This window comes from Lygodium microphyllum, chromosome 1, assembly GCF_053477565.2.
Source record: "Lygodium microphyllum isolate KBCC chromosome 1, Lygodium_microphyllum_v1.1.10, whole genome shotgun sequence".
Taxonomy (NCBI): domain Eukaryota; kingdom Viridiplantae; phylum Streptophyta; class Polypodiopsida; order Schizaeales; family Lygodiaceae; genus Lygodium; species Lygodium microphyllum.
Genome location: NC_141135.1, coordinates 7,297,686 through 7,369,774, shown reverse-complemented (window position 1 = coordinate 7,369,774; position 72,089 = coordinate 7,297,686). Strand labels below are relative to the sequence as shown.

The 72,089-nt window shown below is 39.1% G+C and overlaps 1 pseudogene; it reads right to left on the bottom strand.

The window, feature by feature from the left end:
- Positions 1-28,278: 28,278 nt before the first annotated feature.
- LOC148040818 (kinesin-like protein KIN-13A) lies at positions 28,279-60,691 on the bottom strand (annotated as a pseudogene).
- Positions 60,692-72,089: the final 11,398 nt, after the last annotated feature.

The window sequence follows — 72,089 nt, the reverse complement described above, 5'->3', positions numbered from 1 at the left end:
GATAGTTAGAACGTACTTAAACTTACAAAAACAGGTTAGTATTATCAATTTCTTTTTAGACAGAAACACGAAAACTGATGGAGGGGATAGATTCTATGCATCACATACATTGACAAGGGTGTTAAAAATGTTTAATGGTTATGACTTCTTTTGAATTTGTGAATGATGAATCATGGTTCTTATGATTCCGTACTTGCATACATAGACAAGTTATGGATTGTGGTGGTTTGGGATGTTGGGGTCCCCAACCCAATGCTCCCTAACACTCTATGGAGTGTGGAAAAACTCACCTATGGATGGGGGTCCTATGCTCCCGAGGGAGGTAGGTGTTTTTGGTTTTTGATCACTCGAGCACCTGAGAGGGCAAAGGGTCGAGTTATAAGTGCCCTATTATGTAGGATGGCTCTTGATGCTTAGGGAAGCTTAGAGGGACTCTAATCTAGTAAATTCCTTGTTGATCGTGGATGGAGTGTGATCACATACAACCCAATCTCGAGGGATTGAAAGGTCATATGCTAGGTTGGACAGTGTCTTTTTGTGGAAAGATGGATTTTGTACCATTGTGCAGAGTGATGGTTTTGGATGTTACTATGAAATAAAGTATTTGATTTTCCAAAATGTTTGTTATGTGCTAAAGATTGAGTTTAATGAACCCAATTTAATGGAGTAATAAAATGAAGTTGTTTTTTATATGTCCAAACAACGTGGTAGTATGCTTTGCTAATTAGAAAACTAAAGCAAACCCAATCAAGGAAAGTGGGAGGCTTCGACCCTGATGATCAAATGCCTATGGCTGGTAACATAGTTTTAGGGGGCTAGAGCTGAGATTTTTCCTTATAGATAGGGGGATCAAGTTACACTATTTCCCATCTCTCACTCTCTTTGAACCAAGTGCAGTGTTAACCTTACTCCTGCCTTTGATTGATTACAAAGTGGTCTTTCTTAGGTAGATCTTAGATTGCTATTAGGTGTGACTTTTCCACACTTCCCCTGTGAGGTAGAATTGAGATTCCCATGTTCAACTAAGTCCTAGGTTTCCCATAGGGAGATTGGATTAAGATGTGCACAGATATGAATTTTGGTCAACTACTAAGATGACTCTTCCAAGTCTGTTGGAGGAGGCACCTCACATTAGTCGATGATCAAGAGAGAGGGGGTTGAGTCAACTCTTTTCCTCTCTAACCCTATCTCTAACTCCTTCTCGCGTAGCCTCTTGAGGTAACTGCCCCCCCTCTCTCTCTCTTTCTCTCTCTCTAACTCTCCCTCACAGTCTCTCGGGGTATCCTTCTACCTCCACAACTTAGTATAGGGCATGCCTTTATATAAGCAAAAGGGATTGCATGCTGCCGCTCCCGTCCCTTCTCTTTCTCCTCTCTTTATGTCAAAACAGCTCCTTCACTTAGAGTGGGAGCTTCTCTCTTTTTTTTTCCTAAAAGTGGGTGGTTGTGAGGCTGTTATGATGACACTGATGATGATGATGATGATGATGATGATGATGATGATGATGATGATGATGATGACGACGATGATGATGATGATAATGAATTCTCTAAGGGTTCTACTCCTCAATTTTCTCTATCTTACATTAATTACTCTGTCAGATTTTAGCTCAAGGACTCCTTGGCTAGGTATTACGACTTGTTGATCATCAACGATATGGTTAGGGCTAGCTACGTGTGCTTTCAATAAGATAACATGAAATACATTGTGGATTTTTTAATTCTCATAGAGTTGTATCTTATAAGTGATTGGTGCTAAGCATTTAAGAACCTTGTAGGGTCCACAATATCTTGAACTTAGCTTCTTAAATTCTCCCAAATACAAGGAACTCTTCTTTGGATGGACACGAATGAAGACCATGTCTCCTTCTTTGAAGATTCAGCCTTGCCTTTCTAGATTAGCATATGCCTTTTGTTGGTCCTTGGCAGCTTGAATATCTTGACTGATAATCTTGATTTGATCATCCATTTCTTCTAACATTTTTCTCGAAGCTTCTACCTTAGAGTAGGATCGAAAAAATAAAGTGGCATACAAAAATCTTGACCATATAGTGCCTTAAATGGAGTCATTTGAATACTTCGACGATAAGAGAAATTATAAGCAAAATCTACTAAGGTTAGATATTGAATCCACCTGTTAGGTTCCTTGTTGCAATATGTGCGTAGAATATCCTCAATCACTTGGTTAACTCATTTTGTCTGCCCATCAGTTTTGGATGATAAGCAGTGTTGTTGGGTTCCAATGGCTTCAAAAAAACTTTTCCAGGAAATGTAATGTGAAAAGAGAATCACGGTCACTAATGATCCTTTTAGATAACCCATGTAACCTAAAAATATCTTTTATAAAAATTCTTGCAATATCTGAAGCTTTATAATTGGTTTTTATTGGAATAAGATTAGTGACCTTTGTTAGCATGTCTACTATCACCATCATTGAGTTATATCCTCCTTGCACAGAAGGTAACCCAACTATAAGTCCATGCTGATAAACTCCCATTTCATCTAGGGGATGTCAAGTGATTGGAGTTTTCCTGGTAACTTAACACGTTCAGATTTTATCCTTTGGCAATTTAGACATTCAATAACATAGTTAAGTACATCACCCTTGAGTCTTTGCCAGTAATAGCTTTTCCTGATAGCTTTAAGAGTTTTTGCATAACCTGGGTGTCCTAAAAAAGGAGACTCATATGCTTCCCAAAGTATTCTTCTCTTGAGAGTCTGACTTGATGCAATGCATAGTCTCATTCTAAAATAAACAAGTCCTTCGTCTTCATCTGTTGAGAATTTGTGATACTTGGTCTTGAATTTGGGATCTTATTCCTTATTTTGAACTTCTCGAAACAATTGTTGATAGTGTGGGTCCTTATTTGCTTCATTGTTAGTCAACTTGATGATAAGATTAGTCGCCATTGATACCATTGTAGCCAGAGTTGCTACTCTAGATGGATCTTCAATTATAAGAGCATTAAGGAAAGCTTTACGACTAAGGGAATCTGCTACTACATTTTCTTTACTAGGTTTGAACTTAATTTCAAAGTCATACTCCTGCAAAATTTTGATCCACTATCATTGTCTCATAATAAGATCAGACTGAGTAAAAATACACTTAAGACTTTTATGATCTGTGATTAAGGAAAACTCATTTCCAAGCAAGTAATGTCTCCATAATTTGAGAGTGTGAATTACAGCTAACAACTCCAAGTTATGAGTAGCATAATTCTTTTCATGGACTTTCAACTTTCTCGAAGAGTAAGCTATCGGATGACTTTCTTGCATTAGTATGCATCCCAATGCAAGAGAGCTGGCATCTGTGAGGAAAACCTAAAATTACTTACTTAAGTTAGGTATCCTTAAGATAGGATCAGCTATCAAACTATGCTTTAGTTGCTCAAAGCTAGATTGTTCAATTAGCATTTAGATAATAGCAACTTACTTTTTGAGTAGGTCTATAAGAGGTGTTGCAATTTGGGCATGGTTTCTTATAAATATCCTATACCATCATGTTAGACCTAGAAAACTTCTCACTTCCTTGATAGAGGTTGGGGGTGGCCAATCTTGAACATCCTTGACCTTGGTTATACCCTTGATCTAGCAATTTTTTGAGTTGCTCTTTCAATTTGATGGCTTCAAGAATAGACATTTTGTAAGGTCTTTTTGCAACTGGAGTGGCTCTTGGAACAAGTTTGATCTCATGATTAACTTCTCTTTCCAGAGGTAACTCAGTTAGCTCTTCAAGAAATACATAATCATATTCTTTTAACCAAGATGGTTCTTCTTTTAACTGAATATCTTTATTTACCTTGTTAAGCTTGATCAAGTAAATAGGTAATCCTTTCTTCAGGCCCTTCATAATTCGAGAATATTTTTGTAATTGAACCTTAGGTTTCCATGTTTCACCTTGTGTAGTTTCTATTTCACCATTCAAATCCTGAAATGTGACTTTGACATTTTTCACAATGGATACAAGCATAATTGGAAATTAGTCAATCCATTCCCAGTAAACACTCATAAGCTCCTAAGTTCATTACCTTGAATCTCATACTTGAAAGGTTTTCTCTTATGTCAAACTCTACCTTGGCAATTTGCTGTGTAGAACTTCCTTTCCATTTGCTAATTCCAGAGCAATTTTGATGCATTTACTATATCTATTCCTAACTTCTTAGCACAATTGGGTAAAATAAATGAGTGTGTACTTCCACAATCAATCAAACTTTAAATGATTTACCTTGGTGACTAACTAGTGTCTGTATTATCAAATATTGACGATTTGGACCCTTCTTGTGGAATGCAGTATGAACAGTCACTTTTTCAATATCTTCTAGTGGCCTTTGCGATGGTTTCCACCAAGCTTTGGACAATCTCTCCTGAAATGTCGTGGCTCATTATAGTGGAAGCACCTAAGACCATAATTGCTTCCGTGGGTAGGAAAAAATTTTCCAATTGCATTGGATTTTTCTTTTTTCTTCTGACCTTGGCGAAATTGACCTTGGGTTGTTTTTGCTTGACCTTTGAATCCTCATTTGTTCTAGTTATTGTAGCTCCAAATCTTAAAATTTTTAGACCTTGATTGTACTTCCCTCCCAAGAGGAGTAACTTGAATCAAAGCATCTTGGAGGTTTGTTGGTCACATTGATTCCAAACGAGTGTTCAAAGGAGAATTTAGCCCATTGCAAAACTTGGACACTTGTTGAGCAGTATCCATGGAGGGTGTATATTTAAGAAGTGAAACAAACTTGGAATAATATGCCTCTAGGGTTTGTCTCCCATTTTCTTCAAATTAAAGAACTCATTCATTTTTTGGGTGCAATAATCTAGAGGTAAATACCTTCCTCTTAGAGCTTTTTTTAGCAAATCTCAAGTAATGGTATTTTCAGGGACACCTTGATCTCGACACCACTGCTTCCACCAGAGTCGAGCTTTGCTAATTAATTTTAGCTTAGCTATCATGGTTTGGTTGGCTGAGACAGTTTCAATAGCAGTAAAATAATCTTCCATGGATTCAATCCAAATTGTTGCATCGAAGTCCACATTCTCACCTCTCTCTAACAAATTTTGGAGGTTGACAATAATTTTTGAATAAGAAAGAGATATAGAAACAAATTATTAATGAGACACACATGCACGTGCATGCATACACACACACACTTATACATAGAGAAACAAATCAAGGTAGGTTTGTCTAGTGTATATTATAGAACTAAAGACATAGCTTTAAAGATTATTGCTCATACAAACTCTAATTTACCTTGACTAAGCAGTTCCTCATCAATGGTTTGCCCAATATTTAAAATCAAAAATATATTCTAGATACTTTGATTATAAGGAATTTCAATTGGAAAGGTATTAGGATTCAATAGAGAAGAGAGGGAGAAGAGAGTGATAAAAATAACTTTTGGATGAGAGAGAGAGAGAGAGAGAGAATGAGAGAATTATTGATGAGAGCCAAGAAAGAGGTGTCTTTTTAAAAATAGTTGATAAGAGAGAAGAGAAAGAAATATGAAAAGTACTTTGGATAGAGAGATACCTTTTTCAAATTAATGTAGAAGACGCCCAAGAGTAGTATTATAGTATCATAGGAGAGAGTGCTAGAAAATGTGCCCCCTTCTTTGGCTTCAAAATTTTCTAGCACTCTCTCCTCTAATGCTACCTTAGACCTCCTCCTATATTAATAGCCTTGAATCTTTACACGTACTCTCTCTCTCTCTCTCTCTCTCTCTCTCTCTCTCTCTCTCTCTCTCTCTCTCTCTCTCTCTCTCAGGTGATCATGATATCTAGATTGATTTGCAGCAAGGCCTCAGTCCCACATGACATTGTGCGAGCAGAGCTTGCCACACCGCCCATGCTAGTCGAGGCATTATTTCAGACAGTCTGCTTCCTACACGGATTTCAGGATATGGACAGAGATCACATTGCATATAGAGCATATATGGCATCTTAGGAGATGGCTCGAGCGGGGGATACCACATCATGGTATGCACAGACTAGAGCTTGGTTTGACATACATGGGCTGGACATTGATAGACTCCCACTTACACCCTCTCTCTCTGACAGGAACAGAGTCATCAGACAGGAGTTATGGCATATTTATATACAGAAGACATGGGTCAGCCCTGCACAGCCACTGCCATCGAAGATGGCACATTATTATACACAGTTCTTGAGGATATCAAAGCAGGGATTCATAGAGATTCCGAGATATATGCAGATCTATATGCCACATCGATTGAGAGTTCTTATTGGACAGCTCAGGGTATCATCACATCAGCTTATGATTGAGAGTGGCAGAGCCAGTGGCATCCCGCGGGAGGAGAGGATATGCCCCCTCTGCAGATCAGAGGTGGAGAGTGAGGAGCACTTTGTTCTCAAATGCCCGGCATACTAAGAGTTGAGATCTAGATACACATTGAGCAGCTCACTTCAGGGATGTATAACTGATATGGATCAGAGATCATTTGGCCGTTTTCTAGGAGAGGCATGGCACATCAGAGAGCAGAGCACACAGCGGGTCCTAGTCAGAGAGGGGCCCACCCAGACGACTATTACACTGTTCTTTCAAACAGACAGAGTGAGAGCTACTGTACCAGCCTCCAGCCAGACCTCCGGGCTCACACTACAGCAGGCTGAGGACCAGTGTACCCGACGTCGCACGAGGATCCGTGGGTTTCGGACCCCACAGCCACACCGACAGGAGATCCGGAGGATTCTTGATCTACATCGACAGCAGATTGAGATCCGACGACACTCAACACATTGGATCTCAGATCTCCAGTTTGCTCTTTCTCCACTGCCGATGTACCACATCCTGCATCCAAGAGGGATCACTTACTATTAGCGACTTCGATGACTGCTACTACATCCCAAGATAGTATATCTCCCTGCATCTGTTACATATACACATCGCACCACTTTATCACAGCTCAGTTGTTCCCCTATCACAGCCGACATTTGTTCCCCTTTTGTAGCCATTATCTGGAGTACCAGAGCTACATACGCACATACACATACACGACACTTATCACACTCACAACACCGTATTTTCAGTTTCCAGTTTTTAGCTTTTCATTCAGCACTTTTATTTTGGATAGTTGGACCTCATCAGTTGTATCACAGTTTGTCTCATAGGCCAGTTTTGGTCTTTAGAAGACGTTAATATAACTTTCTTTCTTCTTTCTTTCTCTCTCTCTCTCTCAAGATTACAATATTAACTTTGGGCCTTTCTTACATATTAGGAGTTTTCATTTTTTATCAAAACACGCACACATATACACAATCTCTCTCTCTCTCTCTCTCCCCCCTTGTGGCTTTATGAAATTCTAGCAATTCTCTCCTATAATACCACAATACTACCTTTGGACTTCTCCTATATTAATAGCTTTGGACCTTTATCAAAACACACACACATACATGTTCTCTCTCTCTTTCTCTCTCTATATGTGTGTGTGGCTTAAAAAAATTCTTTTCACTTTCTCTTACAATACTACATTTGGGCCTTTCCTACACATTAATAGCTTTAGATCTTTATCAACACACACACACACTCTCTCTCTCTCTCTCTCTCTCTCTCTCTCTATATATATATATATATATATATATATATATATATATATATATATATATATATATATATATATATATATATATATATATATATATATATATGGCTTAAAACAATTATAGCAACTCTGTCCTATAATACTACAGTACTACATTTGGGTTTCTCTAACATAAATAACTTTGGACCTTTATCAAAATATACACACACATTCTCTCTCTCTCTCTCTCTCTCTCTCTCTCTCTCTCTCTCTCTCTCTCTCTCTCTCTCTCTCTCTCTCTCTCTCTCTCTCTCTCTCTCTCTCTCTCTCTCTCTCTCTCTCTCTCCAACTTGAGATGAAATTTCTCAATTTAAAAGTTTTTGGCCCAAGTACAATTAGACTAAAAAGTCACAATTTGATTATAGTTTCACTAGCATTAAACTTTTTTAAATCTTTGATAAGTATTTTTTTTCCACATATGCAAAGGCAATAGCCATTATATGTTATGTTAATTATTAGTTTTCTATGTTAGGAGAAAAAAAGTCTCAAAAGAGAGAACTGCTTTTTGCTCATATAAGGTCCAAATATTTCAATATAGTTCATTCAAAAAGTCTCAATCTACTATGTCTCATATTAAAACATATCATAAATATACAGATAATTTGAACTGCCTAACTAGTAATTATTTTTTATCTCTTTTCTCTCATCAAATATTATTTTAAAAATTTCCTCTCATATTCTCTCTCATCAAAAAATAATTTAGATATATATCTCTCTCTTCTCTCTTTCTCTAATGACTCTATTGAGTCCTAATGACTCTAAGGAGAGAGAAAGAGAGAGAGACAAAGAGACAGAGAGATACACATAGTGAGAAATAAAGATAAGGTCCATGCACAAATACATACATAAACAGAGAGGTGCATACACACATTCACTACTTAATTTATTATTTGATTGATAATTTATTTATTTATTATTTTAAATTAATTATTAAATAAAAATATAAAGAGAGGGGAGAGAAGGAGAAAGCAAGATAAACGAGAGAGAGAGAGAGGGAGAGAGAGATTATTGTCAAGAATCGTGTGGTGGGGGCACTTGCTTGAGCTGTTGTGCCAACTATTGCGCCAAACACACACTGTATACACAAGAGGAAGCTCACTCAAGAACACACGAAGAGAGATGGAGGCTTAAACATTTTCTTCCTTATTTCATCTTCTTCTTCCACACACTATGCAATGTACACAAAGTACAAATAAGATACAACATAAAGGAAAGTGACCTACTAAGTCAAACAATGCATAACAAACTACACCAATCGACTGGCACTATATCTTTGTGAGTTGTAGGTAGGTGTAACAAACTAAATAGAATAAGTGATAAGTCGGTGGCCATGCGAGTATCATAATGACCACCAACGTGCTAAATGTAGACATGTGGACTCATCTAGCCAGGCGGTCCATCATCAATGTCCGCACATGTTGAGCTTGCCATCTTAACACTCCCCCTCAAGCTCAACTCTATCTCTGCAACTCCAAGTAAGCTTCGGAACTTTCAAAGCCTCTCTGCACCCAATGCCTTTGTGAAAATGTCAGCTATCTAATCATGTGTGCTGACATATACCAAGTCAATCTCTCCTACAAGTACCTTCTCTCTCACAAATGAAAGGTGAGAAGGATCAAAGCTTGCAGTTGAGAGCTATGGCCAGAAAGCAAGAGCAAGAAAGAGAGAGACAAGAAATCAGAACTCCAATAGTCACAATGTGTGGCTGGGCCTTCCTTTATTCAAACTGTCATTAAAAGAATAAAGAATAAAGTGACGGTGACGAGCGCCCGCCACCTACAGTGTGCAGTGGCAGTGACTGTCAGTGTAGCAATACATGGGTGGCTAGGCGGAGGCGCCTTTACCCCAACAACCTCCCACTTAAAGGCGAATATGCCCTAGTGAGGAGTGAAAAGAAAAAGAAAAAGGCAGTACAACATGTACACATGTACAATAGGATGAGGAAAGACGTCATCTCATCCCACGCCCATCAACCTCCTGAGGAAGGCAAAGTGCTCTATAGAGAGGCTTTTCGTGAGCAGATATGTAGGATTTTGGTCAGTTGAGATCTTGACAAGATCAATAGACTTGTCCTCAATGACCCCACATATGAAGTGATACCTCACCTCAATGTGTTTCATCTTCGCATGGAAGACCGGATTCTTGGCTAACTGAATAGCACTCACAGAATCCGAATGCAGTGTAGGGATAGCATCAATACCAATGTCAACAACCAAATGGCCTCCTTGTAAGCCTCAGTGGCTGCAACATACTCGGCCTCTGTAGTAGAAAGGGTCGTGCATTTCTACACCCTAGACATCTAAGAAACAACACCTCTAGCATAGGTGAATATATAGCTGGATGTGGACTTCCTACTATCTGCATGTCCTGTATAATCAAAGTCAGTGTACCCCATGACTCCTGTATCCTGGCTGCATAACATATGCACATATCTGCAATACCCTTCACGTACCTCATGATACCCTTCACGGCATCCCGATGCTTCTTGCCAAGTATAGCCATATCTCGGCCCTCTGCTCATCTGTCTACGGACAATCAGCCTGTGATACCTTCACATAAGAAGGCAATGGACAGCCAATAGGCTTTATGTCCTGCATGCAGAAGCGCTCAAGGACTTTATGAATGTACTCCCTCTGTGATAAGTAGAGGAGTCCCTGATGCCTATCACGTCTAATGCGCATACTAAGTATGTGAGCAGCCTGTCCCAGATCTTTCATCTCAAAGCTCTTCTTGATGTGAGCCTTAAGAGCATCTAGCTCATCATGAGCTTTGAGATGAAAGATCCACCTAGCCGCCCGTGTATTACTACACTAACAGTCACCGCCACCACTACACACTGCAGGTGGTGGGCGTCCATCACCGTCACTTTATTCTTTATTCTTTTAGTGACAGTTTGAATAAAGGAAGGCCCGGTCACACATTGTGACTGTTGGAATTTTCATTTCTTGTCTCTCTCTTTCTTGTTCTTGCTCTCCCACCATAGCTCTCGAGTGCAAGCTTCGATCCTTCTCACCTTTCAACTAGTATTAGAGCCAAGGGCTCACTTATGTGTGGCCTACCAAACTTCTTATGCGTAGACCTAGTTTGCCTGCCCTAAAGACAATGCTCACAATAATCAAAATATGCATAATCAAGGGGCGGTAAGTATTGCAAACCAAAAATCATTTTCATTTCCTTCAAAGACATATGGCCCAAATGGGCATGCCAAAGAGATACATGTGGGATAGAACCCACAGACAAAACATGATCAAGGGAAGAAGTGGATACAATCAGGGGATAGAGGCTGGCAGCCTTGGCACCTCTCGCAATCACAAGGCTGTGCCACGAGTGATCTTCCATGCGGAGTCTCCAAAAGATACATGATAACTTGCATCATCAAGCTGTCTAGCTGACATGAGACTGCGTGTCAAAGCAAGTACATGACATACATCCTGCATAACAAAACTGTTGCCAGAAGGAAACTGCAGCCTAACATTACCAATGTCCACAATATCAAGAGAGTTGTCATCACCCAAGCGCACAGAACCCGAAACAGTACAGTATGAATGAAACCACTCTCCGCAAGGTATCACATGAAAGGACGCACCTGAGTCCAAGAGCCAACACTATGCATACATAGAGTGTATCTCTATCCTCTGCGAAGCACTAGAAGAAGTTGCGAGGATATAATCATCATCAACATCCTCAGGCTGCATAACATTGATCTCTTCAATTTTAACACTGGACTTTGCAGGCACTATGTTGCGATCGAAAGACTTATCCTGCACTTTGTCTTTCCCCTTATCTTTGCGCCTTTCATTGCGCAGTTCATGGCATTGTGGCCTAATATGGCCCTTTTTCCCACAATGGTGACAAGTAACATCTGCGTACTTGCCACGGGATTTGCTACGTGACTTCCCACGAGACTTGGATGGAGATTTTTGAGAATCCCGTCCACGGTCACTACCACTACCATGCTTTCCATATCCATCATTCCTACCTCTAACTATCATAGCATGCAACACATGAGAGGCATCCAAATTCTTACGGTTAACCTCTTCCTACAGAAGAGCACTCTCAACATCAGATAATTTCAAGGTAGTAGTAGAGGCACATAATGTAGTGCGAAATACATCCCATGACTCATTAAGAGTACCAAGCAAGAAAAGAGGAGTGACATCCTCTACAAAAGTGATGTCTTGTGAAGTCAAGTTCTTGAGTATAGCATGGAACTGGCTCAAATGAGCAGACATCTCCTTCATGTCCAGATCCATAAGCTGCTTCAGCCAATACATCTGACTCGTTGGACTTTTCTTGTCATAGAGATTCTTGATTTTATCCCACAATTGCCATACACTCTGTTCTTCCTCAAATACATTTTAATGAACCTATTCTGTGAGAGATAATACAATAGTGGACTTGCATAACTCATCAAGCTCAAGCCATTTCTCATTTGGCATAGTTGCAGGCGGATGCTCGCTCAACCTCAAAGGTTTGATCTGTGATTTTTGCACCAACACTTGCCAATCTGGCTCTTCCAATAAGAGTAATTCGTACCATCAAGCTTAGTGATGTTGAAAATAGCATGATCAGTGGACGAACTCACCATAATGTAGGCTGGAAGACTGTAGATAGTTTAAAATTGCTTGCTATTTACTGTAGAAAATGACTTAAAAATCACCAAAAGCGAGAGAAAAATGGCGAGAAAAGTGTAACCAAAGCTGCCCCACCAAGTACTAGTCAAAGTACACCATTTCAGAATATTTCAGCATGAAAAATCCATGTCAGTCCGGAGCTATATGCTTGTTGTAATAAATGACATCAGGGTACTGTGAGAGTCAATTGCTGACCAAATCACTGCACCAAGTCAATAAATGACAATCAAGACATGACCAGTCATAAACGAGCATAAATTAGCACCAAACAGTCGTCAAGACCCTGAGCAAACACCCAAACATGTCACCAAAGCATCCCTCAGTGAGTAGGCATACCCCCTAGATAGTAGGGCAAAGTATACATAACACTGCCAAGACCTAACACCAGTAGGTGTATGCTCACTAGAGTGCAAAGCCCAAGCTCAGGTCAAAAGCAATTCTAAGATATCAGTGCATGAACCATGCAACATGTAAGTGTAAGAGATCCCAAAGTCTCAAGTATCTGCAAAATGTTCAAATAGCATAAACCTCCTACTCAATGTCGGTCAAGCATACAAGATGCTCCCACTGGCTCAAAAGGCGGATAAATGAGCTCAACAGCTCAAGCAAACCAAGTCAAAGTACCAAAGACAGGTAACCAAGATAATGCCTCAATAGCATCCAAGGTCGTAATGGAAAAAGCCAAGTCATAATAGAAAAATCCAAGTCAATGTCCAACTCCTCAAGGGAATACGCAAATGAATGTCGAGATGAGCTCAAACAACTGCCATCCATAGCCAAAGCATAAAGCATTCACCAAGACATCATAACCCGTACTGGGTAGCCTAGGCATAAATCATGTCATAGATGAAATGCCGGCTGTAAAGAAGTGATAGTCAAACCAAAATGGAGCTCTAATCTCAGCTCAAAAGAATTCCGAAACATAAACAAGACATGTGGCATAGTCCAAATACATCATGACATCATAGAGAGTAGCCGGGAGCACCCCGTGACCAATAGGCATAATCCAACTGTAGCATAAATAGCCTCAACCCTGAAGTTTCCAGCAGCATATAACCTCTGTAAACTAAGCAAATCAGTGCTCAATCCAAGCTCAAATCCATAGGCATACATTCTCGTATGTATAGGCACCAATCGGGCATAATCGGGCATCAAATGCCAAGACCTGTAAGCATAAAATTGAAGTAACAGGTGGCTGCCCTGTTTTGGATAAATCTAGGATTGTTCAAAATAGTCAATGGCTGAGCTAAATCAGCTCCAAATTCATCTCACATAAGAGGCATAACATCCACAAGTGATTCAGTATCAGTAGACATCAGTAGAAGCATCACATAAGCCATAGACATACAAATACATGCTGTCTCAGACCTAAAATCTGTTGCAGAATATTTTGTCATCAAAATTTGGAAAATCCGATATCAACATCACATCTAGAGCATGCAAAAATCCCAAGTTAGCCTCTTATCTTGCCTGAATCGGGTTCCGAATGCCCGAGATATAACAAAAAGAGTGATTTTTGGGCCAGATTTTGAAACAGGCGCAAAAAAAACATGAGCTAGCTGGGGGGGTCTGCTGTCCCACGTGTCAACAATGGGGCCCAAAGGGGGCACAAATGGGGGCCAAAGAAGGCCTACACCAAGCCTCAGCAAGCCTTGATAGGCTGGAAGCATGATCCAGGTAAAGGAAGCTCCAAGAGGTGTGAGCTATGGTTGCCCACAACATGTAAAAACCCTATTTACCTAGACCTATGGACTGAAGTAAAACTTAGAAATAATGAAGCAATACCTCAATGTCAATGCCCTGATGGTGCCTCAATAGGCCAAGGGAAGAAGCTTGGGAAGCCGGGGAGTGACGGGAGCTCAAGAGAATGAGCTATGGATGTTGAGAAGGAGACCCAATGCGAGTGGGGAGTCGATGGGAAGCTGAGAATGCCACGAGCCAAGCTCAAGAGTCAGGAAGTTGTGCTCTGATACCACTTGAAAGGTGAGAAGGATCGAAGCTTGCATTCGAGAGCTATGGCGGGAGAGCAAGAGCAAGAAAGAGAGAGACAAGAAATGGGAACTCCAACAGTCACAATGTGTGACCGAGCCTTCCTTTATTCAAACTGTCACTAAAAGAATAAAGAATAAAGTGACGGTGACGGGCGCCCGCCACCTGCAGTGTGTAGTGGCGGTGACTGTCAGTGTAGTAATACATGGGCGGCTAGGTGGAGGCACCTTTACCCCCAAACAACAAAGTGATAGTGCACCTCAATGTGTTTTGTCCTAGCATGGAACACTTGATTCCTAGCTAACTGTATGCTACTCATGTTGTCACACGAATGATCACTGGACCACCTCCCTGCACATCCAAATCACCTAATAACTTTTGCAGCCATACCACCTCACATGCTGCCATAGCACCCCCTCTATACTCAGCCTCCATACTTGATAAAACAACTGTAGGTTGCTTTTTGCTGCTCCATGTGATTGCTACACTACCAAGGAAAAATATGAATTCACTAGTAGATCTTCTATCTGACATGCTACTAGCCCAATCTACATCTATGTATCCAAAGACTTGTACATCCTTACCTCCCTTATAAAAAAGTCCATAATGTAAAGTAGACTTCACATATATCAATATACGTCTAACTACATCCAAATGAGGCTTTCTAGGCATCTGCATAAACTGACTGATAAGGCCAACAACATAGCTCAAGTCTAGCCTTGTGATAGTCATGTAAATCAAACTCCCTACCATCCTCTTGAACATAGTTGAGTCTTCTATCTCATCCCCAACATTGGCACTCAACTTCACATTTTGCTCCAATGGTACTGAAAGAGGCTTACATGCTGTCATACCATACTTAGATAACATATCCAAGCCATATTGCCTTTGTGATAGCCATATACCATCATCACATCTGATCACCTCGATACTAAGAAAGTATCTCAGCTCACCCAAATCCTTCATCTCAAACTTCTTCTTCAAGAAGTCCTTAACTTCAGCAATCCCATTGTCACTGTTACCTGTAATAATCAAGTCATCCACATAGATGACTATGGTGACCAAACATGCATCTCCCTTTCTCACATAAAGTGAGTGATCAACATTAGAAATACAAAATATTGACAAGATACTCTCCAATCTTGTCAGACCATGCTCTAGGTGCTTGCTTCAACCCATAGAGCGCCTTCTTTAACTAGCACACATATGTGAGATGCTCTAAATCCTCATAACCTGCTGATTGCTCCATATACACTTCTTCTTACAATTCACCATGCAAGAAGACATTCTTAATATCCATTTGCTGCAAAATCTAACCTTTGGCTGCTGCCAAGACAATCACACACCTAACAATTTCCATCCTAGCAACTCAATTAAATGTCTCTTCATAATCTATGCCAAATGTTTGAGCATAGCCTTTTGCAACCAACCTAGCCTTATACCTGCTAACGGAACCATATGCATTATGCTTGACTTTGTAAACCCACTTACAACCAATAGCTTTCTTACCCTTAGGCAAGGGTACAAAATCCCAAGTCTTATTGGCTTCTAATGCAACCATCTCCTCATCCATTGTTGCATCCCAATGAGCATGACAAACATCATTCTCAAAATAAGTGGGCTCAACATCCTCAACTAGTTTCACCATATAAGCATAATGGTGAGCTGCATAAACTTCAAAGCCAAATCTTTTAATAGGGTATCTGACCTTGTTAGACCTACATACCACTGGATCACTCAATGGAGCCTTTACATTACTATGAGCTCTCTATACACATGGTGTCCTGACTGAAGGAATACCAAGCTCATCATCCAAACTCTTTGAACAACTAGAATCTCCATCAAATCCCAAATGACTAATAGATGCATCATTATCATCCAACACTTTCTTCTTTCCTTTATCTTTGCATGCAACACCTATAGATCCACCTGAAGATGTGGGGCTACTCCTTAGTCTCCCAGACCAAGGGCTCACTGTAGGTGTAGTACCAGATGATGTTTCTGGTCCACTAAGTCTCTGTGATTCTTGCTTTTCTTTCTGTACATAGCTATCATGATCATTATCATCATCTAATACATCACTAGCAGGTGCATACCAAGTGTTCATCTCATAAAAAATAACATTTGTGCTCACTTTAAACTCACCTATGATTGGGTTATAACAACGATACCCTTTCTGCTCTAAAGAGTATCCAATAAAAATATATTTTTCATCCTTTAGATCAAGCTTCTTTCGTAGCTCATCTAGCACATGAACATATGCAATACATCCAAATATCTTCAAGTGTGATACATCAGGCTTCTTGCCAGTAAAGCATTCTTCAGGAGTCATCCCATAAACTGCAGCTGTGGGGGTTCTATTCATAGTATAGATAGTAGTATGGATAGCTTCAAACCAAAAAAAATGGTATACCTGCAAGTAAATTGCCTTATTATCCCATGAGTCCTTAAGAAGCCAGTAAACTCATTAGACAGGTACTCTCCCCTCCATTTGATCTCAAGTACTTCACTTTCAAGCCTGTTTTTATTTCAACAGTTGCCTTGAAAGATTTGAAGTGATCAAACACACCACTCTTTTCCTTCATGAAATATACCCATAGCTTCTTTAATAGTCTTTAATAAATGTGACAAAGTATTTGCTACCACCAAGAGATGCATTCTGTGTAGGCCCCCAAACATTTGTATGCATTAGATCAAGTATATTTCTGCTCACTTCTCTGTCATGCAAGAGGGGTTGTCTTGCCTGCTTACCAAACTAGCATGCTTCACATACTTTATGCAATTTTGCAACTCTAAAGGAAGGCAACCCTATAACCAATGCTCTAGATTGCATCAATTTCAGCCTTTGCACATTTGCATGTCCAATACGTTTATGTCATATTTCAATATCTGTCAACTACTCCTTTTCATTTAGCATACATAGCAGTATCCATTGCGAGAATTCCAACATCTAAAGTGAATATGCGACTAACTCTACTTCCTTTTGCGACCAACCTACACTTATCATTAAAGTCTTCTACAAAACAACATTTTGCATTGAATCGGACCTGCAACCCCTACTCTACCATTTGGCCAACAAACACTAGACTCTTTGTGATTTTTTGATGGCATATCTAATACATATATCAGACTCTTTGTGTAGCCATCATGCAAGAACAAGGGAACCTTTTCAATGTGTGAAATTGGGTGGCATGAATCATCACCTATCTGCATATAACTTGGATTTTGTAAGTCCTGCATCTCTCCAAACCATTCAACATGACTAGTCATTTGATTAGATGCACCTGAATCCACATACCATACATCATCATGTGTCCCCTTTTCTGTAACTACATTTATCATATGCAGCATAACAAACAAACGCTCATTTTTGTCTTCATTCTATCATGAAGACGATGCATAGTTTCCTTGTTGCAATTTACCACTGCGAATATCATCCTTCTTAGTATAATAATGGGCTGCAATTTGACATGTTTTGCCACAATAATGGCAAACAATAGTAGAATTTCTAGAACCTCTAAAGTTTCGTCGGCCTCATGAAACCTGCATTTCACCAAATTGCTGATTGAACTTGTTTTGCTGGTTATCGCTAGCACATCCTATACCACGGCCTCTCGAAGAGGATCTACCATGTCCCCTTCCTGAACTTGAGTAAAATGCTTGGACTTGTTCACCATTTCTTTCAGACGAGTCACCCTGCATATTGATCTCTTCGGTAATCATGAGAGAGACCAACTCATTAAAATCTAGAAATGGCTTCCATACATATACTAAAGTAACAAAAATATTTTCATGCTTTCTCATTATTGAGTCCACTCAAAGTGGATAAAACCAAATCTCATCATCATGCATTGCATTAATCACTGCTAAAGCATCTGCAATGCTCCTCATCTTCAACACATACTCATTGACAGACATTTTTCCTTTCTTCAATGTATTCAACTCTTGCTTGAGTTGAATCTTTCGTGCCTTTGTTTTTATTGAAAACATGTTCTCGAAAATTGTTCAAGCTGCATGTGAAGTTTCTGCATTCCTGATATGTCCCAGCATAGTAATATCAATGATTGCAGATAGCTAGTACATCACCTTTTTGTCTTTTGCATTTCACTCTTTCCATGCCTTTAATTCATTTGCAGTCGGAGGGATACCTAGCTCTGGCTCCTTTTCTTCACCTGAAACAAACTCATAAAGGCCCTTTCCAATGAGAAAGTTCGTCACATGGAACTTCCATGAAGGGTAGTTGTTCTTGTTGAGCTTCTCAATAATGGGATTTCCACTGTTCTTTTCCATTATCACAAAAAAGGATACAACACAGCAAGCTAGTCTTCTGCAGTCTTCCACAACAGGTGCACATCAATACACCAAGCAACCTTTTTCATTGATTGATCAATGGTACAAGTAATCTACAACCTATTTGCAGATGAATTTTATGTTATCTTTCTAGAAAACACCTCAAAAATTATAGATTCAAAATTTGTAACATGTGCACCCACTTTCTATCAATACTGTCGAAATCATAATGTACCCTGAAACTGTTGCTCGCAACTTTGTGACTCTAAAATGGGGCCTGAAACGGCCTTAGATGCAAACAAGAATTGTGAAAATTTCCTAAAGCGTATATCTGCAGAACATATAGTGCTATGCTCGCACACCAAATCTCACAACAATCCAAGATTTTCACTCTACCCTGCTTCCGGTGCCTCCACAGACACTATCCAAGAGAAAGAGGGTGGAAGAATGGGAGAGCTTTTTACCCATTGATTGCTTGCTCGAACCTTGCTTCTTCTCCTTCACTTCAACCTTCAAAATTAGTCTCTCTCAATGGCGCGGCTCTAATATCATGTCAAGAATCGTGTAGTGGGGGGACTTGCTTGAGTTGTTGCACCAAACACACACTGTATACACAAGATGAAGCTTACTCAAGAACACAAGAAGAGAGATGGAGGCCAAAAAGTTTTCTTAATAATTTCATCTTCTTCTTCCACATATTATACAATGTACACAAAGTATAGATAAGATACAACATAAAGGAAAATGGCCTACTAAGTCAAACAGTGTATAATAGACTACACCAATCGATTGGCGCTATATCTTTGCCAGATGTAGGTAGGTGTAACAAAATAAATATAATAAGTGATAAGTCAGTGTCCATGTGAGTATCATAATGACCACCAATGTGTTAAATATATAGACGTATGGACTCATCTAGCCAGGCGGTCCATTATCAATGTCTACACGTGTTGAGCTTGCCATCTCAACAATTATGTGACTTGCTTTAACTTTTTTTTGGTTGACAAGAGGGTTGCTAGTAACTCTTCGAGAAGAGGATTTCTTGTAACCCCTTCTTGAGATAAAATTTCTTTTCACAAGTCTCCTCCATCATTTCTTTGAGGGGACTTGTAAAAAAACAATTTTACTGAATAGGGGGTTGTCAGCAATCCCTTTTCATCGAAAGTTTTTCTCACAAGTCCTCTCAATTTTTTTTTCCAATAAACATGGAGCTATTAGCAATCCCTTCTCCTAACAAAAAAAAGATTTCATAATTCCCCTTAGAGAGATGGAGACAATTTGTCAATTTTTTTTGCAGAGAAAAGGTTGCTAGCAACCCTTGTTTGGCAACAAAAAGTTTCAAGTTGTCATGTCGCTATGCGCACACCATGTAAAAAAATCTAAAGTGTGACTTCCTTTTGGATTTAGAGAGCCAATGCCACTTTAGGCATTAGTGTTAGTATCCATGGTTCAAAATATTAGATTTTTTAAACAAGTTTTTAGCCAATTTTTTATATTCTAGATATTATCTCTTGTAAAAATCCATAAAACTTTAGACAACTTCTAGATTAGGATGACGTGTAAAAGAAAGCATGTAGGTTTCAGCCAATTTGAGAGGATTTTATGTAAAAAGAGAGATTGATGAAATCGCGTGATGCACGATCGCTATTTTTAGGTAGTGAACAGCACTCCAAAGGGGGAGATGAAGAAGGAATGATCTTGTAGAATTCTGGCCAGGTGTGCCAGTATTTGACCCCCCTTTCAGAGCCAATGAAAGCATCAGATTAACGATCTGAGCATCATAGAGGAATGTTTTATTTTATATATGTTTTTGTCTATTAGAGTTACATATTCTCATAATGCTGAAAGAAACTGACAGGCTTCATCTATGTTAGTATTCTTCTACATTTTCTAATTCTTTTTGGGAGTATTCTTCTACGTCTTGAATTTCTTGGAACCCCTTCTCTTCCATCTACTCCTCTACCTGAATCTACCTTCACGCTATTGTCTCTAATCTTCAAGAACTTGGCTTGAAACCTTCAACCCTTCTCTTATCTCTACCATCTCCAGAGTCTAAGCTCTTGAACCCGCATACATTCTTCTCTTGCCAAACCCCTGTGGTGACCTTCAACCCCACGCACTGCAACATTGGTGAATCCGACGTGAAGGTCGGTGTAAGAGAAGTCCAAGATGGGGGATTCTTCAGGAAATACTCTACAACAATTGGTGCACATATTGCAACTGACTCACTAACAACAAATCCAAATGTTACAACAACAACAACAACAACAACAACAACAAAGACAAGACAAAGAGAAGATTGATTGCATAGCTATCAAGGCCCTAGAGAAAGTTGGGTGGGAATTAAAACAATTTAATGGTCAAAATGTACGTGTTTTTATTCGCTTGTATATTGAAAAAATGCTCTTCTTTGGTGTACCACAACATGCATGGAGTCACTATTTTACCAGACTAGCCAAGCATGGTCTTCAAGAGAGAATCCATGGTCTTTTCCAGCAAGATGCAGATTGGGCTGCATTCAAAAAAGCCCTACACAAAGATTTCTTCTTAGAAGACTCTAGCCTAATGACGAAGAAAAGTTTCACTGATTGGGTTGAGAAACCCAACAAAGGTTTAGATGTAACAGCTTTATACCATGAATTTGAAAGTAAATTTGGACAACTTGATGCTGAAGACCAACAAAGTATGGAAGGTCAGAAGATTGAATTATTCCTTAAGGCTGCAGATCCCATTATGCAAGAGAAGCTTGCTGATCGCTTAGAAGATGCTACCTTTGAATTAGGAGTCAAAACTGCATGGATAGATGTTACTAATGTAGTTAACATGATTGCTCGAAGAGAGCGAATGTGACTAAGATTGGGCTCTACTTCAACTTCAACAACTCCATTGATGGAGCTTGTTCAACCTTCAAAATTCCCTATTCCTTTGACTAATCAACCAACTCTTTCTTCTTCTATTCCTTCTAAAAATGATGTCATGGATGAACTAATTAAAAGCATGCGTGACCTTTATCTCAATCTTACAGATTAGTTCCAAGGTGGAGAATCTGGATGTCAAAGTTGAAGAACGAGGACGTTCATCAACTCAAAGACCCATGAGAGAAGGCTTTAAGAGGCGTTGTATTTGGTATGACAGCCAACAACATGACAAGAGGGAGTGTTCTGCCTTCCATGAGGTTGAAGCATAGAAGCTCATCTTTTGGAAAGATGGAAAAATTCACGCAGCTAAAACTAGTCTTCTATTGGAGCCAAATTTTGGCAATGGTGAAAAGAATAAAAGATTAGAAGATTTAGCTGTAAAGAATGCCTATGCAACAATTGATGTAGCTATCTATGGGCTGCAAATTGAGTCAATTAAATCAAGTTTGAAAGCATGTAAAGCTAATGTGCAATCTAAAGTATGGATGCATGCACTAGATCAAATGGAATGTGCTAAAGCAGCCAAAGAAGATTTGGCCTAACGCTAGTCAGTGCATTTGAGGAATAACTGGTTGGAAAAAACCGGTAGATTCTTTTTGTGCCTTTGCACATTTGGCTGACGTCAATCATAAAGAAGTCTTGATTGAAGAAAAGAGAAGAAGAGAAGATGAACCACGGCCTTCCTCTTCTGGCCCTCCAAAATGGGTAACTAGAAGAACACCTGAACAACCAAAGCTTGCTGAAAATATAACCCTAGATCAAGAGATGGAAGATGTGCTACAAACAAAGAAGACCAAAGAAAAGAAGAAAGGCAAGCAACCAAGCTACAAATTGCAATCTGACATAGAATCTGCAACCGATCTCAAACGAATCCTAATATAACGAATTCTAGGAAGCAAAATTGAATTCACCTTAGGCGAAATTCTTGGAATTGCGAAACGTGAATTAAATGATGTATTTATTAATGTAATCAAAAGGAAAAGAAAATATGTTGGTGATGAAGCTGAAGAAATAGTGCATGCTTTTTTGCAAGTTCTTTGAGTTTTTGTGCAGGATGAAGAGAAGCTGACTTCACAAGGAATTCAACTTGAAGCAGTTAAAGAATTAATTGCAGCAATTGAAGCTGAAGATAAAGAAAGCATGAATGCAACCAGTTGGGCAGCTCACCTCTCAAAAAGAAGGCTATCTATAGCACATGCATGAGGAGGAAGAGGCTTGGTTCATTCCAAGCAGTCAGTACTCCCGTACGCATTGGGCAAGAGGAACAATGGAGACAATCATCACTCTTAGACCATGGCTCGGAGATAAACGTCATGGCAAGGAGTCTCTATAAAAGTGGTGGATGGCCCATAGATGTTGATCCAGGTTGGCGAATGAGAGCTGCAAACAACTCTTCTAGAGAGTTATATGTTGCATGTCCTAATGTGTAGGTAATTATTGGAGACATAAAAGATAATTTTCACTTTTTTGTTCAAGACTTTTGTAGTTACCCTATCATTCTTCGACAACCTTACATTTCTGAATCCGACTTGGAAACAAAAGCTCTTGATGATGGTTCTTTCTATGCTTGAATCCGAAGCAAGGATAATGAACAAGCTATCCAATTTCTTACTGTGTGTGTTAACCATCATTAAAACAGAGATCGATTGTGTGATTATCCTATGCCTCCTAATGCCCGAGAATTCAAGGGTTTTCGGGCTGCACTGCTATAAAAGGAGGCTATGGTAGTGCGTCATGTAAAAATATTGAACCTCCTTATGCTATATAAACTGTGTCTCTAGCAAATCTGTATGTATGTACAACCAACAAGATGGGTTGTTATAAGTCTCTTCCAGACATGACTAAAGCGAGAAAATATTTATGTCATGTAAAAAGGGAGCTGAAAAATTATGACATGATGGCTGAAAATGAAGATATTTCGGGCTTTTTTTTGGACTGATTACCGCTAACACATTGGTTGAAATATATGCAGCTACTCATACAAAAAATCAAGCTGAAAATCAGTCCATAGAAGTATGTACATTGGATTTTTATCAAACAATTCAAGAATTTTTTGAGCAGGAAGACATTGGTTTACTCAACAAGGCTTAAGCGCAAGTGGAGACAAAATACAAGACGGTGGATAAGAAAGTCAAGCCTCTGGTAGTCCCACTGCCTCCTGAATGTGAAGAGCTGGCTCATAGGGTAGCAAATCAGCCAAGTCTTTGTGATCCTTCCAACATTGGTTACAAGATGGAAAAGCTTTTGCATTTCAGCCAAGTGAAATAGGTTGTGTGGATCCAAATATTGTGGCTCCTATGGTCATTTTTACAGTCCCACATGTGCCTTGGAACCTCAAGCCTATTCCTGTTCAAGGGCACATTTGCCCAAATTATTGGAACTTCTAAATTAAATATTAGAATGAAGATTTTAGAACCTTCTTCAATACCTTACTCAAACCAATGGCTTACCGTGCCCAAGAAAAATATAGTGCCGCTACATGCACATCGTGTTAAAAAATCTAGAGTGTGGCTTCCTTTTAGATTTAGAGAGCCAATGCCACTTTAGGCATTAGTGTTAGTATCCATGGTTCAAAATATTAGATTTTTTTGGACAAGTTTTTAGCCAATTTTTCATATTCTAGATATTATATCTTGTAAAAATCCATAAAACTATAGACAACTTCTAGATTAGGATGACATGTAAAAGAAAGCATGTAGCTTTTAGCTAATTTGAAAGGATTTTATGTTCTGACCAGGTGTGCCAATATTTTACCCCCCTTTCGGAGCCAATGGAAGCATTAGATTGGCGATCTGAGCATCATAGAGGAAAGTATTATTTTATACACGTTTTTGTCTATTAGAGTTATATCTTCCCATAATACTGAAAGAAACTGACAGGCTTCATCTCTATTAGTATTCTTCTACATTTTCTAATTCTTTTTTGGAGTATTCTTCTATGTCTTCAATTTCTTCGAACCCCCTTCTCTTTCATCTACTCCTCTCCCTGAATCTACCTTCACCCCACTGTCTCTTATCTTCAAGAACTTGGCTTGAAATCTTTAACCCTTCTCTTATCTCTACCAACTCTGGAGTCTAAGCTCTTGAACCCCCTTACATTCTTCTCTTGCAAAACCCCTGTGGCGACCTTCAACCCTATGCACTACGACAATGTCTCCTTAGAGAGATGATGGAGGGGAGTTGTGATTTAAAGTTCTCTCTCTCTCTCTCTCTCTCTCTATATATATATATATATATATATATATTGCCAAGAAGGGTTTGCTGGAAACCCCTGTTCGGTAAAAAAAATGTCACATCCCTTGAGAGAGATGATTATAAATTCACATAATCTCTCTCTCTCTCTCTCTCTCTCTCTCTCTCTCTCCAAGAAGGGGTTGCTAGCAACCCCTATTTGACAAAATAAATTTCACATCCCCTTAGAGAGATGATTATAAAGTCACATAATCTCTCCTTCTCTCTCTCTCTATGAGGAAACTACAACAACATTCAAGTAAACAAAGATTTGTTCTTCCAGTTCACATAGGAGATAAAGAGAATTTCAAACCAGATGATGATATTGAGTCTCAAAATTTATTTAAGTTAGCAGCTTGGAGACTTCTCTATAGGCATAACTTGGTATCCTTCTATAGAAATATATTTGCAATGGTATCATGTTGATGTGTTCTCAGTATGTAATAGAACTATGAATGGTAGGTTCATGTGTGGGAAATTGGAGAAGGAGATGCTGCAAATTTTGCTTGGGAAATGCACAGATTAAGTGCAATTGAAGAATGAGTAGCTCATATATGAGGATCACCAAATTGAGCAATAGTGGAATGAGGAGGTATACTGGAGATATTTTATCTTCCTGGACTACCTTAAGGTGAATTCCCCTCCAACAAGAATGCATTACAGAAAAAATATACAAAGAAAAAAGGTGCAAGAGACATAAGGATCTAGATTCTTGGTAAGTAATTCCACATGTATTCTTTAGAATATGTCACACTTTCATGTCTTCCTCTAAAAAGAATATGGTTGATTGTAGGAAAGTGATACCTCCAGTGCATTTTTTCTCGTAACTCATTCTTCGGTAAGGAGTCAAGGTGAAGCCACAATTTCTTAAAAAAATTCATGATATTGATTGGCCACACTCCACAATCTAACCCTACAATGATACTATTTGTGGATGATAGCATAAAGAAGATGCAATCTAGCCCACCTAACTCCTTTACATATTCATTTACATTTCAAAAAATCCATTGGGTACCATCCTCTTCAAACACATGCTTCCCTATTTGATTGAGAAAATTCTTCTTTGAATACATGCTTCCATGTTTAATTGGGCTAGCAAGTTCTCACGAGTGAGTCTAGGAGTTTGTTAGAGAACATCCATTTCACCCTCTAGCAATGGACATCTAGATTGATATTTAATATTTGCAATAAATATGTTCATTTTCTTTACATATAGTAGTTCATCAACTTGCAAATGCATTTGTGGATTTAGTATTTTTTTGTAGTAATTTCATTCAGTACAATGTGAAATATATCAATATATTAAAATATTTGATTGTTGAAGGTTGGAGTTTAAAATGAAGAACTCTTGAAAGGAATAATAGCTACAAGTAATAAAGCAATACGAAGCTATATTTTACGAAGATTGTGAAGCAATTGCTTGCAAGGGTCTATTGTAAATGAATGCATAACTTCAATCCATATGTAGGCCTAATGAAAAGAGGAAGAGAGAACAATGTGCAAGTATAAGTGGATGTGTTTGTAGTTTGCTCATGTGTGCATAATTAAAATATTAACACATTTAGATATAATTATAAAATACATGCAAAAAAGAGAGAGAGAGAAGGGATGTAAATGTATATATAGTGTGATATCTCATATGTATGCGTAATTGAACCATTAACATTGTGATAATATTATCAAAGATAATCATATAAGCTTAACCTAGTGATGTAAATAAGTTAAGGAGAGAGAACTACTAGTGCATCATTAGAGAGAGAGAGAGAGAAGCAATGGTGCTTGATATATGCCCAAAAGAAAAAGAGGACCAAGTGGATTATGTGGAATAAAACTTGAGGTTGCCAAAAAAAGCTCGCCCAAAAGCTTGCTTCTCACATGCACTCGATTCTACATCGCCACTTCCAGAACCAACCATGAAGCAATGAATGGATTTACTGGCCAATGTAACTTGTAATGGAAGAAGCTGAGAGGAGAGAGAAGAAGAGTTGGAGAGAGAGAGAGTGAGCAAGAAGAAGAAGGAAGAAGACTAGAAGAAGAGAGAAAAGAGAAGAGAACGAAGGAGGAAGCCATGGAAGCTGGAGATGAAGGAGAATAGTATGATCTTGATAATAACTGGTTGCCCTAATCTGGGGCTCTTACACCTTATATACCCTGGTTACTATGACTGGGTGTCTAAACCCTAGTCAGTGTGTATCCCGCTTGTTACAATCCATCCACACCCTGAAGGTTTTTTCCCTCAAAAACAAGGAGAAGTAGAGGGGAGTGATGGGTGGCTAAGGGAGGGTTGCAGAGTACCACTCTGAGCCCTTTGACAATGAAAATTGGGTGGGTAAAGACTAGGGACAACATCCTGTCCACGACCGGCCTGCTGAAGTAAACAGATCATAACTTTTGATAGGCTGCTCCAAATAGGGCATATCACATGTCAAAACGGAGCTTATGACGAGTAATTTCAACCCATATAGGTGACACTTGATTGCCATTAATGCAGGGTAAAAACTATTCTAGAATAGTGTGTTGTCTGCAAGTTATCTGCAATGTAGACTAGGGCAAAGTTAGCTAATCCTCAATCAAAATTGCACCCTTGAAGTAGGGGGAGGGCTGCATTGGCAAAATTCTGATTGAGGTAGGGCTTTTCTAAACCCATTCCTTCCCCGGGATCAAATGGATAACCTACATGATAAGCATCAAGAGCATAAGGGTCATCCATACAAGCATGGATCATCGTACTACCACCGGGGTCAAAAGGATAATTGTGATCCAATGCATCCAATGTATTATAGAAGTAATTCATGGTGTCATCTTCAAGCACTAATGGTGGCACAAGATCCTTACTAGCCCATACGATAGCATGCATTGAAATGCCCATAAACTCATTGGAAACTACTATGTCAGGGAGCATATGAGGTTGCAATCACTATAGCATTCACTACATCAACCCTTGGGCATTTCATGTTCATGAGTCCCACATGTGTGGCTACTACTGGGCATTCAAAGTTAAGGGCCGTGGGCTGATGGGGCACCTGCTCATGAGTCTGCAGTGAGATGCTCTCATCATGGCATCGTTTGTGAGAATCATCATGTTGCTCATAAGGATGCACATGCTGCTCATAGTAATGATCAAGTGGCTGATGATATCAATGACTCTATTGCTGATGATGATGTTGCTCCCCATGTACATACTCGTATACATTTGCATGATGTTGCCCACATACATAAGGCTGTCCAGATGGTTGTCCATGTATGTGACTAGAATGTAGCTCATAAGGACATCTTCAATCATCAAATGCATGCTGCTGCTCAAAATATGTACAATCATCATATACATGATAACCATAAGTAGGCACATGATGCTGCCTTTGCACATCCAAACCATGCCAGTGGTCAAGGTACCCATAATGTCCATGAGAATGCCCATGCTACTGCACATGATCATGTTGATCTGTCCTTTTAATTGTTTCCATTTGAGCAACTTGAGTCATAAGGGCTGCAAGTTTGTCATTGATTGCCATGGTCTGCATGTTGGTGACTGAGATGGTTGAGATTACTCAATCCAACTTAGACATGAACCGACTATGCTGCTCAATCAATTGGTTGTGGCTCACAGCTCGGAGAGCTTCTTGTTGCTATAAAGCAGCATTCAATGCATTCATTTGGGGATGCGAAGAGTGAGCAAAGGAACTAGAACTATGAGCCAGGATTGATTTGTTTTTGCAGATACTATTGTCTCTTTGTTGGTGCATTTTCTCCATCAAGTCCTCCACTTCCAGCCTATGGGCAGCAATTAAGTCCTCTTTTTCCTCAAGTATAGCAGTTATATGACCATCATATCCATTTTGAGAAACTAGTATGCCTGGAGTATCCCTAGACCTCGAATCAGAAATGTTTTGAATACTGTCCTCCTTGTTTGAAGCTTGTCTTGCTACTGCACCATTTTTATCAATTCTGCTTTCATCAGTCAAAATCCATGCACGATTTTTTCTGTCTTTTCATCACTTTTAGTTTTGCATCTAGGAGGAGAAACTCTCTCTTGGTCAACTCTGTCAGTCGAAGAATCATGTTGGTAATTGAAGTTGTTAGACATGCCATCCCTCAAAATGACTCGATCTTTATCATTAGAGGATGATGCTATTCTATTGTCTTCCCTGGTTATAGGACCCTGAGTAGATGCTAGTGCAGACCAACCATCAAAATCTCCTTGCCAGTTTGCTTGATCAATAGGTCTCTTACTAGTCTCAGCAACCTTGCTATCCATGATCTGATCATAACTTTCAGGTGATAGCAATGGAAGAGAACTGGTTGCTAGGTCCCTTTGACTTTGCACAACTGTATTTGGGCTGGGACCCCTCTTTGAAGTGCTGTTCTTAGATAAACTCTTCACTGTGTTTGAATATCTGAGTGTGTTAAGAGTGTGCTCACAAGAGCCAGTATTTGGAGAAATGCATGAGATCATGATAGTTCAAGAGTCACCAACGAAAGAATCACGTAAAACTTCTGTCGATTTACCTTCCCTGAATGGAATATGACCTTGCTCATGGTCCATTGCCCGAATGCACTCTTTAAGAGCAAGCAAACTCTTGTGAATTTCAACACCCTCAATCCTTGTTTGGAAATCATTATCAGTTGTATCAACCCCAAATTCACTACCAGCCAAGTCAATAAAAGAGAACTTTCCAACCATCTTTCCTCCCCTTTCTTCCTTCTTGTTGGAATGCTTTTTTATCACCAACTGCAGAATAGCATGTGATCTTGAAGACTCTTCATTGGCACTAGTTGATCCTATACTCCTTGATGCATTAGCTCTTTCAATATAATCTTTTACAAGATCAACATCTGAGACACGGAATTCCTTCAAGCCCACCATACAAACTTGCTGGTGACCATCTTCCCTCATGCAAAGCTTTCTTCATTCATTTAAAAGATCATACAGCTTCCCTCCATAGATCTCAAAAAAATAAGCCATAATTGCAGTCCCTGATGCTTGTAAGTTGGGTGATGCATTAAATCTAGGATGTCTTGGCAAGCCCTTTGAGAGGTAGAGGCTACATGGTGAAGGTCTTCCCACTGCCTGTCTGCCCATAAACAAAGCATGTTGCCTTTGTACGTTGGAATATGGTTGGAATAATTGGTTCCACAGTTACTCGATAGACCTCATCATTAGAAACTTGATCATCCAACACATCATCGAACATAAAATCATGTTTTTCTACATAGGTTGTAAGGTTCACCTTCAACTTGGGCTCACGAACAGTAAGTGAACATCCACTCCCATCAGTTGTCACAAGGTCCTCTTCTTTCCGAGCTCTCTCTTTTTTGTTGAGTGGTCATTTTCGCACCACAACTTTGATTCTTGCAAGGTTGTTTGTGCTGCCAGTAATGTCCTTCTCTAAGATGGCATTCTCATAGGACTACTTTCACCATTATTTCTTAGCTTGCTGATTGGTGGTCTGCTTGGTGGACCATAGTATTTCATTTGCATAGCCTTTCTCTAAAATGGTAGCAATTGGAGAAGCCTCAAAAGGTTCATGAGCAACATCCTCAGATAGAAGCTCTATGTCATCGATGGAGTGCGGGTCCAATATCCCCATGTTAATCTCCCCACGCAATTTAGGTGATGATAAGCCATCAACAAACCCCGAGGAGGTGAAGTGAACAATTCGGCAGAATGTTTCCCTCCATTGCTCCTGGACTTTATAAGCCTGTACAACTTCTGTCTATCTTCCAAGCCATGCACACCGTGCCTTGCATAATCCTGCATTAGATCTTCCATGCCTGAGGAAGAAGAGGCGGACTGCCATGCCTGAGTGATTTGACTAGTGGCAAGAACATAGAGCTTCATATCTACAGCCATTTTAGGCGAGGAGAAGGAAGAATAAAAGCTGGCTCCTTGCTGTTGTTGATGATGGTTATGAAGATGATGAAGGGGATCCATCACTTGCTACTACTGAGAAGGGAGAGAAGAGAGATCAGAAGTCTTCCTCCTACTCTATATACAACATGTTGCCTCCCAAACCTCTGAAGATGGCACAATTGTAGAGTTCTAGAAATCCCTTGCCCATCCCCTACATAACGCTCATCACAGTTCTTTGTCCACATTTGTGCCTTGAGGTAATCCTCACTTAACAAGTTTGGGAGGAGGCAAGGATCCAATACAGGGGATGCGGTGAGAGATGCCAAATGATGCAGGCCAGCAGATTGCAACCATCTTGACATGATGGCAGCAGTGGCATCTCCATTCTGCAGCCCACTAGCAGAGAAATGGCTGCCATGGAGGTTCTTGTAATAAGGCACAGTGCCCGATGAATCTGAAAGAAAAAGTTTACACAATAATTACAAACTAATGCATCCCACTGGCACACAAGAAGGCACCAAAACACAACAAGAAAAGAGCCTGGCAATTCTGGAGATGATGGGTGTTGTTCAGAGCAGTGCCACTTCTCTGAAATCACAACAAGATATTATAAAGCTTGAGGGAAGTTACAAAAATGAGCATCTCTCTCTTCACCTCTTTCTTTGCATATTCGAATTGGTGGCCTAGAGCTAAGGTTCATGAGTCATCTGGAACTTAAGAGCTCGCAGATGCAGACTTGACACCTGCCTTTTGATTTTGAAGGTTCATTCCCCCTTCTCTTAACTGCCCAAAGTTGTTGAATTCCACCTCTAGTTCAGAAACTCCAATGTTATTAATAGATGCTCCAGTCATTTGGTATGCTCCCATCTCCAACTCTTTACAGTTTCTTCATCAAGTATTTGGGCTGATAAAACATCCCCAAATGTGGAACAACAAACTCAGACAGCTATTTGGGCTTTTGAGCCTTCTAAGACAGCAAACTATCTAAATGCTAATAAGTCCTCAACAAACAGAACCTCTTCGAGGATAGAGTGTCATGATGAGACTGTAGGAGTAGGAGATAAGTTAGCTTGAATGTCAGAGGAAAAGTTGGCTTCTCCGTTTTGAGATGGTAGTGCATCAGTGGTTGTGGAATCTGCTTCATTAGAAGCAATACTAGGTGATGGGATGAGCTTGATGGAGAGTCCTGCCAAGCCTCACAACAATGCTAGTCCAGAAAGGAGGTCATGTGAAACTACGAATGGTCACCTGACTCCTGGAGACTCGAGAGGACAAAGGAGGTGCAACACCTTCCAAGAGGCAAGAAGATGATGATGCAAGTTTACTGCAGCAAAACATTCAGAAAGGGCTTCTAGCTATTCCCCTTCTGACACATACTCCTCCTCTTTCTTGTCGTGTTGCTTGCTTCACACCTTCCTTTCTAATGTGCTGCACAATACAAAAATTGTTGTTGCGGATGCCCTTATTGCTTTTCAAGATGCATCAACATCAACATCATGCAGTAGTAGTAGTAGTAACATACCACATCAATCATGCCAGTATCATGGCCCTCAACAAATGGATAACTTTGGGGGTTTTAATGATGGCCTATCAGCGTGGTGGTGGGGCACAGGGGTTGTGGGAAGAACTTCACCCCCTCCAACTTGAGCCAAAAACCCCATGAATCGGAGTGTCCTACAAAGAGTTACGCCCCTTTTACTAACAGTAGGTCATGTGGACTACATCTAGATGGCTAGCCAGAAAGGCAAAAACAAGGCCCAAGAGGAACTACAAAGGGAGATTAGAGACTTCTGGACCTCCATGAACGAGAAACCAAGCTCGGCACAAGATTACCATGGTGATATATAGGAGAAAGTGCCTAAAATGGATCCATACACCCTTATCAATCACACCCTCTGTCAGCATGAGCTTCGTCATATGGAACGACATAATGATATGGTCACCAACCACCGCCAAATGATGTCCAAGTTTGATGAAGTGATCGAGCACATGACTCTCTCAAACTTTAAAAATCAATAGACCTTGGAGCAGCTCACTATTCTTGTTGCTCAATTAGCGACCACTTCATCCCAAGAGAAGGCCAATGACTCTAGGCATGAGTCTAGACGTCCTCCACATCAAGAACCATTGCATGCTCCACAGGGTATACTTGGTGCTAAGGGAATTTTCCCTTCTACTTACGAGATTGGTGAACCCTTTCATGTGCATGATGAGTCCCTATTGAATTCCCCCGTCCACCATGCAGCCAACATCCATTTGAGGCCTTCTCCCACCCTTGGTCGAATTTCTCCCGCTATGCCTAGGAGCCCCCATGCACCCCATATGAATCAGCCCCATCATGGACAATATGGTACAAACCACATATGTTGGCACTATATCAATCGACAGAATCGGCAATTCATTGATTGGGAAGATTTTAAAATGCATATGGTCTAACTTTTTGTGTATCCTATGGAAAAAGAGTGGTTGGCAAGACGATGGTACACCCTTGACCAGCATAACCTCACTGTATGTGAATACACAAATAAGTTCATGAACTTGACCATGTATGTGGAGAGTATTAGTGATGATGCTAATTCGCACAAGTACATCTATGGGTTGGAACCGAGCCTACGGCAGATGTCATGGCCCAAAAACCTACCATATTGTTTGATGCAATTGAATTAGCTCAGAGATATGCAAGAAAGAACCATAAGAATGACAATTTTCAACAAGGTGTTGGACAGCCTTGCATTCCTTCACGATCAGCCCCATACGCATGTGGTTTTCGAGGCACTTTCATGCTAATAACAACTCCAAAGTACCCACTTACCCCGCCTTCCATGCTGAAAGAAAAATGGGCACCTTTGGGATAGCATTTGGCTCTAATGCTAAGAATAAGTATGCTTAAAATAAATAGTCCACTGCATCACCTTCCCATGGATCCAGCAACCAATGGTTTATTTCCCTGGATGTTGTGAAGGAACGGAAGGAAAAGGGCCTATTCTTTAAGTTTGGAGATAAGTACACTCTTGATCATGCCTCCAAATGCCTGTACAAGACAGCCAAGGTCAAAGTTCATAGCATGTATGTCATGGAAGATTAGCATAATGATGAGGATGACCTGTCCACTGACCAAGCTAAGCCTACGGAGGATGTTGATCACAAGTAGTTCTATGATCCGGAGGATGGGTTTCTCTTTGACCTAGGCAATGATCCATCACGGATACTTGATTTGACATCCCACCCACCTACCACTTCCCTTTGCTCGATCGCTTTGGATGATTGGACAAGTTCCCAAAGCCCCAACAGCCTTCGTATTCAAGGCAGTATCAATGGAAAGCATGACTTCATCCTTGTGGATACTGGTAGCACTCACAATTTTTACAATAAATCAATCATTGATTGGGTGAAATGCACCCCCATGGCACTACACCATCCCTCGAAGGTCCAAGTAGCAAATGGAGAAGAAGAAATTAGCACACATGTATGTCCCACAGTTCCCTTATGCTTGGCTGAAAATTATGTGGCACTAATTGATCTGATTGCCCTAGATATGGGCCCCATTGATGTTGTCTTAGGCTGTGATTGGCTAAAACAATTGGGGAAAATTGCTATGGACTTCTCTCAGTTCCACATGGAGTTTATGATGCACGAACAGCCTATCCACCTAGAGGGAGGTCAAGATCATGCTGTTTTTCAACTCATTACAGCAAAGCAACTCAAAAGGGAGTTTAAGAAATGCTCACAAATCTTTGTTTTGCAATTGAAAAAGGACAATTTCGATCAGCCCTCTGCAGTATCTAATGATTTAGCCTTGCAGGCCTTACTTGAGGAAGGTCTATTTCATATGCCTACAGCCCTTCCTCCTAAGAGACAACTGGACCACCCACTTGACTTAAAGCCCCATTCCAAGCTAGTAAACAAACCCCCTTATACTCTCCAAGTGTGAGCGTGAAGAGGTTGCAAAGCAAGTCAACGAGTTGTTAGAGATGGGTTTCATTGAACCGAGTTCTTCCCCATATGCATCCCCTATGTTGTTAGTCAAGAAGAAAGATTGCTCCTTTTGCATGTGCATTGACTACAAAGATTTGAATAAAATCACATTGAAGAACCGCTACCCCATCCCATGGATTGATGACTTGCTAGATGAGTTGAAAGGGGCATGCTTTTTCACTAAGATTGACTTGTGCTTTGGCTACCATCAGATTCGTATGAGGGAGGGAGATGAGGTCAAAACAACCTTTAGGACTGCTGATCATGGACTTTATCATTTACAGCAAGTCATCCAAGGAGCACTTGACACATGTCCGAAGGGTGTTTGACATATTGAGAGAGCATCAACTCTTTCCTAAGAAGAGCAAATGCACCTTCATGCAGACATCTGTGGAGTACTTGGGACACATTCTAAGCAAAAATGGCATATAGGCTAACTCAAAGAAGGTGCAATGTGTTAGAGATTGGCCCACTCCTTCCACCACCACTCTTTGCGTGGCTCCCTTGGTTTCTCTTCATTCTACAAACGCTTCATTAAGCACTATGCCACCATTGCAGCACCTTTGACTGATCGCTTAAAAAGGGATTCATTCTTTTGGGATGCCACTGTTGATCATAGCTTCAAACAGTTAAAGGACGTACTTACTTCAACCCCCATCCTTGTCTACCGCCCTGACTTCTCTAAGTTGTTTACCATTCATTGTGATGCCAGTGGCCAGGGTATTGGTGCAATATTGTTGCAAGAGCATGATGTGATTCCATTTGAGAATCGCAAACTTGATGAGAAGGAGATGCAAATGAATGTATATGACCAAGAGATGTTTGCCATCATCCATGCCATCAAGAAATGGCACCATTATTTGTATGGCAGTTGCTTCCAGGTGAAAAGCGACCACCGAGTCCTTCAGTACTTCTTGACTTAGTCCACTTTGATTCTTAAGCAAAGGCAATGGGTAGCAATCTTACAAAACTATGACTTTGACATTTCTCACACTTGGGGCAAGGATAATATTGTGGCTGATTCACTCTCTTGAATGTGGGCATGCAGAGTATCCTCTATCTCTTAATTGCACAATGATTGGATTGAAGAGCTTCAAGAGGCTTACTTATTAGATGATCACTTCAGCAGCCACATATTTCAGAAACTACAGCATGGAGTCATGTCTGAAAACTCCCAATATCAGCTCAATCACGGCCTTTGCTTCGGGAACTGCCTCTACCAATCAAGCAATGATAGCCAAATTTAAGTTAGTTGGTCAGGCTCGAATATGGTGGAAGCAATGGTGCAAAGATCAAAGTATTTTGGAAGGCGCTGTTACTTGGGCTCAGTTGAATGATGTTGTACACAGACCTTACCTTCCATCGACCTACCAGACTTTAAGGATGAATGAATTCTTCAAGCTAAAGCAGGTGGAATTAACCCTGGAGGCTTAGTACTCAAAGTTTGTGACCCTACTAAAATATGCGCCACCTATGGATATTACGCAGCAAGTATCCAAGTTTTGTTATGGACTAAATACTCCTCTGAACCATCATCTTGAAGCAATGCATCCAACGGACTTGCAAGATGCATTACTTCAAGCGAAACCAATCATCCAAGAACTTAATTTGGGCAATGGTGACAAAGATGATTCCCAGGATCATGGAAAGAGATGCCACACATGTGGTGAGATAGGGCACATCCGTAGGAGATGTCTCTACCATTAATGCTTCCATTGCAATGAGCTAGAACACGTCCAAGCCGAGTGACGACTTAAGTCCGAAAGACATTGAGCCTCCAAGAAAATGAAGCTACACAGGTGCAGTCTATGGATATATAGAGGAATCAGATGAAGACGAAGACAAATACCTAGAGCCTACTACACCTTTCCAGGATGATTAGAAATCCTAGAAATTTTATCAACATGTAATACAATTTATATTGGGAATAAACCTTGCTCTTGTAACTATAGTCAACCCGAGTAATATGAATTGCACTACTTGAATCATTAAGAGTAGCATAGCGGATGCATGGTGGGTCTTAACCCACAGGCCCTAAGCCCCATTAATGCTTGTCTTCCCCAATTCTTGTGAGATGAGGACATCTTGGTCGGGTTCTCTAAGGGGAAGAGGATGTAACGTCCCGCAAAACATAACCCCCCCCCCGCCAAAACGAATACTTTGAAATTTTTTTACCCCCCTCCCCGATCATCGCTGACAGGTGGCAGGAGGGGAAAAGGACAACATCGACGAGGGAGCTACACTCATAGTCGATGAAGATGATGGAAGAGATGGAGTATGAGTTCAGCAGGGAACTTGAGGCGACATCATCAAAGTTGATGATAAGGATGAGGAAATTGACCAAGCTGAGGATGATAATGAGCCACCTCACTTCCCTCTCCCACTGCCTCATTCCCCCCCCCCCCCAATATTACCCTCCTCTTCCCTATATAAACCCCCTATCACTGAAGGTGGAATATGAGTCCTTAGGGAGAAGGCTTAACGGCCTAAACACTGGAAGAGGGAGGGGTGAGAAGGAAGAGGGAGAGGGGAGAGAGAGAGGAAGAGAGAGGGAGAAAGAGAGGAGAGAAGAAGAGAAGAAGAAGAAGAGGAAGAGGGAGGGAGGGAGAGAGAAGAAGAGAAGAAGAAGAAGTAGTAGTAGAAGAGAGAGAGTGTGAGGAAAGAAGAAGAGAAGAAGAAGAAGGAGGGAGAGAGAGAGAGAGAAAGGAGAAGAAGAGGAGAAGAAGAGGAGAAGAGGAAGAAGAAGAGGGAGAGGGAGAGGGAGGGGGAGAGAGAGGAGAGAGAGAGAAAGAAAGAGAGGGGGAGAGAAGGAGAGAGGTGAGAAGATACGCTATGCACATGGATGATTGTCACTCTTGGGGGAGGGCTATGCAGTCTGAGCTTGACTCATTGCATAAGAATCAAACTTGGGATTTGGTTTCCTTACCTTAGGGTAAGAAGGCTTTGCCATGCAAGTGGGTGTACAAGCTGAAAAGTACCCCTGGACACCCCAAGCCAGTATACAAGGCTCGATTGGTTACTAAGGGTTTTAAGCAGGAGCATGTTGTTGACTTTGATGAAGTCTTTTCTCCTGTGGTCAAGATGACCACCCTATGCTTAGTCTTGGCCTTGGTTGCACAGCTTGACCTGGACTTGTACCAGATGGATGTCAAGACGGATTTTTTACATGGGGACTTGCATGATGAGATTTACATGGAGCAGCCTAAGGGCTTTGCACACCCCTGGCAAGGAATACCTAGTGTGCAAGCTAAAGAAGAGTCTATATGCTTTGAAGCAGGCACCTAGGGAATGGTACCATAAGTTTGATGCATTCATGCAGTCACAGGGCTACAGCCACAGTGCTATGGATCGGTGCTTGTACAGGAAGAAAGCCTGTGGTGGTTCTTTACTGATTCTGATACTTTATGTGGATGAGATGCTTTTAGCAGGGACAGCTCATGAGGAGCTAGATGCTCTTAAGGCTCAACTCAAGAAGAGCTTTGAGATGAAAGATCTAGGACAGGCCTCTCATATACTTGGTATGCGCATTACGCGCGATAGATCTCAGGGACTACTGTATCTATCACAGAGGGAGTACATTCATAAAGTCCTTGAGTGCTTCCACATACAGGATTTTAAGCCTATTGGCTATCCATATCCTTCTCATGTGAAGGTTTCACAGGCCGATTGTCCGTAGATAGATGAGCACAGGGCCGAGATGGCCAAGATTTCCTATGCATTAGCCATGGGTAGTCTTATGTATTCCATGATAGCCACCCGTCTAGATATTGCTTTTGCAGTTCGGATTGTGGCACGTTATATGGCTACACTTGGCAAGAAACATTGGGATGCTGTGAAGGATATCATGAGGTACCTGAAGGGCACAACAGATATGTGTCTTTGTTATGGTAGCCAGGATACAGGAGTTGTGGGATACACTAACTCTGATTATGTAGGACATGCAGATAGTAGGAAGTCCACTTCTAGCTATATGTTCACTTATGCTGGAGGGGCTATCTCTTGGATGTCTCGGGTGTAGAAGTGTACTTCCCTTTCTACTACAGAGGCCGAGTATATTGCAGCCACAAAGGCTTGCAAGGAGGCTATCTGGTTAGGCCTTTTGATTGCAGACCTTGGTATGACAGATGCTATGTCTACACTACATTAGAATTCTATGAGTGCCATTCAGTTGGCAGGAATCTGGTCTTCCATGCGAAGACGAAACATATTGAGGTGAGGTATCACTTCATTCACGAGCTCATTGAGGATAGGTCTGTTGACCTTATCAAGATTTCGATTGAGAAAAATCCTGCAGACTTGCTCACAAAGATCCTCACTATTGAGCTTTTTTCCTTCCTCAGGAGATTGATGGGCATTGGATGAGATGATGTCTTTTTCCTCATCCTGTTGTACATGTGTACATGTTGTAATGTCTTTTCTTTTTTCTCTCTCTCACTGGGGTAGATTTGCCTTTAAATGGGAGGTTATTGGGGGTAAAGGTGCCTCCGTCTAGCTGCCCGTGTATTACTACACTGACAGTACTCACGTGGCACACTGCAGGTGGCGGGCGCCCGTCACAGTCACTTATTCTTTATTCTTTTAGTGACAGTTTGAATTAAGGAAGGACCAACCACACATTGTGGTTGTTGGAGCTTCCACTTTTGAGTCTCTCTCTCTCTTGGCTCTTGCTCTCCATCCGCCATAGCTCTCACCGCCAAGCTTCTTCCTCCTGGGTTCCACTTCCCTTTCAATATGCAATTTGTAAGTGTCTGACTCCTTGTTGTTCAAGAATAGACTTCTTGTAGTTTAGGACCAATTCCTTACAATTCAGGTATAGTTTCTTGACAACCTACTTGTAGTAAACTGTATTCCAACAATGAAAAAACATAGTCAATTGAGCATAAACCAAGCTTAAATCAGCTCAAGACATTCTATGGTAGTGGCAAAACATCCCAGTAACAAAATATGTCCATACAAGCATCAATAGATGCATAGAACTGATGCTGACATTTATTGGACTTTCTCACAGTTTATGATAGGCAAGTAGCTTGTTATGACGACTAACATCATAAACTCTGCAATAATTGGGGTATTCTTAGCTCAAAAATATCCTTAAACCACCATAGACATGTCCCGATACATTGGGGATTCAATATGTGACCAAACAAGCGTCACTGTTTGTACAGTATGCAAGGAGTAGTGCCAATACTCTTCCCACAAACTATTTACATTTAGTCCACTGCTATAGCCAGCAATATTTCAACCTAGATTTGAGCATTTTATGCTCATTTACATCCACAAAATATCTTATATTCATGTACCAACATCCAAGCATTTATGGGTAACAAATAGGTGTCAAGATGCTCCAAAAGTTCATGTGTAAGTTGTCATATATTAAGGACAGGTTTCAGCCCACATTCTGAACAGATTTCAGTTTGCTATTACCATTTAAATCTAAGTGTTGAATTCTTCAAAGCCATGCCAAAATGCATGAGAGTAAAAGAATATACATTTCCATACATTAGTAGAAATTAGTGGAGGTCAATATAGCTCCCAATGAGCTACAACCAAGTAGATGTATACTGTCCATGTATAATTAATAGTAGACCTGCTCTATTTTCCAACCAATTTTTTATTCGAACATCCCACAAACAAGCTGAGAACCAAGATACAAATGCTATGAAGCTTTTTTCAATCCTTGATAAAAATTTTAAATCAATAGTAGAGTGTGTTTATGGTTGTTAATGTCTGAGTTGGAGTAGGAGAAGATGACCAACAAACTAGTGCAATCTATGCAGGTCACGATTTTTACCTTGCTAATGTTTTTTTTTTTCTCAATGCTCATGCAAAATAGCTCATTCAAGTGGCAGAGAATCACTCTAGGAAGCCTCAATAGGTTGTGAATTAATAAACCACCAAAAAAAAAAAACCTTATAACCAATCCAATGGGTACCAACACATGAACTTTTGTAGGTCACATTACAGCTCGCGACTTCAGGCTCCAGCTCTTGCAATGTTGATGCCAATGCCATTGATAAGACTTCAAGCTTTAGGCTTTGATAACATGTTCAAGATTCACACGGAGAGACAAAAACATGGAGCTGTAAGCAAGAGTAGTATACTCTCATTGTTCTCCACTTCTCATTATTCCATAATGCTTACTAAAGTCTAGTCACACATAGCTAAAAACACACTAGGTCTCTAATTGATCATACCACTAACTGTGGTTGAGTCTGACCAACTCAGTTATTACAACACACACGAAGAGTGATAGCTAAGATGGCAGCTGTCTAGATAAGATCAATCATGTCGGTGATATTGATCACGAGCTTAATTCTCAATAGGTGTGAGGGTAAAAAACTATAATCCAAGAAAGATGCATTTCACTTTGTATCGTAAACTAGCTGATACGGTGCAATTGCACTGATTTATTATCTTTTGGAATAGTTGACCTTGCTCGATATCATGGAGGAGATGATACAGTACAATCGCAGCAATTCATTATCTTTGAAATAGTTGCCCTCGCTTGGTATCATGGAGAAGACAATATGGCGTAATCCCCACAATCTGCTAGCTTGGTAGGAGGGGCTCTTGCTCCATATCGTGAAGGAGCCAATACGATGCAACATAGGAGAAGTGTCAGTAGTACTGCAAAAGATCTCCTCACTTCGTATCATGGACTAACAAATAAGCCTGTGCAAAGTAGAGTAGATACAATGTGATGAGCAAGAGAGGCAAGTTGTGAGGGGTTGTTTTTTGCATCATATGATAAATGGCTAAAATGAGCCACATAATAAGCTAGGGCTGGTCTTATATACTTGTGTACTGTGTGACACATGGCATTGTATTATTGGCTAGGATTTCCTATGGGCATCCATGTGACCATTCATGTGGCAAATCACCCAAGTTGTCTATTAATACATCTTACAAGGCTTTTTTTCACTTTTAACCGAATCTTGCACTTGTTTTAGTCCTTTGAAGCTATTTCCAAGTTTCTTGTGCTATTTCCTTTTACTTGTTGTGGGAATCATGATACAAAGCAAGAAGTGCTATTCGTTAGGCACGTGAGTTTGTTTTCGTGCCATATTGGTATTTTACGATATGAAGCAAGCACACATTCTCCATGTGATTGGCCTCATCTATTCACACCATATTTTGCATCCTTTGATGTCTGAACCAAAAGATATTGAAGGCTCCCAAGTTGTGGTCACTCCAAAGAGGAAAAGAAGAAGGTTATCTTCAGGGTCAAGAGGTTCAGGTTGTGCTGCCTTTTCTCTTGAAATTCTTAGTGCTTCTTCTCCTTGCTCAACAGAAAGTGTAGGAATGTCTAAGAAATCTCCAGGCAAAGGAAAGTCACCATTGAGGGTTCTTGGATTGTTTGAGATCACAAAGGTTTCTCCCTCAAAAAGGCTCCTAGAATTTCTTCTTCAAAATGGCATAGAGTTATCTTACTATAGAACTATAAAGGATATTTTCAATCCGGATTGGGATATTGACTATCTTGAATTCCTTTTTTTTTTTTTGGGAGGAGTTTGCTAAGTTTGAAAGTCTTGCATTGCCTGTGGTTGAGAAGGATACAAAGGAATATGTTCATATATCGATTGGGAGCTCACCTTCAGAGAAGTCACTATTCACAAGGAAGTGTGGATGTCATTCTCTCAATAGGTTTTGTGCATCAGATGTGTTTTACTCTACTCAATCTAGGAAATACAAGGAAGTGTGGATGTTGTTCTCTCAATAGGTTTTGTGCATCAGATGTGGTTTGCTCTACTCAATCTAGGAAATACAAGCTTATGTCAAAAGAAATGGCATTTATTGTGTATAATCATGTTAAATATCTTGTCAAATTTGATGAACAACAATTAGAGGGACCAAAATGTTCCAACTTTTGCCTTTTGGATGAGAAGGCATATCAGAAGGATGTAGAGGAATGTTTGGACCCTTAACAAGGAGCATATATTGTTGACAAACTAGATATTTCCCAATTCAAAGCTGAGACCATAATTAAAGAAAGCCATGTAAATACAGATATTGTATGTGACTCCTCTTCTTTCTATATTGTTCCTTCTCTTTCAACTTTCCCTATTAAGAACAAGGAATACATATTGCTATTAGACATCCAAAGGCTCTTCAATCTCAGGGAGGATTACTGTTTAGCGATCATTGTAGAGGCTTCTGATGCTGCAAATGGAATTATTGATATCGAAAATGAATTGAAAGAAGAGTTACTTAAACTAGACATTGAAAATACAAATGACAAGTTTATTGATATAGGGGATTCCCTATCTCTTTGTTTCAACAAGGCAAAGGATGTTGAGAAAGAGTTGGGGATTACAGATGAGGAGTTCAATCGCCTTCAAAATCGACTTGAAATTTCCAATTTTGGAAGAGAGGAGTTGGAGTATGTTAAAGAATTGCAAGATACCAATGAGGCACAATCAACAATTCATATATGGAATCCAACTAAGCTAGAGAATGAGAAAATCAATTTGTACTACTATCTCCAATTTCGTAAGATACATTAATGTGTTAGATTTCAACTTTCATTCGACATTCATATTTTTTGCAGTTGGAGATTGAAGATTTTGATAACTTCTTGGGATAGGGGAAAGGGTTGAGAGCTGGTGCTAGTTTATTCAAAGATGTTGCACTTGGCCATTACTTGGCAAGGATTGATCCCCATGTTTTCTTAGTATCCCATAACATATTCTTAGAGAAAGAAACATGGCATATACTATGTATTAAGGCACTTACAAGGCTACTTGGTTTTTCTAGGTTACAATATAATGCCCACAAGGTGATGTTTTTGGAGAAGACAACATCAATTAGATTTTTGGTTATGGTCCTAGTTTCTATGCCTCTAGAGCAGGGTTATTTTTTGCCCTCTCATCTTATGCTTTGGCAGCAAACAAAGTGATATAAAATCCATAGTTGGCTACAAGAGAAGAAAATTTCTATGTTATAGAGGAAAGATTCGTGAGGAGGAGGAAGATGTAAATGCTCTTGAGAGCTAGCTTTGTACTTTTCTATCTTGAAAAATACCATGAAATTGTCATATTTAGTAATCATTCTTTGAAGTTGTTGTAAAAAAAACCAATTGAATAGCTCCTCAAGAGCATTGCATTTTGTAACTCCTCCTCCATGTCTTATGATTCGAAAAAAACTTGTATGTGCTAGACAATGAGATTTTTCCATGCCTTGGCCACTATAAGTTGCTAGGGGGACCTTGCTCCTCCACAAAGTAAGGCCCATGGATATGAAGAATATGCTACAAATACAAGAGAGTAAAAATCATTTTATGCTATTGGAAAGTTTATCAAAGAAAACCTGGATTAAATATTCTCTCTTACCAAATAAAATGTGATATCATTTTCTCCCCATGCCTCCTTTATTACTTGAATAAGATTTGCAATCGAGTATATGAACTCTTCTGGATATATGTATGTTGTCTTTTGTTGCTTGAGGAGTATTAGAAGAACATCGAGGTGTCTCCAAACCTCCATCCTTAGAAATGCAAGTCAAGGTGTGCTTGCAATGTTTGTCATTATCCCACACAACTCTCTCCAATACTCCCAAGTAATGTTCACTTATTTTCCTGTATGGTTTCCTAAAAAGTGTTTGGATGTTGAGCTTTCCATTGAGACATTAGCCAAGACATCTCTTGTTTCCCTGAAAGTATTGTATCTTTTCTTAAGTGAACTTGACCTCCATGAAAACCCATTTTGGAGAGTAATGCCTCACATTTATCAATATACTCATCCAATAAAGACAAGGGCTTAATCAAGGATGCATAATTGAGATACAACTTGACAATTTTGTCAATTATTCTAATCTCTGCATGCAAATTACATATATGAACATTTCTAAGAGGAATTGAAAGATAAAGATCCTATATGTCTTCTTTGTTTTTAAATTTACTCACATCTATAGAGTCTCTAGTTTGGGCTCTTCTTGCAGGGTGCAAGTTGCTCCAATCTTTAGACCCAACACTTTCCATGCAATAAATATAAGGATATTTTGCATTTGTTCTGGTACATATTCCAAGCATACATTTGATAGTTTTTAAGTCAATGCTCATGTACCATTCCACTTTAAAATTACCAACCCCATCAACCACCAATATTTCTCCTTTACTTTGAGACTTAGTAATGTTTGGAATACTTGTATGAGTGAACAACCATTTCAATGTTTGATGATTCTCAATTGGTACTTGAGTTACACCAACCCACCATACCTCTATCTCAGTTTTAAACTTATGCATTGATGCTTGACCCCCATCATTGCTATAGTCCATCACCCTGTTCATGATGCAAACATTGAATCTTTCCATCTTTTGTCCTTTATGAATTTGTGCTTCATCTAACTTCAGGGAAAAATTCACAACACTGTGATATTTCTCTACGGTGAGTCTATACATGTGAACCATTGCAATTTGTACTCTTCTTAGATTAACCTATATATTGTTAAACACATTGTATTTAAAACTAGATTTTCTTTTTATCTTTTTGTATGGCATAGATGCTTCAATACGAATGTATTCCCAAAAACATGTCGAATTTTAGGATTCATAGTAGTCCTTGCAACCGATATACTACAGTGGCTCGAGGAAACCCAAACATAGTTATTCTATTACATTTAAGATTTTTAAATTGTAATCTAGAAATAACACAATAACCTTTTTGACTAATACCCACAGTATCACGTCTTTACAATTTTGTTTGGTTTGATTGTGTCCTTTAAGTCCTTTACCAATTCTTTGAGAGTTGGGCCTCTCAAATCCACATTCTGAGGTGACTTAAAAATCCTCCAAATATCATTCTTATTCATGGTCTCTTTTAAAAAACAGATTCTCTCCTCACTCTCTAGAATATTAATGCTCAATATGTTAGAGACATATTTCTTTGCAAGATTTAGTCTTCTTTTCTTTACTCTCTTACACAAGCTAGTTATATTTTTTAATGGTCTCTTCCTCTCTTTGAATCCCATTGGAGTTTCCTTCAAGTGTGCTAGCTTGTCTTGTAATGGCTTATTAGCATTTTTCAAAGTGTCAATCTTATTTGTAAGCTCATAAATGCTTGTTTGTCTTGAGGATAACCAAGATTGGATGCACATTCTTGACACCTTGGAATTTCCATTTACAAAACTGTTGGAATATTGATCAATTTTGGAATTCTTGAGCTGGAAAGATGCACAAGACACTTTAATCCTTGTGCTAGAATCTCATGATTCAAGAATCAATATTAGTGCCACTCTTTATGATGGCCCTTGAATTAGTAGTTGTGCAACTTTCCAAGGCTATCCTACCCCAATAGACAAGCTTGAGTTAGAAAGATACACGAGATACTTCAATCATCATGATAGAACCTCATGAAGAACTAATCTTGATGCCACTCTTTATGATGGCCCTTGACTCAGCAATTGCAACTTTATAGGGCTATACTACCTTGATAGATAGGCTTGTATTATGGAAGATCGTCAACTAGTGGTAACCATGCTTTTATAATTGAGTGGATACTAATTCACCATCTTTGAAGGATTGTTAGATAACCCCACATGGCAATGGAAACCCTACTCATCATAAGTGAGAGGCTCTCCTAAATTTGTAACCAATACATAATCCATAGAGGGCGCAAAAAGGTTAGGAGGTCGTCTATCTCTAGTAAAACACCTCAATCTAGGCTCTGCTACCTGACCGACATCCTGTCTAACATCTGGGCCATGAGAATCAGGTGATGATGCACGCTGTCTAGCTGGTCACGGGCTGAATGGGATCAAGTGGCTCCTCCTGAAAGATAACTCTGCGTGCCTCAACCACTTTCTCAGGCTGCATATGCATTTTGTCCCATGAAAGATGACATCATGGCTGCAGATCACTTTCCACGCCTACGGATCCCATAGACGGTAACCCATCTCTCATGCATCTCCATAGCCAATGAAAATGCATTTGACACTTTTAGGATCTAGCTTATTGCACTTGTCCTTGCGCACATGGCAGAATGCCTCACATCCAAAGACACGCAAATGATCATAAGAGGGGGGCTTGCTTGCCCATATCTCCTCTGCAACCTGAAAGTAAATGCCATTGTTAGGTGACCTATTAATGAGATGCACTGCAGTAATAACTGCCTCAGCCCAAAAGTGTTGTGATAAGCCAGCCTGGCTAAGCATGCTACGGACCCTTTCCTGAATGGTCCTATTCATGCGTTCAACCATACCATTCTGGGGAGGGGTGTAAGGGGCACTCAATTGATGCTTAATACCCCGCTCATCAAAAAACTTCTCAAGAGCACGTGAGACATACTCACCTCCATTATCTAACCTTAGGCATTTTAGCCTTTTTCTAGACTAGTTCTCTACCAATGCAAGCCAATGCTGAAATGTATCTAAGACATCGGATTTTCTCTTTATGGGATAAGCCCAAACCTTACGTGAGTAATCATCGATGAAAGCAACAAAGTTCTTTGCCCCAACAAGTGACTGACAAGGCATGGGCCCACATACATCTGAGTGCACAAGAGCGAAAGGCTCACCCATGCATTTCTTACCAGACTTTTTATGCGTATTTCTAGTCTACCTGCCATACAAACAATGATCACAAGAATCAATATGCGAAGAGTTAAAAGGCGGAAGATACTACAAAGCACACAGCATTTTCATTCCTTTAAGAGACATATGCCCCAAATGAGCATGCCAAAGGGATACATGGAAAATAGAATCCACAGACAAAACATGATCTAATGTAGCTCCAGATTGGCACCTCTTGCAAGCATAAGCCTACCATGAGTAATCTTCCATGTAGAGTCTCCAAATAACACAAAATACCTTGCATCATCAAGCTGTCCAGCTAACATAAGGCTGCGAGTCAACACAGGTACATGGAGTACATCATGCAAAACAAAAGAATTGCCCGAAGGAAACTGCAGCCTAACATCTTCAATGTCCACAATGTCAAGAGACCTGTCATCACTAAGACGCACAGAACCAGACATGGTACGATAGGTATGAAACCAATCTCTATACACATGAAAGCACTGTGCATACATAGAATGTATCTCAGAAGTCTGTAAGGCATGGCATTAAGAAGCTACAAGTATGTAATTATCATCTGAATCAATGGCCTGCATGACATTAACCTCTTCTATCTTCACACTGGACTTTGCAGGTACAATACTGTGCTCCAAAGACTTTTCCTGCACTTTTTCTTTTCCCTTTTCCTTACGCTTATCATCGCGCATTTTATGGCAATGTGACCTAATATGTCCTGCTTTCCCACATTAATGACAGGTAAGATCAGACTTCCATCCATGGGACTTATTGCGACCACCTGACTTGGACCTGGACTTCTGAGAGTCCCTGCCCTTATGACCATTATCATGCATGCCATGTCTGCCGCCTCTAACCGTCAATGCATGTGAAGAGCAAGAAGCATCATTGTTTCTCATGTTGATTTCCTCAGTCAATAAAGCACTCTCAACATCTTTGATTTTCATCCCATCAAGCTTGTTCGTGCATATGGCAGTACTACGAAAGACATCCCATGATTTAGGCAAGGTGCCAAGAAGAAACAATGGGTGCGAGTTGTCTTTGAATTCAATACCCTATGAGAACAAACTCTTCATGATAGCATGAAACTAATTGAAATGAGATGAAAGGGAGGTCCCCTCCTTCATGCGAAGGTCCATTAACTGCTTCAACTAATACATCTGTGACGTAGGACTCTGCTGCGCATAGAGCTTCTGAATCTTCTCCCCTAAATCCCATGCACTCTGATTCTCATCTTCAACAACATTATGATGGAACTCTTCTGAGAGTGACAAAATAATGGTAGACTTGCATATCCCATCAACTTCCATCCAAATAGCATCATCCATATCCTCAGGTTTAACACCCTTGAAACATAAGGGTTTAATCTGTAACTTCTGCACCAAAACCTGCCATATTTGGGACTTCCAATACCCATAGTTGGTACCATCCAACTTGGAAATGTTAAAGAGAGCTGTATATTCCAGATGACTAGCCATACTGTCCCAAATCAAAGCAAAAATGCAAAATTGTACGTTGTTGTAATTAGCACAAAATGCACTAAAACCACTGCTAAAACTGGCTGAAAGAGTGGATTTCACCAACAGAAACACTTATCCACCAAATATGACCAAGATAACATCAAATAGTAAGCATTACCCTCATAGAAGTGCTCAAAATCTGTAGATTTCAGCTTGTTATAATAAATGACAACAGTATGTAAAACTGTCCCAAAATGAAGCAACCAGTAAAAGCACCCCGTATCCATGAACCAATGCATATACCAAGTAAATGAGCTTCAGCCCACTGTATTACAAAAAGCAATTTACTATTAAATGAAGCTCAAACAGTGCTCAAATTTACTCCAAATTAGTCCCAAAGCATAGACATAGCATCTCATAACATCCGAGCATCAATGACAGGTAAGATCAGACTTCCGTCCGTGGGACTTATTGCGACCACGTGACTTGGACCTGGACTTCTGAGAGTCCCTGCCCTTATGACCATTATCATGCATGCCATGCCTGCCACCTCTAACGGTCAATGCATGTGAAGAGCAAGAAGCATCATTGTTTCTCATGTTGATTTCCTCAGTCAATAAAGCACTCTCAACATCTTTGATTTTCATCCTATCAAGCTTGTTCGTGGATATGGCAGTACTACGAAAGACATCCCATGATCTAGGCAAGGTGCCAAGAAGAAACAATGGGTGCAAGTTGTCTTTGAACTCAATACCCTATGAGAACAAACTCTTCATGATAGCATGAAACTAACTGAAATGAGATGAAAGGGAGGTCCCCTCCTTCATGCGAAGGTCCATTAACTGCTTCAACCAATACATCTGTGACGTAGGAATCTGCTACACATAGAGCTTCTGAATCTTCTCCCCTAAATCCCATGCACTCTGATTCTCATCTTCAACAACATTATGATGGAACTCTTCTGAGAGTGACAAAATAATGGTAGACTTACATATCTCATCAACTTCCATCCAAATAGCATCATCCATATCCTCGGGTTTAACACCCTTGAAACATAAGGGTTTAATCTGTAACTTCTGCACCAAAACCTGCCATATTTGGGACTTCCAATACCCATAGTTGGTACCGTCCAACTTGGAAATGTTAAAGAGAGCTGTATATTCCAGATGACTAGCCATACTGTCCCAAATCAAAGCAAAAATGCAAAATTGTACGTTGTTGTAATTAGCACAAAATGCACTAAAACCACTACTAAAACTGGCTGAAAGAGTGGATTTCACCAACAGAAACACTTATCCACCAAATATGACCAAGATAACATCAAATAGTAAGCATTACCCTCATAGAAGTGCTCAAAATCTGCAAATTTCATCTTGTTGTAATAAATGACAGTAGTATGTAAAACAGTCCCAAAATGAAGCAACGAGTAAGCACCCCGTATCCATGAACCAATGCATATATCAAGTAAATGAGCTTCAGCCCACTGTATTACAAAAAGTAATTTACTATTAAATGAAGCTCAAACAGTGCTCAAATTTACTCCAAATTAGTCCCAAAGCATAGACATAGCATCTCATAACATCCGAGCATCAATAGGCATCAAACAGGCAGTGCCAAGAAGCATCAAATAGTAAATGTCAAGTGCTATCTTGTTTTGACAGTCTTGGGACTGTGTATATAGCAAAGGGCTGAAGGAGAAAGCACTCAAATCGATCACCGTGAGCCAAGCACTAATGCCGGGGAGTCCAACAATGCTCAGGAAGGTTGCCAAGAGTGCCGAAAAGCCAAGGAAGAGTAGGAAAATGCCAGGAGCAGGTCAGCCCAGCCCACTAAAAATGTGCTGAAATTTGTGTTGGTTGTTCTTGGGGGTTGGGGGGTCTTCAATAGGTCTCGGGGGGGCACTTGGCAATATTGAGGGGGCTCCAGTGCATCCCGGGAAGAAGCCGATGAAGGTCCGGAAGCTCGGGGAGGAGACGAGAGATCAAAACATACCTGCAAATGAAGGTGCCATGGTTGCCATTGAAGCTCCAGTTGAAGCTCTTCAAATCCAAGTTGAAGAGAATTGCGGGCAAGCTCCAATGCCTTTGCTCTAATACCAATTGAAAGGGAAGTGGAACCCAGGAGGAAGAAGCTTGGCGATGAGAGCTATGGCGAATGGAGAGCAAGAGCCAAGAGAGAGAGAGACTCAAAAGTGGGAACTCCAACAACCACAATGTGTGGCCGTGCCTTCCTTTATTCAAACTGTCGCTAAAATAATAAAGAATAAGTGATTGTGACAGGCGCCCGCCACTTGCAGTATGTAGTGGCGGAAACTGTCAGTGTAGTAATACACGAGCGGCTAGGCGGAGGCGCCTTTACCCCCAACACATATAGCATTGAATATCTTAGTTGCAAATATGGCAAATTCTTAAGGCACTAACAATACCACTCAAATTTTGGGAGAGAAGCTTGATAACAAAACTTTTCTCTATAGAATTTTAGGATGCAAAATTTCTTGATTTTGGCAGAGGCTACTAGGATTTATGTATGGGAGCTGAAGCGGAACCCAAACTACCTAAACGAAAGCTGAATCATGATCAGAGGAGAGCTCATTGGCAATGGTCAAAAAGAGCGAGCAAAGTGTTGCATTGGTTCTCTTTATGCATTTTTTATGCAATGTTTGTGAAAATTACCAATTGTTAGTCCCCAAAGGATGCTTGGGATATTCTCATGAAGAATTATGGTAATGTTACTCGTGCCAACAAGATACATATGAAGCAGTAGTTTAATAACATGTCCACAAATGGCAAGAGCATTCAAGCTTATACAATAGAGATAAAAACCATAGCAGATTAGCTTGCTACTATTGGTTCTAAAATCTCATAGGATGACATGATTGTAATTAATTGAATGGACTATGCAAGGAGTATAAGGCTTTTGATACTTTGATTTCTCTGAGAGCAGATCCCCCTGACTGGGATGAATTACTTGCATTGATGCTACATGAGGAAGTCTAACTTGGTCTCAATACAGGTTCGAGTACCTCTTAGAGCACTCATGGAGCTTTTCAAGGTCATGGAGACACTCAGAATACGTATGGACAACAACAACAGAATGCATGGCAAAGCTCAAATGTGTAAGGACAATGAGGAGCTGGAGCCTTTAGAGGCAGGGAGAGATCACCTAGAGGCAGAGGTGGCTCTTGGCAATCACATGAGCAGTCTAACAGGGATAAAGACTATCATTATTGTGGAAGATATGGACATATAGCAAAGGGCTATCATAAAAATCAAGCAAATATGAAAACAAAAGGCAGACATCATGGAAATTATACATCTTCTAATGATACTCAGGATGATTAGGGAGATAGGTTATTTGCTATGCAGCATGTTCTTAAGAAAACATCTTAGCAAGGCAAGGATGAAAAATGGTATATAGACTCAAGAGCGTACAATCATATGACTTTGCATGGTGAGTGGTTTGATGAGATGATAGTAGGTTCCCATGGAAATGTATGCACTAGTGATGATATACAATATGATATTCAGCCTACATGTGTGGTTTTGTTAATCATGCCTGATGGCAAAAAGAAGAGGCTATATGATGTACTACATGTGCCTTCTATTACTAAGATTTTATTACTGGTTGGAGAGATGGAAGAATAGAATCTGCAAGTTAGATTCAACAATGATGGTTTCTTTATTGAGGAATATGGAAATGGCTGCAAATTGATTGCTAAAGGCAAGAGAGATGGCAGAATGTTTACTTTAGATGCAGTTATACCTGAGTTGAAAGCAGTCATGTTTGCCCATGATAATGGAGTAGTTAGAGATGTAGAAATATGGCCCAAATGCATTGGTCATGTAAATATTCAGAGGCTTAAAAATATGCAGCAAAAAGAGATTGTACTTGGCTTGCCAAAGTTCAAATATACTGATTTTGGGCATGCCTGCTTTGCTTGTCAGTTTGGGAAACGAGCAAGGTTTCCATTCATGAGACATGTTAGAAATAGTTCAAGACCTTTGCAATTGATACATTTGGATGTATGGGGTCCCATCCATAATGCATCTTTTGGTGTTGCCAAGTATTATGTGTCATTTATTGATGATTTCATTATGTATACATGGTTGTACATCCTAAAGCACAAGGATGAGATGTTTGATGTATTCAAGCATTTTAAGACACGTGCTAAAAATGAATTTGGATGTTATATCTCATATCTGAGATCTGATGGAGGTGAAGAATATGTCTCTAGAGAGTTTAACATGTACTTGGCAAAATATGGCATAACCAGGCAACTCACATGTAGTTACACACCACAACAGAATGGTGTGGCAGAGAGAAAGAATCATGTACTCATGGAAGCTGCCAGGGCAATGCTTAATGAAAAGAGCTTGCCAAATGCTTATTGGGCTAAAGTAGTTGTCAATGTTTTTCATGTACTAAATAGAACACCTACAATTGAAATTCACGATTTGACATTGTATTAGAATTTATATGGTTACAAGCCTAATATCAGCCACTTCAAAGTGTTTGGTTGCATTGCTTGTGTACATGTATCTAATGAAAAGAGGAGGAAATTAGATCCGAAAGCTATAAAAAGTGCTTTTCTTGGATATGCACAAGATAGAAAGGCCTACAAGTGTTATAATCCGTTTACTTGGGAGACCTTGATTAGCAAGGATGTAGTGTTTGATAAGTTGGCATCATGGTATGGTGGTCCAAATGTAGTGTTTTCTGATGGATTATCTAGCCTAATCATGTTGAAAAATATCCTTCAACTAGTACTGCTATGAGTGGACCTACAGGTGATGGTTCTTCTACTGTTATTCCTTGGACTGGAAAACTATGCAGTCATGTTTGTGCATCCACTAACATGGATATGTTAGTGAGGGGGAGATTAGATAAAGACAAAGAGAAGATGTTTGATGATGTAATTGGCCCATTGCTTATAGCTAGATATGAGTCACCTAGCAATGACAATCTTTGAAAGTGAATTAGGCATACAGTCAGTTATGACACCTAGTGCAAGACAAAGCAGGTATGTGCTGCCTTATGAGAGGTGGTGAACCGCGATTGAGGTTAGAACGGGTCAAGAAACCAGTTGATTCAACCCGACATTACTCATACATGACAAAAGTGATGGGATACAAAGAACCTACTAAGTTCACGGAGGCAATTATAGATAAAAATTGGTGTGCTGCCATGGATGAAGTATACAAAGCATTGGCTGAAAGTGAAACATGGGATTTGGTTAGTTTGCCTAAAGGGAAAACACCCATTGGCTGTAAATGGGTTTATAAAGTGAAATGCAAGATAGATGATTCATTATAAAGGTATAAAGCATGGCTAGTTGCAAAGGGATTTGCACATCAATATGGCTTAAATTATGAGGAGACTCTCAACCTAGTTGCAAAGATTGCAGCCGTAAGAACAATCATTGCATTAGTAGCTTCTAAGGGATGGAAATTATGGTAGATAGATGTCAAAAATGAATTCTTGAATGGTGGATTGATTGAGGAGATATGTATGGAATAGCTTGAGGGCTATATACACCCTGACTATTCAACACATGTATGTAGGCTGAAAAAGGTCTTGTATGGGGGCTGAAACAAACACCAAGTGCATGGAATGCTCGTATCAGTACTTACAGCAACTTGATCTTTAGATGGGTCATGCAAATCATAGATTGTTTACAAAGAAAATAAAGAATGGCTATGTTTTATTGGTGATTTATGTGGATGATTTGATCATCATTGGAGATGATAATCATGGGATTGTTGAAATTAAGTCATGGCTACAAGCTGAATTCAAGGTGAAGGATCTTGGAGAGCTGAAATACTTCCTTGGGATTGAGATTGTGTCTACATCTCAAGGTATATGGTTGTTGCAAAAATAGTATGCTCATGATATGCTGCTAAAATATGGCATGATGGAATGTAAAGCCATGGAAACACCATTGGATCAGAATGTCAAACTTGCAATTGATGTTGGGAATGAAATAGAGAATGTCACTATATATCAACAGATGGTGGGCAACCTGATTTATCTCACTATCGCCGGTCTTGACCTTCATTATGTAGTAAGGTTGTTTAGCCAATTTATGCAGAAGCCTCGTAAGCCACATCTAGATATAGTCATGAGGATTATGCCATATGTGAAGGGTATTGTTGATTATGGGCTATTTTATGAGCATGGAAATTCATTTGACTTGACAGGTTATATGGATGATGATTGGGCTGGTTGTGTCTATGTGACAGAAGGTCAACTAGTACTTATGCCTTTAGCTTGGGTAGTAGTATGATTAGCTAGATAGTAAGAACCAGTCGATTGTTGCTTTATCTAGTACACAGGTAGAATATAGGGGTGCAGCCTTAGCCGCATACAAAGTAGTTTGGCTTGCATTGTGACAATCTTAGTAGTGTGATGTTGGCTAGCAACCCCATCTATCATGATAGATCCAAACACATAGAAGTTCATTACCATTTCATCAGGAAGATGGTACTTGCTAGAAAGATTGATCTACTCCTTGTGAAGATAGAAGACCAGGTAGCACATATCTTTACCAAATTACTTGGTAAAGAGAAGTTTATGCATTTTGAGAGCTACTTGGAGTACAAAAATTAGCTTGAGCTTGAGGGGGAGTCTTGAGAATCAAGCTCGTGTTCAGTATCACCGACATGATCGATCTTATCTAGACAGTTGTCATCTTATCTGTCACTCTCCATGTGTTGTGATAAATAAGTCGGTCAGACTCAACCACATTTATTAGTGGTACAATCAGTTAGGGACCTAGTGTGTTTTCAATTATGTGTGACTAGACTTTAGTAAGAATTATGGATTAATGAGAAGTGGAGAACAATGAGAGTATACTACTCTCACTTTTATAGCTCCATGTTTCTGTCTCTTTCTTCCTTTGAATCTTGGACAACGTCGTATCTGCAGCTCCACGATATGGCATGAATAGGTCCTTTTGGAGATCACACTTCCCTCCTCTCATGGTGTATCTTACCCTCTATGGTCAGCATTTTTGAATTAGCCTTCCTGTCATTTTCTAGTAGGTGATGGCAAGGAAAGAGTAGACAATAAGGAAGGTCTATATAGAGAGCAAGGATAGTGAGAAAGAGGTAAGGCCATCAAAGGTTCCATAAGCTTTACCTCCTAAGATCCCCCCTACCCCTGGTTTTTCTCAGTCTCTTATTGACTTTATGAATGATGCTTACATTGTTGTTGCTCATGCTTATAGGGTGACCTTGATGAACAAAGATTTTAGTATGGCTAATAGAATCAGGTACAAGTTTGACAAGGTATTGAGGCCCTTGCTAGCCACTACTGATAAAAGATTCTTTAAGATCATTAAGATTCCACCAAAATTGTCCAAGAAAGCAAAAGGGCCAAAGATTGAGGATATGAGACATCTATACCCAACAAAGACCGCGTAGTCTTAGCAAGAGTTTATCCAACAAGAAAAACTACAAGAGGTCATAGAAAAACTGAGGATAAAGTTTGCAAGAGAAATATCAATGTGCTTGGCCCTGCCAATTATAAGAGAATGGGTGAGATGTATGGGCAAATGGTTTTCAATGTTTCTTGCACTTTTGAGGAAGAGGACTATCTTAGCATATCTCCTAAGGACAAGTCCATGCTTGTTAAAAAAGATGTTTAATTGTCAAATTCTGCAGTTTATGATTGCATAAGGTAAGGCATTTTGACTCTCAAAATTTTTAGTATATGGAATGATGGTACTGTTCATTGAAAATAACACTCCTTTGTTTTTTCTATTGGCTTTAAGTCATCGATTACTTCTCCCAACCAAGAAATCTCTAAAAGTATATTTATTGTTGATCCACTATTATCAATGGAATTGTTTTCGAGATCAGGTTCAAACATAGAAATATTTTTCAAAACCTTTCATTCCATCACAAACTACCATAATTTTTTTCTTTATGTCAAAAGGTATGCAATTTTCCAAAAGGTTTAATGTATACTTCCTTGTTATATTTATTACTTACTAGCATTTCACTTTGCAGGGGATATTGCAGTGTAATATATATTAATATACTCACCAAAGAAATTATCCTCACGAACTCTCTAAGTGGTATCCATGGCCAAGCAAAAATGTGCATTGAATGAAATAATGCTTGCTTTTTGGTTAATTGTTTATTTTATTTGATTGTCTATTTTAGTTACATGTTTCCATTTGCAGTGCCGGTAGGCTCCTGATGATGATGAAGTACCCTTGCAAAGTGATACACATACTTGTGGATGGAGAGGGATTTCAAATGTTTGCAAGACAATAGATTCAAAATTACTCAAGATAGATGGGGTGAATGTAAGTCTCTTTCATATTATTTATTTTTTGAGGAACCCTTTTTTGAGTTTACCAACTTGTTACATTTTTTCTCACAGTTCCAAGATTACCCTAACTCATATATGTAGTGGATATTGGAGCGATATATTGAGTTGGTTTTGGATAGGGTAATCACACCAGTTGATCCCACCTCCCCTCCACAAAAATCTTCAACTAAGAGTAAGGGCAAGGACAATGGTAAGTTGTCCGAAAAGACTAGTAAGGTAAACTCAAAAAGAAAAGGAATGCTAACAATTTCCCCTATGGAGTCTCATCCATGTCCTCTTCAGCCTGAAGAGAAGAGAGTCCTTGTCAAAGTCAAATTCTTCTAGCAACCAAAGAAAAAACCAATGTAAGGAGACTAGAAATCTTTGTAGAAAGCGATGAAGAAGTTACAATGCCAAAAGAAGATAAATAGATGCAAACAAAAACTTGGAGAAACCTCCTTTGTTATTTTGCATCCTTGTACTTGATTTATGAAAAGATTTTTATCCTATATAAATGTAATAAATGTTTTCATATTTATGGCACAAAACTTACAACTATGGAAGGCAAACAGCTCATACAAGAGAAAGAGCATTCATCTCTTTTCCCAATTGTTTTATCATTAACTTTGAACTTATATCCCAGAGATGTACTATCCACTAGCTCCAAGGTATCCCTTGCATCCTTAAGACTCCAATTGAAAGTGACATTTACCTCATTTTCTTCTTCATGTGCTATAACTTGCACCTTAAGTTTGAAAGGCATACAATATATATCAAAATCCAAGGGAATCAAAATGCTTAGTTTAAGTTTATATCTCTTATAATCAAAGCCCAAAGCAAAAGTTTGTTGTGTGATGTTATAACACAATGATAAGGATTGGGAGAATACAATACACCTCGTGGTATCGCCCTTATTGTTGTACTCTCTAGATTTCCAAGGCCTTCCTATAATGTTCTCCAATTCCTCTTCTACAAAATTTCTACTTAGCCAAGATACCTTTGTCCTTTGTAAATGTGCTATTTTGAAGCATGCCACAAAGATAAGGAAGGGTATAAACCATGATAGGTGTATTTTTCTTGAGATCCTTCCAACTATCATGGACTTTTAAATATCTTGACATATTTTGAATTTAAAACTGTGCAGCATCATTGTTTTTTCAAGAATCTCCCAATTTAGATATGAAAGACTTGGCAATGGAAAATCCTCGATATGTCTATATGTACCTTCTCTAGAGGAAACCACGTACGGTGCATAATATATAAAAACCCTTCTCTCACTAAAAGAACCCATTGTCTGATCAGCATGGATAATGTCTGCAAATGCCTTATGAATTGCATCGAAGGTTTCACTTAAGCTCTCCATAGTGGTTGCCATTTAGTACTTGTTGACAGAATTATACCTACAACCAAGAATTCATTATTAGTACTTGCTTAAATGAAAAAAATAATGCATATGTTATCAATTCAATACTTACAATGTGTTTGCTAGCAAACACATTCATTTGGAGGTAAGTGCATATCCTTGGCCATGTAAACATGTTGCACTTTGACAACCACCCTTCATGCATAATTTTGAAAGACTTACAATGTGTTTGTCGGAAAACACGTTCATTTGGAGGCAAGTGCATATCCTTGGCCATGTAAATATGTTGCACTTTGACAACCACCCTTCATGCATAATTTTGAAAGCAATGATACATCCCTTCCCATGATGTTTTATATCCTCTCATTTTCTTCTTTTTACCTTGTGAGAGCCCTTGCAAGAGGGTAGGATGGTAACCCAATCATTTATGCAAAAGGTTTTTAGCTCCCAAGTTTTGTGAGCTCCTTAGCTATAAATGATGTAGGAGTTTACTAAACAATAAGGGCACCTTTTGGATGCCATATGTAGATTGAATTTGCAGAGAAAGAAGCTCACCCAGAAAGGTGAATGAACTAAAAAATATTATTAAGAAGACTAATGGAAATATGTTGGGTGCTAAAAAGCTCTCAATTTTCAAAAAAGTCATTATTAGCTTCACAAAATCTTTATCATGTCCTTTGTGAGATTTTATAAGTAAATAAGGACTTCAGGACTACCAAAACATGTCAGACTTGGGAGATTTTGGCTAAAAATGAGGATAGAATCACGAAGTGGACTCTACTATCTCCAAAAAGGAGGAGACAAGAATACCATATTCTTACACACGTGGCAAACTCTCTTTGGCCTTTTTCTTAATCCCGTGATTAACAAAAGTGCATTTTTTAAAGCATTTTTGGCCCTAATGAGGCATCAAGTGCATTGTGGGAGAGTAGTCACAACTTCATTAAACATGAAAAAACACAATAGTAGGAGATATTAGGCTAATGTGAATCTCTGCCTATTTAATCGGTGCTCATCTTCAAGGCATGCCACCTTCACATAACAAAGCTCTTTGAATAAGATGAAGAAATCCAAGGCTTCTGAGGGGAGACCTTTGCTGTAATTGCATGTTTTCCAACCAAACATAGATGCTCAGCTGCTATTGATGGAGTTGTGAGGAGGCGAGCCTAGGAACTCAGTGCTCAAGTGCAAGGCCATCAGGATATCTTTGCATCGTCCTACATGATGATCTCTAATGGAAACTACCATGATGATGGTGATGATGTGCTTCAAGAAAAGGGTTGCAGTGTCTTGCAAGATCGTAATCAAATAAAAAGGGGATCTCTAAATCTATGGCTAGTTTATTTGCTACCCGAAATGTCTCTGGTTCAACAAGAGGTGTATGCTTTGTGACATCAATAATTTTTTCATAAAATACTCATGTCCATGTTAGCAATCCTATGACTAAATACTCATGTATCTAGGCAAGCATTTGGGTGAACTCTGATCACCTACTCCCTGCATGTAACAAACTATGTGCAGTCATATAAGTTGGAATCTTTACAAAACTTGAATTGAATGTCTTTGTAGAGTTCAAGGGGTTGGTTATTGGTGTTGGTATGTATGGTGCTAAATGATCAATGATAGGCCCATGGATGTTCGGGAGCATTGAATGCTCAAGCTTGACTTATATGAGGCTAGTTGTTGACTAGTTATAATCTAACTAAAGGTTAGAAAGTGTATGAGTAGTAACACTCACATGCCTTTGTATTGAGGTTCAATGGTGTGGCACATGTCTATGATATCGTTGAGTTGTTTGTAAGCTGATAATGCCTTACTTATGATGAAGAATTGATTGGTGCTATGTCACAAACTGCTTGTCACACAGATAGCTTGTTTGCACAGTGGTTATGCAGTAAATAATGTCTACAATGGTATGATATCATTCATGGATGTCATATCAAATGTCTAGAGATGCAAATCAAGTTACTAAGTTGATATACCACTAGTACAGTAAAGATACTAGTGCAATCACTCTAAATTAGAACCATCTTAGTTGAGAAAAAGCATGTTCTCAAACAAGCAGGTCCTGTGCTTTGATTCACAAAAGCAAGCCCCCTGATTAGGCAAGCCCTAAGCTTAAGTTGCCCATGTGCTTCCAGAAGTCAATACATAGGCCAAATTTGCTTCAACTTCAGCGATGATCGATCGATCAATGTCCTCAAGAATTTCAAAATATTATTTTGAATAAAAACATCAATAATCTCATCATTTGATGCATACAAATCCTCAATAATAACATCCTGGCTTGGAATATGAGAAAATACCATCTGAGTATGCAAATCAACAATTTCATTATTCTTTTGTAAAACAACTTCCTCAAGAGCATTAATAACCTCCAAAACATCAACAATCTCATCATTTGATGCATACAAATCCTCAATAATAACATCCTGACTTGGAATATGAGAAAATAAATCAAAAATTTCATTATTCTTTTGCAAAACAACTTCCTCAAAAGCATTAATAACCGCAAAATAGTGAGAAACTTGCAAATCCATCACATTATCCATTCGAGAAATCTCTTATTATAGCAATGTTTTCTCTTTGTAAAGCTGATTAATGACACATAAAGCTTCAATCGCTGCAATTTATATTACATTTCCTTTCTTTTCTAGCTCAAAAAAAGCCAATGAATCATCTCAATTGGAGATTGACTAACTAATAGAACAAACCTCCTTGCAAAACTTCAAAAAGACCATACAAATTAAGTAAATTCTGCAATTTTTTATATTCAACTACTAACTCATGTAAAAGAACTATAGTACCAATCATGGTATGCTCAAATTTCAATTTTTCATCAATTATTTCCTATCGATTGCCCTTCTCTAGAATCTCTTCAGCCTCTATTTATTGCTTATCTTGCAGTTTCTAAACTTTTTCATCAATATCTTAACTTTCTTGCAATTACTAAGTACTTTATTGCTTATCTTGCACTTTCTAAACTTTTTCATCAATATCTTAACTTTCTTTGCAATTACTAAGTACTAATTACCAACTCCAAATCACGACTTTTTTGAATAAGGTTACTACTTTCCTACATCACGTCGCCACTTTCCTACATCGTGGTATCACCTTCTTGCAATAATTTAATAGTTTTCTACATGAAGTTTGCAATTTCCTATAGTAGGTTTGCAATTTTCTACAACAAGTTTGTGATTTTCTACATCGAAACACTAACTTATTCTTTTGATTGAACAATCAATGACTTAAAATAGTATTTTGCATGTTAGAAATGTAAATATCTTGAGCAAATGCATCCAAAGATGGTGTATTTTTCACTACAAGTAGTGGCATTATAAGTGCCTACAAAGCCTCTTCACTAGAATCCAACATAAATATATTGCAAGTTGTTAAATATGTTCTTCTAATCTATCATTACTTGGGCTTTGGAAAGCAAAAAAGCTATTGTTGTAGGAAACAATGCTAATAGGTTAGGCAAACTAGAACCTTCCTCATTTTAGAATTCTTGAATAAGAAAACTATAATTCTTAAAACAAACATGGTTCTTTAGGGTATCCATCAAACAAGTCTGGCATTGCATTTCTTCCATCACCCTAATTTGGGCTCTCTGTAGAAATTAAAAAAGGTAGTGCTTCCTCTTCTCAATTATTCCTGCAAAGATAATGCATTTTGAAAACTCTCTATATATAATTTGTACTCATCTAAGAATGAAGATTCACTTGTTTCTTCTCCTTCATTTTCCAATAAATGTTGTTGTTGTTGCCTTACTCACAATTCCCTCAATTCTATGGAATCCACTACTTCAAGATTTGCAGGAAATATAAATATCTATTGTGAAACAAGGTCCTTTTTTTGGAATTTTAAACAAAAAATACAAGGAAACAAATTGCATCATTCTACAAACATAAATTTAGAATTAAGCCTTAAACTGCATCTTTTTACTTCATGAAGGGTTTCATTGCTTCAAGCCTTAGAGGAAATTCAATTTTTTACCCTAAAATAAGGTTTTTTTAAAAGAATTTTTAAACCAAAAATATAGGGAGGATAACTACATCATCCTATTTTAGGGATTTACAAGAAATTTAGATTTCTTTCATGAAACAAAGTCATTTTTTACTATGTTTCATTCCACATGTTCATGATGACAATGGCAACATTGCCAAAGTGTTACACCCCCAAGTCTATGCATAAAGCATAAAATAGCTACTTTGTCATATAAGGAAATATAGCACAGTACTACATGTATTGCAAAAAACAACTTTGCTACTTCAAGAAACAAGTAGAAAACTCATAGATAACATGATAAAACCTTGAGAAACTATCATAAAGCATTTATGATAGCATTATGAAGACAAAAGATAGAGAGTACTACTACAATAAACACAAAAATAAAGCAAAAATATGGTGCAAACTCTCAATATAAATTTGTATTAGCAAAGTCCTAGATAAAATCCCTTACTACAATAAGGCATGATTAGCAAATGAGATTAAGAAAGTGCCTCTTTAGGCCACACCTACAACAACCTCCAATAATTTCATATCATATGATCTTTAAAGTCTATTCTCATAAAGGCATTAAATAGACTAAGGCAAAGACTAAGGGTAATACATGATAAATAAGTATAATGCTCAATGCCATGGCTAACAATCTACAATGTTGTAAAGCAGTATGCTCTATTTCCTCATATAACAATACAGTCCTATTATGTACTCTAGATAGGCTTAGGCATGTAGCACTTTGATTATCCTTCCACCATGGTCTTGAACCTTTGGTTTAAAAGAACTATGTTTCATGGAGGAAATCCAAATTTCTTGTAAATCCTTGAAGTAAGATGATGGAATTATATTTCCTTGTATTTCTAGTTTAAAATTCTAGGAAAGAAGACATTATTTCATGGCAAAAATCTAAATTTGTTATAAAGCTTGAAGCAATGAAACTTTTACTAATGTAGGATGATGCAGTTCGAAGGCTTAATTTTGCATCTCTATGTATATGTTAGAGAATTATCTGCCAACCGTCAAATGTTATTTTGACACGAAGCAAGTCTAGAGAATTAAGAGAAGTATGGGCAACCACATTACGTGAAAGACAAACCCCACCTCCCCCCCCCCCCCCCCCCCAAGAAACATATCCCCCTCTTATTTGGTTCTTTTTAACCTTGGCTAAAACCCACCCCCCTTTGTTTAATAAAAGCAAAATTCCCCTCTCTTTTTTTCTTATAATACGACAAATCCCCTCTCCCTTTTCTATTTCTTAAAGGGAAAAAATAACTTTAAAAATTTTGCAGCAAACTATTTAATAGCTTCTTTTTTCTAAACTTGATTAATAGAAAACCCTCCTTATGTAATAAAACAAAAGAGTTCCCCATTGCAAAATCCCCATATAAAGACAAAACCCCTCCTCCCCTATAAACTATTTAAAGGAGGGTCCCCCCTTTACAATCTCATCTCATAACAACCAAGAGAGTACTCTTAAGAGAAAGAGAGAATGAGAGTCAATGCAAAAAATATTACAAGAGGTGAGGAAACTCTATAAGAAGAAGTTAGTGGGAGCTCCCTACATTCAAATCCCTTCTTTTCTATCACTTTTTCCTATTCAATCTAGCCCCACATAAGCACATCAATGTGACATCACCATCAACTAACTAGGACACTAAGAATACGTTCGTAAATGTGGCCCACGTATACTTTATTCTTATCATGAATAAATCATGTTATTCAAACTTTATTCATAAGAATTCTCTTAAATTAAAAAAATTAACCATATCTTATCTCCTTTAATTTTTTACAACTCTTAACTCAAAAATATAACTAAAGTGATGCTAAATTTTAAATTTTTGTATTTTTAAATATATTAAATAAGTTTGGAAATTATAGTTACTTTTATAATAATTAAAAATAACTTAAAATATTATAATTAAATTAGATTAGTAACTACAAAAGTGGTTATGATTAACAAATTGATTAAATTCCTCATAATTTTTTAAAATAAGGTAGTTTATATTTTTATACCAAAAATCATTATTGCAACTTTGAAAATTTTATGAAACTTTTGCACCATTTTATTTAGTTAAGATGTTAACTAGGTAACCAGAAAATAGATATATATCTTATTGCTATAGTTTGAAAATCATGCTTAGAAAAATGATATTTTTGTAGATCATGTTTTTACTTTCATATCTACTATAAAAAAGAAATGTGATGTTCCTTTCATATTTCTTTTTAAAAAAGAATTAGTTTAGATCCTTTGTTATCTTATCAAAGTGCAATACATGCACACGGAACTGTAACGTGTCCACCTGTCCACTTGTGGGACACATCTTCGCAGCCCATCGAGAAGAGAGTCCAGAAAGCATCGCCCAGCACTCCCATGGAATGTCACTGGGTTTGCGATCTAGGTCTTCCCGAGTCTGCCACACGAAGCGGAAGCATTCCGGCCATTCCCACTTAGGATCGACCTGAATTAGGGTTTCCCTAATGGTCAAGTTCCTCGGAGGTAACTAGCATCGAGCCCCAGACGAACTACTTGTGCAGAAATGTCGAGGTCGAAGCGGATTTATACTACACTTGGTTCAAGGAGAATGGGAAACGAGAGGGATGCGAAAAGAAAAGTTCCCGGCCAACCGGGACCACCCTTCCGTAGGACGGACCCATGGTCATATCCACCGCACTTTCCTCAGGTTGCTTTAGTTATCTAATTACCTACCATATTTAATTTGATAAGAAAAAAAAACAGCTTCCTTAATTAGCCAATTAATCACCGGTTTCTTCACGTAACTTAAGCAATGACATAGAAAAACAATGTCAAGCAAGTTCCTTTTCAACATTTGATCTTTATTTATCAGTCTTTAGAATACATCATATAATCCAGCCCAAAGGCTATTCCATAATCCAGCCCAAAGGCTAATCCATAAGCCCCCCCGGGGGCAATTCCAACAATCCTCAGGGATCGCTATTCCAAGTTTCCGCCCGTAGACTAGTATGCGGGCCTCGAGATCCAATCTTGAGTCACGTCAGCCTCATGCAGGGTTCGGAGGCAAGGGATTTACGGCCAGAGCCCCCTCTGGCACCCAAGCGTCCTCCTGCTCCAAGTAGCACCCACGGAGAGACCTCTCATGGCAGGTTCGGTCCACATACCTGGTGCGGCTAACAACCCCCTTGGATAGGGTCAGGCAGACAGTCGAGGGTAACTGATGCTGCCTCTCCCTCCAGGCCTTCAACCTGAAGCATTAATTATTTTTCCAGCTTTAGTTCCTTGAGCAAAGAAGTACAAGCAGTGCTCCTAAGTGTACAAACATAAGCATTCCAGTGGTCGTTTGTACGGCCAACTGCTAAGGTATAATCCTTCTCTCCGAATGCATCTAGCATTCGATCCGAGATCAATTACGACTTGGCAAGATCCCCCAAGGGTTTTGTAATCAAGATGCTTGTTTACCCTTTTATCCTTGGGTTAGGTTTTATACCCTATTAACCCAACTAACAAATACCTTGGGTTTCCTCACATTAAGGTCAGTAAATCCTGGACAACCTCGTTGTCCTATCTTGATTGGTCAATTTCTTGCTAGACAATACACAACTTCCCTAACTTGGCAAATCAGCCTCAAGGAAGGGTGATGTAGCAGGATGACTACTCATCCTCTTGTAGATTAGACTTGTGTGTAGAACTCGCCAACCTTGTTCTAAGGAGTGGCAATACTATTTTGTGACTTAACACAAAATCATGCGACGTTGCAACTTGTTGCACGAGACAAGTGTCGCACCTAACTTGCAGGATTATTTCTCCCATCACATGGTATTCCTTGGTCAAGAATACTTTGGTCAAATTGTAGGGTTTGGGGGTCCTCTTGACCCAACCCAACCCTAACCTTACTAGGCCGATAACGCTTTGGCCCTTAGGGTTCCTAACTTCCTTGCAAAAGTCTAGCATTTGGTCATCCGATCATTAGGGTGAGAACCCTAGATCCTTCTTGCATGGGCGTTTAGCTAACCCTAACATTCCGTGAATGTGGGTAGGATCTTTGGGATTAGAAGTCTTGACTTGGCATCCCAAGTGCGATACTAGGCAGAATTTTTAACGTAAATAAACCCTACCTAGCACTTTGAGGTGTTCGTCGTACTAACTATTTATGCTTTTATGAATCCCATGTGGGTTATGCCATTACAAGCGATTTACCTAAATCGATCTAATTGTCTTGCGACAAGAGGTGATCTCTCCTTAGAGATGCAAATACTTTTCCTAAAAAGATGTAAATAATTTCAAGATACAACATTCCATGCAAATATGCGATTCATAGACATTTTCCTTCTATGCAACTATAAGGTTTACAATGACCATTTCTTTTCCTTGCCTAAACTATAATGATTGACAATTTAGGGCTAACTCGTATAAACCCTACATTGATTTACATCAAGAACTATGCCCATAAACCCTTCGTTTAATGCATTGATTTCAAGCTTTAATATGAAAATGCATCCTTTCCTAAATACAAACTTCGATAAAAGAACTCCATGCATGAGCGAATGCCATGAGACCATTAATGATTTAATTTGTCCTTTAGCACTTAACCGACCTAAAGCGTAAGCATCCTCGCATGCAACTGGCAAAGTTCATAGTTTCCTTTCCATGCATTGCAATTCTTTGGACAACATTCAATGGGCATCTAAGACTATCCTCTAAATGAATCACGTCCATGAATTTAAATCATAATTGCAACATGCGATATAAGCTCTATCCTTCTTAGCATGATATCATCTTCTAAGTTATGCATTATATGTTCAAGAAGATTGCAACTACCCTTGTTGACGGGAGTGCGAGCAATTTCAATTAATCGGCATGCATTAAACTTTGTAAAATGAATGAATAAATGCATTTAAATTTTCCTAAAAACCATCATGCTTAACACATCGCTTTCATGCGAGAATACAATTGGAACCTGGACATGAGGACTCGTAGCGTTGTCCGCGCGTGAACTCGGGTTGGAAGCTCCCGCGTGTGCGCCTCGTGTCTTTAGCTTTGGAGCCGTTTTTGCAGTGTATTTTGTCGTAGCAACTCCCCTTGGGTCACTTCCACGTATCGGATCCTCTCTGTTCGAGATCTTATCTCCCATGCAGGACACGTGCCTTTGAGACTTGGTTTTAAGGAAAACCGGGGAAACATGGGGAAATAAGGCTTATGGAAGCCTTATTTAGAAGCTTCTATTTAGATGCTTCTATGCTTCTGTTCACAGGACACAATGACGTGGGGGGGGGGGGGGGGGGGGGGGGAGGTGGAAATGATTGGGAAGAAGAAAGATGACAATGTCGACGAGGATGGAGATGAGGATGATGATTATGATGATGGTGGGGTGTGGCACAGCAGCCGGCGGTGTGGCCACGATGGCGGCAGCAACACGGCATAAGGGCAGCGCGGTGGCGATGGCGGGCAGCAGCAACACGTCAGCTCCTTCTTCTCCCTTCCCCCCCCTCAAGCCTAAGGGGGGTTCTTATAGGATAAAAAGGGGGGGAGATAGCCACACACGTGGCTCTACATGCCTCCTCCCTCCCCCATGCATTCCACCACTCAAGCTTTTCCCACACTCATACTCCCTCTCCCTGCCATGCATCGGTTGAGGGGGAGGGGGTCATTAATTAAAAAAATTGCACTAAATTATCCATTATCCTTTTGATTTTCCTGTGAAGGGTGTTCCCGTGTGGGCTTGCGGTTTCAAGCCACGGTCTTCCATACACAACACGGAGCTGGAATTTATTAATGCGCGCGGAGGGAACACTTAGCCACCAACATTTATTGATGCGGAAGATTATTTTGAACCGCTTTTTGCGCGTGGTGTGTGGGGTCTAGGGTTGTTTTAATATTTCGTGCGGAAATATTACAGGAACATTAAAAATGTGCCCTAATACATGGAAATAGAATGTCAAAGTGCATTCACATGCATGATACATTAAAGCACATTCATATCACAATGTTAAACTTCATTTTTAAATTGGATTCTTAGCAAAAAGTGGAAAGTATAGAAAAAATCTCCATTAGAATTTTCGATTTATTGGAAATTTTGTGATAGTTTGTTAATCCTTGTTTTGAGAGAAATGATGTTAGAAATTTAGAAACAGATTGTAATTGTATCAAACTATGGAAAAATATTTTAATTACATCCTTGTCTCTAGCAATCAAAGGCATGATGACATTCCCAAGGCCACCTCGGATATTTTTCACCTTGAGCTATATATAGTTTACCTAAGGTGGTTAACTAGTGTTTAGGTACATTTCGTCTCCCGTATAGGAAGGTCCTCCCTTATGGCATGTGAGAACCAATAGGACTTTGGTGTCTGAGATTAACTTCTTGATCCTAGTCCTAAGATAGGGAAGGAAACTTATATGAGCCTAATGTGGTCAAAGCCTTGGAAGGCCCAAGATAAATAGGGCAAGGATAGCAACTCGATGTATGGGTTGGTTCGCTCCTTAGAGTAGTTTGTAAGTATGATGATAATATGAACTCGTTGCTTATAAAAAGGATTATTTTAGCATTCTTATTTTAAAGGCATGCCAAAGAACTTCTGCAAGATTACTTAAAGAAGTTTTTTTAATGTGTCCTCACAACATGAGTAGCATGCTTGCTTAAATAATTAAAATTTATGCCACATCACTTATGGGAAGCAAGTGGATGGTCTTTCTAATGAAACCATCCTATGGTTGAGTGGAATCGGTTAATTGGCTAGCTTTCCATGAATTAGAAAAAAAGGGCGGAGAAACATGATTTTTCATAGGTTAAGTCAGAGAACCTACTAAGCATTACATTAGGGACCGAGGTGAGACTATGCCTTATGGGCAGAGGGATTGATGCTCATTTTCCCATTCTTTCACACTCTCATTGAATGACGTGTGGTACTTTCCTCGAGTCTTTGATGGCTCATGAAATGTGACTATCTTAGCTTGATGGTCACTTTAGGGCCCAATGTGCCATACAATAAATCAAACAATTCCAATACTAACCCTCCTCATAATCCTCCAACAAGGGGAAACCTCAATAATCAAAGATGAGGATGGGCATCAAGAGAAGGTGTTGGTGGTGGGCTGAGCCTATTTATTGGCTGGATAAAAAGAAGAAGAAGAAAAGCCTACCATCTACAAAGAAGTGGAGAGAGGCACCATTCACACAGCCATCAATAATCAAGAGGTTAGATGCTAATATACAGTAGTCCAAATGCTTGTAAAGCACCAAGCCAAATCCTTTCAAATTCTTGTTGATTGTGGTGCTACTCAATCCTTCATGTCTCTTAAGTTTATAAATAAATTACACCTAGATCCTAAACCTATTAGAAAATCTGTTGTAGAACTAGTAAATATAAAAGAAGTATACTCAAACCAAACAATTAAAAACGTAGAATTACACTTAGGAAATCAATACACAAAATCAATCTTTCATGTTTTTCCTTTAGGAACTTACGATTGCCTTTTAGGAATGGATTGATTAGGGCCAATATCCACTATGGGAAAGAGATAATTACTTTCAATAATATTGAGGGAACTTGTCAACGCTCAAAGAAAGGCAAAATAAACCTAGAAAAGGCCCTACAAAATGTCAATTCTTGAGGCCATTGAGTTAAAAGAATAGCTAAAGCAACAATTGGAGCAAGATTTTATCAAATTTGACAATTTATCTTAGGGTGCCACTTTTCTCTTTTGAAATAAAAAACACAGGAACCTAAGACTTTGCCTCGACTATAGTGGATTGAATCAGGTAACCATAAAAAATAAGTAACCTATTTTGAAAATTGATACATTACTTGATAGAATTCAAGGAGAAAAATTATTTGAAAGATTGATCGAAGATCAGATTACTCTCAAATCTAGATTAAAGAAGAAGATATCTCAAACATTCCTTTTAACACGATGCATGGCAAATTTTCATTTATTGTTATATATTTTGAAGTGACTAATGTGCTAACTACTTTCAATAAACTAGTTCAAGACATTTTCAGATCGTACCTTGACAAATTCATCCTTTTGTTTGATGTCATCCTCGTCTATTCCAAAGAAAAAAAGACCATCCAAATCACCTCCAATTTGTCCTTGAAAACTTGAGGGCCAATAAGCTCTATGCAAAGTGAAGTAAATATGTCTTTTTCAAAAAGAGTCTCAATTGATCCACTAGAGCTAAGGTAGAGGATATCCAAGATTGGCCACCTCTCCCCAAACTATCCAAGAAATTTGAGTGTTCTTAGGGCTGGCAGGATAGTATTGTATTTTCATCAAGGATTATATTGTCCTTATTTCCACCCTCTTAACTAAGCTTCTCAAGAAACAAACCAAGATAGTGTGGATCCCTACAGAGCAAGAGAACTTTGATGCATGCCTCACTACTATTGCAATATTAAAGCTCCCCAACTTCTCTCAAGAATTTAAAATGCTAGCATTATAGTAGTGGATTTTGTGTTATCACAAGAAAGTTGACCCGTAGCCTACTCTTCTCATCTTCTCAAAAACTCAAGCCTTATGTGAAAAATTATACTACACATGAGTTATGGAGCTTCTAGCAATCACTCACACTCTCAAAATATGGTGCCACTATCTACTTGGTTGTAGATTCACACTCATCACCTATCATAAATGTCTTAAATGAATCTTCACTAAGTCAGATATCAATATGAGGCAAAGGTGGATCAAAGTCCTACAAGAGTTTGACTTCGAGAGTCGATATCACCCTTGCAAGGAGAATGTAGTAGTTGATGCTTTCAATCAAAAAGCCTTCTTAAATGCCATAATAATTGAAGATCCTTGAGTGTGTGAGAGAAGCGAGTTTTTGGAATGAGCTTTATTTGGAAACCTCCAATTTTATTCCACATAGTCCACTTAGTCCTCTTTTTCTTTTGGGCATATATCAAGTACCATTGTTGCTCCTTAATTGCCACCACCACCACTAGTACCACAACATCTTACTCTCCCCCTTGTTAGAACCATAACCAATTCTCCTCTCTCTCTCATCATGTGTTGGGGGCCAACCATCGACATCTCACTCTCTCAATAACATTACTACCACTAGCACTGCCACCACCACCATCACATCTTACTTTCTCCCTCCTCATCAGAACCACAACCAATTCTCCTCTATCACTCTCTCTCCTCATATGTTGAGGACCAACCGTTGACATCTCTCTCTCTCTCTCTCTCTCTCTCTCTCTCTCTCTCTCTCTCTCTCTCTCTCTCTCTCTCTCTCTCTCTATATATATATATATATATGTGTGTGTGTGTGTGTGTGTGTGTGTGTGTGTGTGTGTGTGTGTGTGTGTGTGTGTGTGTGTGTGTGTGTGTGTGTGTGTGTGTGTGTGTGTGTGTGTGTGTGTGTGTGTGTGTGTGTGTGTGTGTGTGTGTGTGTGTGTGTGTGTGTGTGTGTGTGTGTGTGTGTGTGTGTGTGTGTGTGTGTGTGTGTAGTTCTCTCTTTTTAATTTATTTATATCACTAAGTTAAGCTTATGTGCTTATCTTTGATAATATTATCATAATGTTAATGGTTAAATTATGTATACATATGAGATATCACACTATATATACATTCACATCCCCCTCTCTCCCTTCTTTGCACGTATTTTGTAATTACATATTGATGTATTAGTACTTCAATTATACACACACGAGCAAACTATAGACGCGTCCACTTATACTTACACATTCCTCTCTCTCTTTCTCTTGCTCTCTCTCTCTTCCTTAGTTATACATTTGTTTGCAATAGATCCTTGCAAGCAATTGCTTCACAATCTCTGTAAAATATAGCTATGTATTCCTTCATTACCTGTAGCTGTTATTCCTTCTAAGAATTGTTCATTTTAAACTTGAAACTTTAATAATCAAATATTTTAATACATTGATATATTTTGCATTGTACTACATGAACTTACTACAAAAACTACCCAAAAAATACTAAATCCACAAATGCATTTACAAGTTAGTGAACTC